The sequence below is a fragment of the Nicotiana attenuata genome, unplaced genomic scaffold (genome assembly GCF_001879085.1).
Source record: "Nicotiana attenuata strain UT unplaced genomic scaffold, NIATTr2, whole genome shotgun sequence".
In the NCBI taxonomy this organism is placed as follows: Eukaryota; Viridiplantae; Streptophyta; class Magnoliopsida; order Solanales; family Solanaceae; genus Nicotiana; species Nicotiana attenuata.
The window spans coordinates 119685-191773 of record NW_017670854.1 but is presented as its reverse complement, the minus strand read 5'-3'; the positions used below and the strand labels follow the sequence as shown (position 1 = coordinate 191773).

Below are 72089 nucleotides of genomic sequence, written 5' to 3'. Positions count from 1 at the left end.
CCTTGCCCCCTACCACCATTATTCCACCCTCCTTGATTGCTATTGTTGTTGTTCCAATTGTTGTTGTTCCCGTTCCAATTGCCTTGGTTATTACCTTGATTACCCCAATTGTTGTTCTGATTGTTATTGTTCCAATTGTTACCACTTTGTTGTTGATTATTATTATTCCAATTGCCGCCTCCTTGTTGATTGCCCCAATTGCCTTGGGGGCGCCATTGTTGATTTCCTTGGTAGTTATTGACATATTGGCATTCCTCACTTTGATCATCAAAGCACTCGTTCGAATAACCACCACCATCATTGTTGTTGTCAAACTGCTCACCATTACCTTGAGGTTGTTGTTGCCCTCTTTGCCTCATTTTTAGCATAGAAACATTCTCCATTGCATTGACTTGGCGTGGGTTTTGTACTTGTTGCAATTGCGCCTTCGCCAACCGATTCATTGTTGCTGTAAGTTCGGAAATAGCTTGGCCATGATCACTCAACTCCTTGTGCAAATGGATGACTGTGGGGTCACCTTGGGGTACATTCGCTCGGCTTTGCCATGCCGAAGAGGTGTCAGCCATTTCATCAAGTACGTCACATACCTCTTGGTAAGAAAATTTCATAAAGTTCCCACCGGCCAATTGGTTCACAATGCACTGATTCGTGGTGTTGATGCCCCTATAGAAAGTCTGCTGGATCATCGCCTCAGTCATGTCGTTGTTAGGGCACTCCTTCACCGTTGTTCTATATCGCTCCCAGATCTCATGCAATGGTTCCGTTGGCATTTTCTTGAAGGCTAGAATCTCGTCCCGAAGAGCCGCCATATGACTTGGAGAAAAGAACTTGGCAATAAATTTGTCCGCCAATTCATCCCATGTGGTGATAGAATGATTTGGTAACCTTTCTAACCAGTCCAACGCTTTGCCCCGAAGTGAAAACGGGAAAAGCCTCAATCTCAACACATCCTCTGACACGTTTGTTTGTTTGCTTCCCCAGCAAGTATCTACGAACCCCTTCAAGTGCTTGTATGCATTTTGGTCGGAGGCGCCCGTAAAATATCCCCTTTGCTCGAGCAAGGTCAACATGACATTTGTGATTTGAAAGTTCCCCGCCTGGATTCGAGGAGGAACGATGGCACTTGCATAACACTGGTTTGGAAGAACTCTTGGGGCCACTCTTGGCGGTGGTGGAGGAGGCTCTGGAATAGGATTTGGCCATTTGGATTAGCATTGGCATTTCTACCTCTCCGTGGTACTTGAGGTACCGGAAGCTCATCTTGCTCAACATCTTCAACCTCCTCCCCCGCCAAGGCATTGCCAAGAGGGTCATTTCCGTTTAGAGCCATGTGTACCTGATGGATCAACACAAATAAAGTTAGTAAAAAGAAGGAAAGAGAAGCAAAACACAAAACTAGCTACACAAATAGTCAACACCGTAAGCTCCCCGGCAACGGCGCCAAAAAGTGATCGCAGCGGACTCAACCTTAGGAAGAGTGGGCGCTAATACTTTTACCCAATAGTGGTATCGGGGTCAATTTTCACAGGGAGCTAGAAAGGGAGTTGGATATTTGCTTAGTCTAGAAATGCGTGTTTGCTTCAAATTGATCTTCTATCATTTTTGGGTTTTTATGATTATAAACTACAATTTAACAACTACTAACTATAGCTAAATTATGCTAAGATATTAATTCTAAGTTGTATGCAAGATAGAGAAAGACACTAGGGTCGTGCCATTTACCTAGGTGGTTAACTAATGGGTAGAGATTCCTAATACAAGAATGATGATTATGGGGCTTATGCTATAACCGTTGCACGATTGCACTCACTTTTACACCTCTAGGTAGAAAGAGTGATTTTGCCCAATTGACTCTCTCGAGACCAATTGGGTAGGCCAACAAGCCCAAGCAACTTAGGGTTCAAGTTGGGTAATTACTCACTCGAGGTTTAACCCATTAATTGGGACTACCATTCTCATTGGTCCATCCCAATTCCTTGTTGGGTTAATTTTGGAGTCATAGACACTCTTTCTCAAGAAGAGTCAAGACCCACTAAGCTATACTTAGTGTTTGCAACCACCAAATCCTAGTTAAATCATAAAATTAACCCAAATAGCAAACATCCAACATCATTCAAGCATTAAACAATCACAACCATTAATTACCCACACTAGGGTTGAGCCACAACACTAGATAATGGGTTTAGCTAGACATAATAGCAACAGAAACTGAAGAAGTAGTAGATAAAATTAACATATTAATTAACTAGAATGTTAATCTACAAGAATCCACGGTAAAACAAGATGAAAATGCCCAAAATAGGCTAAACTTGAGTCTCACGAGTGCAGCAGCTATCTGATATCTCATTCTTGACCTAAAAATAATAAAATATTCTATTTATGCTAGGCTAGAAAAACTGGACAAAAATGCCCATGCTGGGCTGGCGCGGACCGCGCAGAAATGCAGTGCGGCCGCGTAGGGGTCTTGGTCTTCGATCACTCACTTCTGAAGCTGGGGACGCGGACCGCGCAAGAAGTTAGCGCGGCCGCGCAGGCTAATGGGCGCGGATCGCGCAACAATGAAGCGCGATCACGTGGACACACGCGCTGACCGCGTAGAAAGGAGCGCGGACCGCGCATGGTTACCCTTGAAATGTATACTCTCTGAATCTCCTAGCGCGGCCGCACAGCAAATCAGTGCGGTCCGCGCTAGGTCCTCTTGTCCCCGCTTCAATGATTTTTGACACTTGAGCAGGTTTCACTCCGTTTCGAGCCGATTTTTGACTTTTGTCATCTTGTCGCTCAAACCTGCAATCAAGCACACTTTGTAAGCATTCTGAGTCTATTTTATGACAATTCATACATAAAGCATAGGCAAGTATGGGCATAAAACGTGTTAAAATCACAGTTATCATGGCACAGTCTTCATTGTTGGAGCTTATCAAGGCTCGCCATTTTGATGATCCTCACTTAATGGTATTGAAGTATACGATATAGCGGGGTGGTGCTAAAGAGGTCGTGATTGGTGATGATGGTGTAATGCGATTTCAAGGCTAGATTTGTGTTCCAAATATTGATGGTTTAAGAGATTTGATCCATGACAAGGCTCATAGTTCACGTTATTATATTCACCCAGGTGTCACGAAGATGTACTGTGACTTGAAATAGCACTGTTAGTGGCACAGAATGAAAAAGGACATCATTGCTTATGCATCTCGATGTTTGAATTGTTAAAAGGGTGAACCTCAGAAATTGGGTGGATTGACTCAGAGATTGGAGATACCAGAGCGGAAGTGGGAGCGCATCACTATGGATTTTGTGGTAGGCTTGCCACATACCTTGCGAAAGTGTGACACGGTCTAGGTTATTGTGTACCAGTTGACTAAGTCCGCACACTTCATTCCGGTGGCGACTTCCTATTCTTTAGAGAGGTTGGCTTAAGTTTACATTCAGGAGGTTATCCGCCTACACGGCATGCCCATTTCTATTATTTTTAATCGAGGTACGCAGTTCACATCGCGCTTTTGGAGAGCCGTGCAACATGAGTTGGGCACGTGAGTTGAGCTGAGCACATCATTTCATCCTCAGACGGGCAGACAGTCCGAGTGCACTATTAAGATCTTGGAGGACATGTTACGTGCTTGCGTAATGGATTTTGGAGGTTTATGGGACCAGTTCTTACCTCTTGCAGAGTTTGTTTATAAAAACAGTTACCAATCGAGTATTCAAATGGTGCCGTATGAGGCCTTATATGGAAGTCGATGTAGTTTGCCGATTGGTTGGTTTGAACCCGGAGAGGCTAGGTTGTTGGGCACTGATTTGGTTCGTGATGCTATGGAATGATTTAAGGTGATTTAGGAACGACTTTGTACAGCTCAATCTAGGCAGAAATGCTATGCTGATCGGAAGGTTCGGGATGTAGCTTTTATGGTGGGTGAGAAGGTTCTTCTCCGAGTATCGCCTATGAAGGGCGTGATGCAGTTTGGGAAGCATGGAAAGTTGAGCCAAAGGTTTTTTGGCCCTTTTGAGATCCTTGAGAGAGTTAGCAAGGTGGCCTACAGACTTGCATTGCCACCCAGCATGTCAGGAGTACATCCAGTATTCCATGTTTTCATGTTTCAAAAGTACCATGAGGCCACATCGCACGTTCTAGACTTCAGCACAGTTCAGCTTGATGAGAATTTAGCCTATGAGGAGGAGCTAGTGGCTATTCTAGCCAAGCAGGTTTGAAAGTTGAGGTCTAATAGTTTCCCGTCTGTGAAAGTGCAGTGGAGACGTCAGCCGATCGGGGTAGCTATGTGGGAGTCTGAGTCCGATATGCAGAGTAGATACCCCCCACCTTTTTACCAGTCCAGGTAATTTTCTATGTCCATTCGAGGACGAACTTTTCTTTTAGAGGTAGAGAATGTGACGACTTGATAGGTCATTTTCAGTACTAGCCCTTATTTCCATATTCTGAGACCTCTATTAGATTCACTTTATGTTTCTTGGTTTGCATGTGTGGTCTATATCGCTTTTCTAAAACCTTTTATATGAAATTTTGATTAAAATGGAAATTTTTACTAAAAATAAGGCTAGAGTTGACCACGGTCAATATTTTGGTTAAATGATCCCAGATTGATATTTTGATGATTCCAGTAGGTTCGTATTGTGATTTTGGACTTAGGCGTATGCCCGAAATTGAGATCAGAGGTCCCTAGGTTGATTTGGCTTGTTTTGCCAAAAGTTAGCAGTTTGAAAGTTTAGAAATTTCCTAAGTTTGTTGGGACTTGTAATAGATCTGTTTTGTTACTTGAAACTTGTTTGCAAAATTCGGTGCAATTCGAAGTTGGTCTGATAGGATTCAGACGCTTAATTCTGATTCTAGAGGTTCTTGAGTTTCACTTTGAATGTCATGCGTTGTGATGTTCGATTCGTAGTTCTAGGTGTTATTTTGGTGCTTTGATCGCGCAAGCGAGTTTATATGATGTTTTTACACTTATGTGCATGTTTGTTTTGGAGCCCGGGAGGCTCGAGTAAGTTTCAGACGCGTTTCAGATGAGTTTAGATAGTGTGAGGACCGCTGGTGTGCTTCAATTCTGGTGTTGGGCTTTTGCGTTGTTGAGCTCGTAATTGCGATGGAGGACTAGGCATGGTAGTCTTCGCATTTGCGAAGAATGTTCGCAATTGTGGACAACCTAAACTCTGCTTTTGCGTTGGCTTGGTTGCATTTGCGACTGAGCACTGGGCTTAGGCAGGTTCGCAGATGCGAACCTTTGATCGCACTCGCCGTTGGATGGGATATCGCATTTGCGACTAATGCAGGTTGGGGGCACAGTTTGCATTTGCAACCTGTTTCTCGCATTTGCGAACTAATCCGCAGCTGGGTAAAAGAGGGGAAAATCGGGACTTAGCTCATTTTATACCATTTTTCAACCGTAAACTCTAGAGGCGATTTTTCAAGAGATTGTTCTTCCCAAAATCATTGCTAAGCAACTTTAATCCATTTCCTTTCAGTTACCCAATACTTTTCATGTGTTTTCAACATCAAATCTAGGTTTTTTGTGGTAGAAATTAGGGATTTGGGTAGAAATTGGGGATTTTGTAAAATTGAGATTTAGACCTCAAATTGAGGTTAGATTTATTTATCACATAATTGAGCTCGGGGTGAATGGGTAATTGAGTTTTGGTCCGAATCTCGAGTTTTGACCAAGCGGGCCCGGGGTTGACTTTTCTGAAATTCATTAAAAATTGAACCTTTTTCCTTCGTGATTAGTTTCTAAAGCTTATTTTGAATTGTTTGATTGATAATTGGTTAGATTTGGTTGGTTTAGAGGCTTGTTTAAAGGGCAAGGCTGTGGTTGGTTGATTAACTTGGCTGCAGAGTGAGGTAAGTGTCGTGGTTAACCATGACTTGAGGGAATTAGGTCTTGCTGGTCTATTTGCTACGTGAATTATGTGTGGGGACGACGTATATGTATGGTGACGAGTATATATGCGTTGTCATAGGGTTAAAGCATGTAGGTAGAAATTGTTTTATTGTATTATGTTGTCTGTAGCATGTTGTTCTTAATTGCCATGCCAAGACTGTTACTTTAGCGATGCTAGAGTTGTCTAGATAGGAGTGGAGGGGCTCATCTATCAGTACATCAGTAGGGTCATCTCTTTCTTGGAGACTCGACGTATGGTCGAGAACTATTGTTTGGCCTATCTGGCTTATGTTTAGGATATTGTTGTGGAGACTCCCACAATTGATTCAGTGCCCGTGGTGCGGGATTTCTCTGATGTATTTCCTTCTAATCTACCAGGCACGCCACCAGATCGTGATATCGATTTCTGTATTGATTTGGCGCCCGACACCCAGTCTATCACTATTCCACCATACTGCATGGCTCCGAAAGAGTTGAAGGAGTTTAAGTAACAACTGGAGGAGTTGCTCAAGAAGGGGTTCATCAAGCCAAGTGTGTCGCCTTAGGGTGCACAGGTATTGTTTGTGAAGAAGAAGGACGGGAGTATGCGAATGTGCATTGATTACTGCCTACTAAACAAAGCCGCTATCAAGAATAAGTACCCATTACCGCGCATTGATGATTTGTTTGATCAGTTATAGGGTGCTAGGGTGTTCTTTAAGATCAATTTGAGATATGGGTATCATCAGCTGAAGATTCTTGCTTCGGATATTCCGAAGACGATTTTCCGACTAGATATGGGCACTATGAGTTCCTAGTGATGTCCTTCGACTTGACTAATGCCCCGACGGCGTTTATGGATTTGATAAATCAGGTGTTTAGGCCATATCTTTACTCTTTTGTAATTGTCTTCGTCGATGACATATTGATCTACTCGCGTAGTATGGAGGAGCACAAGCAACATTTGAGGATAGTGCTTCAGACCTTGCGGGAACAAAAACTATATGCTAAGTTCTCCAAGTGCGAGTTCTGGTTAGACTCTATGGCTTTCCTAAGGCATGTTGTATCAGGTGAGGGTATCAAGGTAGATCCTAGGAAGATCGAGGCAGCTCAGAGTTGGCCTCATCCTACCATAGCGACCGAGATCAGGAGTTTTTTGGGGTTAGCAGGTTATTATCATCGGTTTGTGGAGGGCTTCTCGTCTAATGCAGCTCCTTTGACTAGATTTACCAGAAGGGTTCTCTATTTAGATGGTCCGATGATTGCGAGGCGAACTTTCAGAAGCTCAAGATCGCATTAACTTCAACACCAATGTTAGTTTTGCCCTCCGGATCAGGGATGTATACTGTGTATTTTGATGCTTCACGCATTGGCTTGGGTTGTGTATTAATGCAGGAGGGGCAAGTTATTGCATATGCTTCACGTCAATTGAATCCCCACGAGAAGAATTACCATGTGCATGATTTGGAGTTGGTCGCGCTAGTTCATGCTCTTAAGATCTTGAAGCATTATGTTTATGGGGTGTCGTGTGAGGTCTATACCGATCACCGTAGTTTGCAGCATTTGTTTAAGCAGAGTGACCTTAATCTGAGGTAGCATAGGTGGCTTGAGTTACTGAAGGATTCTGATATTAATATCCTCTATCATCCGGGCAAGGCGAATGTGGTTGCAGATACTTTGAGCAGAAAGGCCGAGAGTATGGGTAGCTTGGAATTCATTTCAGCATAGGAGAGGCCATCTGCGTTGGACATTTAGTCCTTAGACAGACTTTTTATGTTGGATATTCGGAGCCTAGTCTTGTTCTTGCATGTGTTGTGGCTCAGTCTTCTTTATTTTATCGGATCAAGGCTAGTCAGTATGATGAACCGCACTTGCTGGTTCTTAGAGAGACTGTGCTACGGGGTGGTTCCAAAGAGATTACTATCGATGATGATGGTGTTCTGTGACTCTGTGGTTGCCTATGTGTTCCTAATGTTAATGGCATGAGGGAGACAATTCTAGAAGAGGCACACAGCTCGAGGTATTCTATTCATCCAGGTGCTACGAGGATGTATCGTGACCCGAGACAGCATTACTGGTGGCGGCGGATGAAGAAGGGCATAGTTGAGTATGTGGCGATATTTCTAAATTGCCAGTAGGTTAAGTATGAGCACCAGAGGACAGGTGGCCTACATCAGCAGATGGTTATACAGGAGTGGAAGTGGGAGGGCATCACTATGGATTTCATAGTTGGGTTGTCGCGGACGTTAAGGAAATTTGATGTCGTTTGGGTCATTGTCGATAGACTGACCAAGTCTGCACACTTTATTCCGGTGGTGACTATGTACTCTTCAGAGAGGCTGGCCCAGATTTGCATTCAGGAGATCGTCTGGTTTCATGGCGTGCCTATTTCCATCATTTCAAATAGAGGATCTCAGTTCACTTCACATTTCTAGAGAGTAGTACAGAGTGAGTTGGGTACCCGGGTAGAGCTCAACACGGCCTTTCATCCGCAGACCGACAGGCAGTCAGAGCGGACAGTTCAGATTCTGGAGGATATGCTCAGAGCATGTGTGATTGACTTTATAAGGCAGTGGGATCGATTCTTACCTTTGTCGAGTTTGCTTATAGCAACAGTTATCAGTTCAACATTGATATGGCCCCATATAAGGATTTGTATGATCGGCGATATCGTTCCCCCATCGGACTAATTTGGGAAAGGATTCCTTGGATAAGGTGAAGCTGATACAGGAGCAACTCCGCACAGCTTAGTCCAGACAGAAGAGTTACGCGGATCAGAAAGTGGTGATTTATCATTAATGGTTGGCAAGAAGGTTGTCTTAAAAGTCTCGTCGATGAAGGATATCATGAGGTTTGGAAGAAAGGCAATATGAGTTCGAGGTACATCGGTCCATTTGAGGTGTTGGAGCAAATTAGAGAGGTTGCTTATAGGCCTCCTAGTGTATCGGGAGTTCATCCAGTTTTCCACGTGTCTATGCTCCGGAAGTACCACGCCGACAGGTCACATGTGCTAGATTAAAGTACAACTTAGCTAAATGAGAGCTTGGGTTAAAAGGAGGAGCCAGTTGCTATTGTTGACTGGCAGGTCCGCCGGTTGAGGTCTAAGAAACTTTTAGCGCTAACGGTCTGGTGGAGGGGTCAACCAGTCGAGGAGGCGACTTAGGAGACCTAGGAGGACATGCAGAGCAGATATCCAACTCTAGGTATGATTCTAGACCCATTCGAGGATGAAAGTTTATTTAAGAGGTGGAGAATGTAACGATCTGACTGGTCATTTTGCTTTATAGATCCCCGTTCTCCTATTTAAGACTTCACATATGTGTTTTTACTATTTTATGACTTGCGTGGGTGATTGATTTAGTTTTGGAAGTGTTCGGGTTGAATTCTGAACACTTAGTTCTTAATAGTGACCTCTGGTACCCAAGTTTGACTTGAATCAACATTTTGAGTAAACGATCTCAAAACCGAGACTTGAAGGCTCCAATAGGTTCTTATGAAGATTTTGACATGGGCGTGTGTTCAGATCGAGTTTCGAGTGAACCGGGAGCGTTTCAACGCTTATTGTTGAAAGTCGGTGCCTAGAAGGTTTTAGAGTTTCCTAATTTTTTTTGAAGTATACTTTAGTGCTATCGATGTTCGTATAGGATTCCGAGCCTAGGAATAGGTTCGTATTGTGATTTTGGACTTGTGCGTAAAATTTGGTGTCATCCTGAGTTGTCTAAGTATGATTCATCGCGTTCGGAGCTAGTTGAAGAAGTTTGAAGTTCATAAATTGGTTAATTTGGTTTAAGGTGAGATTCTTAGTTTTGATGTTGTTTTATGTGTTTTGAGGTTTCAAGTAGGTCTGTATCATGTTTATGAATTGTTGGTGCATTTGGACGGGGTCCCAAGTGGCTAGGTTATGTTTCACACCACCCGGAGTCAAGTCCAAATTGCAGAATTTGCTGGTTCTACTTTCCTTCTTCGCGCACGCGGAGAGTGTCTCGCGTTTGCGATGAAGGATCTGGTCTGGGGGAAATTGGTAATTCATACTCATGAAGGTTAAGCTGCGTTCGCGAAGGGTGGGAGCTTGAAGCTTCGCGTTCGTGAAGAGAGGGCCGCGATCGCGAAGAAGGAGTTGAGGCTGGGGAAGGCAGGCTGGTAGCCTTCGCGTTCGTGAAGGGGAGCTCGCGTTTGGGAAGGGTAGGCCAGGTTAGCCTTCGTGATTGCAAGGCTACTGTCGCGTTCGCGAAGAACGTTTCTGGGAGCTTTCAGCCTTTGCCTTCACGATCGCGTTGTTATTTTAGCGATCATGAAGAAGGACCGCTGGGTAGAAACATGTTTCAAATCGGGACTTAGGCTCATTTTCTCTCATTTCACATTGGTTTGGCCGATTTTAGAGCTTCTTGGAGAGGAATTTTCACCTAGCATCTTGAGGTATGTGATTTCTATCTAATGTGAGTTTAATACATAGAATATGGGTAGATTTTAACCTAGAAATTGTGAAAAATTATAGGATTATGTTGAAAAACCTAGGGTTGGCAAAAATGAGATTAGACTACGAAATTGATTATGGAATTGATTAGAAATTATATATTTGAGTTTGTAAGGTCATGTGCAACATTTATCTACGAAAATTTCCGGAATCCGAGCACGTGGGCCCCGGGATGACTTTTAGGAACTTTCTGATTTGGATTGTGTAATTACTCTAATAGATGAATTATGAACTTTTTAACATTTATTGATTAGTTTGTACGACTTTTGATTAGTTTCGGGTTGCTCGGTGGTATTTTGAGGCTATTAGTGCGGTTTGAGGGCCTAGAAGAGGACTTGGAAACAAGGTAAGTCTCTTGCCTAATCTTGTAAGAGGGAATTATCCCTGTATGTGTTTAAATTGTTATTTGTTACTAGTTACGGGTGCTAAGTGCGCATGATGTAACGAGATCTATACGTAGTTAAAAACATGTCCATATCCGGGTAGACTTAGGACTTTATCATAAAATATTTGTACTATTTGAACTCAACCTGTTAGTTAAATTACTTAAATTTAAAATTGAAATGTTTCTAGGAATTATGCTAGGTTGAGTTTCATTACCTTGAGTTTTGGCGGAATACTTGATTGTTGGTGAGAATTCTGCTTTCTTTGAGTGTCATCCTTGTGTTGTAGTTGTTTGACCCGTATTTCGAAGAGTTTCTCTATTCCTATGGCTCGTGTCGAACGCCTCGGTAGTATATTTGAGATGCATCCCTGGATCGGGCCGTATTACCTTGGTAATATGTACACGATTATTATGGATCGGTCCGTACGACCTCGGCATAACTCGTGCGTAATAATGCTAGGAGTCCGAATATACATGACATTTTCTTCATGACTTAAGATATGATGTTTACTTGATGGTTCTTATCTGTTGAGATGGCATGTGATATTTGGGATTTTAAATTGATATTTTGTTAAAGGATCACGTAATTTGATGTTTCTGTCCCATTTTTACTATTATATTTCATGCCTATTTATAATTCTTGCACTTTATTTATTAACTACTAGTAAGTGTCGATGTCGACCCCTCATTACTACTTCTTCGAGGTTAGACTAGATACTTACTAGGTATATATTGATTACGTACTCATGCTACATTTCTGCACAGGTTGTGCAAGTACTGAGGCAGGTACATATGGTATCCGTTCGGGTTGCATCGACATTATTCGAAGACTTAGTGGTGAGATGCTCCCCCTTGCTCCGATCCGCAGCACTCGGAGTCTCTTTCCTATTGCATTTAATATTTCTTTCTATATCATTTCAGACAGTAGTTGTACTGGGTTGTATATTCTACTAGATTGCTCGTGCATTTGTGACACCGGGTTTTGGGAAGTTCTAGTAGATGTTTATGATTTTTGCCTAGTATTATCACCATTTCATTTTTATGTTTTATTTATGCCTTATATCAGCGTGGCTTTCTATGCTTAGTTTTCTTTGATAAATGAAATTCATGTTTTCAAAAGTAATAAAACGAGTAATTAATAGATAATTCTCAGTTGGCTATCCTAATGGCAACGTTGGGCACCATCACGGCCTATAGTGGGAATTGGGTCGTGACATTCCACTTACACCGAAAGAGTACCAATTTTTTCTTCGGCCAACCCACTTTATACTCGAGTTCTATGATCTCTTGAAGCACACCACAATAATCAATATCCCCATCGACTTTCACACATACACTCCCCTATTATTTATTTTCCTGCCCTCAGACCATTCTTCTGTATGAAACTTGTACCCATTTACACAATACTTAGACATCTTTCTTACTCTAGGATCAGGTCCCCGAGTTATATCTTGCAAAAATTGGTCAATTACGCCATTAACTGGATTATGAACCTGTAAAGGGTAAAATAATTTAGAATTTTTTAAATACATATAACTTATAATAATTTACCGTTAATAAGACCATGTTAAATATTAAGTAACACTTACAAATTTTTTAAACCATTTTACAAAACTTAGGATAAACAAGCTCTTGCCCATATGTACACGCAAACCAACTGTCCGACAAAACAAAAAATGTCATTAGTTAAAACGATGAAGAATCTTGAAAATATATGTTGGTAATATAAATATATACTTACTTATAATAAGGTTGGACCTCTGTAAATTCAATAGTACATGTATTATAGTTGATTTTAGCTCCATCTCACTCAAAAGTCATTTTGGACCACATTTTGGACCGCCTTTACCTGGTTGATTTAATATGGAAAATGGTTGATACAGAGGATCAGTGCTTCCATCGTCATGTCGATCAGGTCCATTTCTCAAACATGGCACGTCATGTTCAAAATAATATGAACAAAAATAATAAGTTTCCCTAGCCACATATGCCTCACAAATCGATCCACCAATCCTACATCTATTTTTGACAGTCCGCTTACATTTGCCAATAATTCTACATATTAGGATTATTTTTAGATGGAATAATGTTAAAATGAAACACATAAGGATTAATGATTAAAAGTCATTACCTCTTGAATGGATACATCTATCTGCATTGAACTGGCCCTCTAAGCCATGCCTCTTGTGCAAGAGGGAAATTTTTTGTCAACTTGTTTAAATTTAGGCGAATGTTACTCTCCATGTACGTTAGATTCTCCACCCTCAAGGTGCTAGAACACAACTCCTTGAAAAATAAGTTTACCTCTGTGATGGGCTTCCATATTCTATCAGGCAATGCATTAAACGCAATAGGGATTAAGATTCCATGAAAATATGACAATCGTGGCTTTTCATAGACGTCAACTTTCCTTTTTTTCATGTCAACACACCTAGATAGGTTTGATGCATACCCATCAGGCATACTCAATGTTAACCCAATCACAAATCTCTCTTCTTTCATCTAAGGTGAATGTAAAACCAGCCTTCGATTTCTGAATCTTGTTGTTCAAGTATGTCAGGTACAACTCACTTCGCCTTCAATATTCCTCTAAGTCCATCCTGGCCTTGTTGTTGACATCCATCACAGTATTAAACAATTTGTCAAAAAAGTTCTTCACGATATGCATGACATCAAGATTATGCCGAAGAAGATTGTACTTCCAATAAGGTAACTCCCAGAATAAGCTTTGTTTTGTCCAGTTGTGTGTAACACCATAACCAAGCATCTTATTAGATAAGGGATACTCTATTACCTTAGGTAGATCCCTAACTTTGTTCCAAATCTCTTCTGGAGACAAGATGGACTCCTCATAATCAATTTGTTGTTCATAAATGCCTAGTATTTATCCTGAACTCATGATCCAGTGGCAAGAAGCGGTGATGGCAGTCAAACCATGTGTTCTTACCTCCATGTTTCAAAGTGAATGCCTTTGTATCTTCCATACAAGTCGGGCAAGCTAACTTTTCGATAGTCGACCACCCGGACATCATTCCATAAGCAGGAAAATCATTTATATTCCATACCAAAGCACACATGCAATCTAAAGTTTTGCTTAGTTGATACATCATATGTTTCCACACCTTGATGCCACAATAACTTCAACTGATCAATCAAAGGCTGCAATCAATCAACCTCTTTGGATTGCGTGGAACTGGAACAATACAAGTTAAAAACAAATATGGACTTTTCATACATAACTCAGATTATACGGCGTAACAAACACCGGCCAATATGAATAGGGTGCAACAGAGACTACAGATGGAGTGAATGCATCAGTGCATAATCCCAACCTAATGTTTCGTGGTTCACTAGTAAAGTCCGAGAACACCCTATCAAAATTCTTCCATGCTTCTCCATTTGATGAATGACATAGAATACCATCTGGACTTCTATGCTCACAGTGTCATCTCATATGAGGAGCGGAGCTTATTGATGCATACAACCTCTTTAACCTTATTATAAGGGGTAAGTAGTGCATCGCCTTCACTGGGTTCTTCTTTTTTTTATCATTTATGGAATCCTTGCAATGAGCCTTGTTACAAAATTTATAATTTTCTAGAGATGCATCATCCTTATAGAATAACATGCAATCATTCTCACAATAATCAATTCTTTCTGATGAAAGACCCAACTTGGAAACCAATTTTTTTACTGTGTATAAATCTTTGGATAGGTCAACATTACTCGGATTAAGTTCATTCATAAGCCCGATGATAGAATTCATGCTCCCTTGAGAAAAAGAACTATCCGACTTAATCTGAAGTAATCGAACAACAATAGACAACTTGGAATGCACGGAGCCTTCATACAACGAACAACTAGCTTCCTCTAACTCTTTGAAGAATTGCTTAGCCTCATCATTTGGTTCAGATTAAGCACTTCGGAACATCTCAAAAGCTTCCCTCGTCATGTCATTGAATCTAAAATTTTCAACACTATTCTCCACTATGGGACTATCATCCTCCCCACCAAAATAATTATGAAAACCAACATCATCTACGTTATCAAGATTCTCCCCATGAGAAGTTCACACATAATAATTTTCCATAAATTCCTTTTTAAAAAGATGACATGTAACAACATCTTCTTCCAATAACTTAACACACTTGCATTTCACACAAGGGTACCTAATCGTCCCTTCAATACGAAACATCAAATGTCCTTGCCTTAGCAATAAATTCAGCAACCCCTTCTTTAAGTTCATCCCTTAACCCCATACGATTAGGATGATTCCTATTATACATCCATCTACGATGTGTAAATTCTATCTACACAAAAGGTTAAATATTATTTCACTTAAAGGTTCTTAAAAAGGTTAAACGTTATTTCATTTTAGCTTATCCACCTAATCATTTCCACCTTTGTATGTGAGTTAAGTCAAAATAATACTACTACTATTTAGCAAGAGCATTGAACACCAAATATAATTACCCAAACAAAACAAAAAAAGCTATTTACAAAAATACCTATATATAGCAATTCTAAAATATTTTCAAATATAACTCAATTAAGGATCTAAAAAATTAAAGAACAGGTGAATGAACTAATTGTGGCTCTTAAGTTCCTGTGACGACCCGACCAGTAGTCTCATGAGTTACCGCTCCATTTCCCCCATTTTTTTCTGCTTCTTTATACTTCATTATACGTGTCTTATGTGATCGAGTTGGTTTGGAGAGGTTGTGGTAGGAATTGAGACACTTAGTCTCTTTAAGGAAGACTTAGTTTGAAAAAGTCAATCGGATGTTGACTTATGTGTTAGAGGGCTCGAATGTGATTTCCGATAGTTCGGTTAGCTTCGGGGGATGATTTGTGACGTAGGAGTGTGATCGGAAGTGGTTTTGGAGGTCCGGTGTAGAATTAGGCTTGAATTGGCGAAGTTAGTATTTTGGCGATTTCCGGTTGATAGGTGAGATTTTGATCCGAGGGTCGGAATGGAATTTTGAGAGTTGCTGTAGCTTCGTTATGTGATTTGGGATGTATGTGCAAAATTTCAGGTCATTCGGAGGTGATTTGGTTGGGTTTTTGATCAAAAGCGAGTTTCAAAAGTTTTTGGAAAACTTAGGCTTGAATTCGATGTGAATTGATGGTTTTGGTGTTGTTTGAGGTGTTTTGATGATTGGAACAAGTTTGAATGATGTTTTGGGATGCGTTGGTTCTTTTGGTTGAGGTCCCGGGGGCCCCGGATGAATTTCGGATGGTTAATGGAAGTTTTGAGACTTGGGGAAATTGCAGAAAATACAGCAGTTACTGCAGAAGATTTTTGGTCTTCGCGAATGCGGGAGGTTCCTCGCGATCGCATAGAAGGAATTGGATTGGTCTGCAATTTGGCCTTCACGTTCGCGATTAAGGCCTCGCGTTCGCGTAAGGCAAGAAGAAGGTGATTCGCGATCGCGTGATGGCTGTTGCGATCGCATAGAGGATTTTGGCGCATGAGGGGTCCGGGTAAGATTCTTCTTCGCGTTCGCGGCTTGGGGTTCGCGTTCGCATAGTGTGGAGAAAGGCAGCATCGCGTTTGCGGGGCTAAGGCCGCGTTCTCATAGAGCATTTTGGGGTCTTGGAAAATTTGCCCTTCGCGATCGCGAGCCTGGGGCCGCAATCGCATAGAAGGAAAGTCAGTAGCTGGGCAGAAGGTTTTTAAACATTTCATCCACGAGCTTAAGTCATTTTTCCTCCATTGTTGGGTATTTTGAGAGCTCTTTGGGAGAAATTGAAGAGGGATTCGAGGAGGATTGATTGGATGTAAGTTTTATGAACTAAAAACATGAATCTATTGTGAAATTAACCTAGAATTTCATGAAAAATTTAACCAAAAAGGGAAGAACTAGGGCTTGGGATTTTGAAATTTTAAATTGGGATTTGAGGGGCCATCTGAGGTCGGATTTGAGAACTTTTGATATGTATGGACTCGTGGCGAGATAAGGAACCCGTTGGTGTTAAAATTTCTGAGTTTCGAGAAGTGGGCCCGAGGCTCGGGTTTTGCCAATTTCGGGATTTTTGATATTTTTCGATTGTTTTCGCTTGGGTTTTGTTCCCTTAGCATATTGTGACGTATTCGTTCTGGTTTTGGTCAGATTCGACGCGCGAGGAGGCCGATTTGAGAGGCAAGGGCATAGCGAGCTAGAGCTTTGGCCGGTTTGAGGTGAGTAATGATTGTAAATGATGTCCTGAGGGTTTGAAACCCCGAATTTGCACAACGTAGTGCTGTATTGAGTAGAGGCACGCGCTGTATGATGAGCGTGGGGTCCATTGCTACTGGGGATTGTGACTTGGTCCATCCGATTGATGTTTTACCGCACTTTTGACTGAGACTTATTTAATATCACTATGATTTGGGCTAATTGCCATGTTTGGGGCCTTGTGCCGATCTGTAGAACCCTTAGGGGCATTTTGACTGATTTTCCTCACGTTACTTGTTAAAAATCATATCCTCAATCATGTTTCTAATTGCTTAAACAATGTGAACCGGTTTTATAAATGCTAATCCTAAATGAGAGAAATATGTGGACTGAGATCCCGACCCTATATTTTTGTGCCCGAGAGGCTGTGAGTATAATGACTGCGAGGGGTTGAGAACCCAACAGTGAGGATACTATACATGTTATGGATAGGGCTGCACGCTGCAGCAAATACTTATATGGATCGGGTTGCACGCCGCAGCGAATGTTTATGTGGATCGGACTGCGCGCCGCAGCAATATAGCGCTCGGGCTGTAGGAGCCCCTCCCGGAGTCTGCATACCCCCAGTGAGCGTATTCGACTAATTATATGGATCGGCTGTGCGCCACAACAATGTTCGGATCGGGATGCACGCCGCAGCGGTTATTTTGATTTCGGTTATTTTGTGAGATGTATGGATTGAGTGCTGAGGTTAAGTACTAATTAATGGATACTGAGCTCGAGGAGCGGAATTATATTTGTTAAATCCCTGATTTAATGAAATTTCACTTGATTTCATCATTATTTTACTGCTTTAAGTTGATTTACCGCTTTGATATAGAACTGCATAGTGCCATTTCGTGTTTTCATACTGTCAGCCATTATTTATGATTATTACTCACTGGGTCGAAGTACTCACATTACTCCCTGCACCTTGTGTGCAGATCCAGGTATTCCCGAGGCTTAGCGAGAGTTCTCCTGCTGTTTATCATTCATCGGAGTCATCGAGGTAGCTGCAAGGCGTCCGCAAACCCGATTTCTCCTTCTATCCTTTACTTTTCAGTATTCTTAGACTGTTTCGGTATTAGGCTGCTTAAAACCTATAATAGAGGCTCTTGACTTGTGACACCGGATCGGTGGGCTATTGTAGAGATATTGTTATGGTTTTCCGCATATTTTATCTACTGTTTCAGACTTCTGTTGATGTTGAATTGGTAATTAACTCTGGTAATTGGTAATGAACTCTAAGCAAAGGGGTTGTGAGTGTTACTTGGTCGGGCTTGCCTAGCAATGTGTTGGGCGCCATCATGACCGGGGTTGGGGTCGTGACAAGTTGGTATCAGAGCCTAGGTTACATAGGTTTCGCGAGTCATGAGCCGGTTTAGTAGAGTCTCGCGGATCGGTACGGAGACTCTGTATTTATCCTCGAGAGGCTGCAGAACCTTTAGGAAAACTTCATATTCTTGAAATTCTTGTCGTGCGACTTTGTTGATCCGAGGACTAAACTTCTAATATTCTATTCTCTCGCAGATGGCGAGGACTCGTGCTACCGGATGAGGTGGACGACCACCAGTGCCACCCATTGAGGCCACCAGAGGCCGTGGACGCGGTCGTGGTCGTGGCAGAGGCAGAGTAGTGAGGGCAGCACCTGTTGATCCACCAGCTGCCTCAGCTCCAGATCAGGCTCCAGTAGCACCAGTTCAGGCACCAGCTGTGCCCATCATGATTCCGAGTCTACAGGAGACCTTAGCACAGATTTTGACAGTTTGCACTGGCCTGGCTCTGGCAGTTTCAGCCACCACAGCAGCAACTACTTCACAGGCCGGGGGAGGCAATCAGACCCCCGCTGCTCACACACCTGAGCAGGTAGTACAGGGATTGCAGACACCGGGGGCACCTCCAGCTCAGCCGGTTGCACCCGCTCAGGAGTTCATAGTACCAGTTATGCCAGATGATGAGCAGCATCGTCTTGAGAGGTTTGGTAGACTCCAGCCTCCGTCATTCAGTGGTGCTGAGGGCGAGGATGCCCAGGGTTTTCTTGACAAGTGTCAGCGGATGCTCCGTACAGTAGGGATTGACTAGCGGTGTGGCACTTACCACCTTTCAGTTTACTGGGGCTTCCTTCACTTGGTGGGAGGCGTATGAGAGGCGTAGGCCGGTTGGTGCAGCGCCCCTTACTTGGCAGGAGTTCTCCACTCTCTTCTTGGAGAAGTATGTACTGCAGTCCCACAGGGAGGAGTTGCGTAGGCATTTTGAGTGGCTAAAGTAGGGAGATATGACTGTGTCTCAATATGAGGCGAGGTATTCTGAGTTGGCTCGTCATGCCGTTTGGATGGTTCCGACCGATCGTGAGAGGATCAGGAGATTTGTTGATGGCCTTAACTACCATCTCCGTATCTTGATGACTAGAGAGAGAGTATTGGGAGCTACATTTGAGGAGGTGGTTGATATCGCTCGTGAGATTGAGATGGTTCACCGTCAGGATAGAGAGGAGAGGGAGGCCAAGAGGCCTCGAGGTTCTGGCAGCTTTAGTGGTTCTCCTTCGAGGGGCCAGTTCCAGTAGGGTAGAGGTCGTTCTTTCAGGCCCGCTCAGTCGGCCCGTCCAGAGTATCGTGGGGCATCTTCAGGTCGTGGTTATCATGGGTCTCAACAGGGCCAGTCATCACTCAGCGCCCTCCCAGCTCAGAGTTCATCTCGTGCCCCATCAGTCCAGGGTTCTTCCATGGCAGGTCCTTCTACTGGTCATTCTGGTGCCAGGGGTTCCTTCAGTACCCATGTCCAGCACCGGGTAGTTGTTATGAGTGCGGAGAATTTGGGCATATGAGGAGGCAGTGTCCTCGACTTCGTGATGGTCAGGATCAGCAGAGGGGTCAGCCCTCGACTTCTGCTCCAACTACTTCACCACCCGCCCAGCCAGCTAGGGGTGGAGGTCAGGCAGCCAGGGGTCGCCCCAGAGGGGGAGGTCGATCAGGCGGTGGCCAGGCTCGTTTTTATGCTATTCCAGGCAGGACAGATGCCATTGGTTCAGATGCTGTCATTACAGGTATTATTTCAGTCTGCCACAGAGATGCCTCTGTATTATTTGATCCCGGTTCCACCTATTCATATGTGTCTTCATATTTTGCTCGTTATTTGGGTACGCCTCGGGAGTTTCTTGCTTTACCTGTTTATGTGTCTACCCCGATGGGCGATACTGTTGTTGTAGACCGTGTGTACCGTTCATGTGTTGTGACTATTGGGGGTCTGGAGACCCGAGTTGATCTATTGCTATTGAGCATGGTGGACTTTGATGTTATTTTGGGCATGGATTGGTTATCTCCGTGTCATGCTATTTTAGACTGCCATGCTAAGACAGTCACTTTGGCTATGCCGAGTGTACCGAGGATCGAGTGGCGTGGTGTGACTGATTATGTTCCTAGCAGAGTGATTTATTTCTTGAAAGCCCAGCGTATGGTTGGAAAGGGTTGTCTGTCATATCTAGCTTTTGTGCGGGATGTTGGAGATGAGACTCCTAGTATTGATTCTGTTCCAGTTGTGAGGGATTTTCCCGATGTATTTCCTGCAGACCTGCCGGGCATGCCACCGGACAGGGATATTGATTTTGGTATTGACCTGGTGCCGGGCACTCAGCCCATTTCCATTCTGCCATATCGTATGGCACCAGCAGAGTTGAAAGAGTTGAAGGAGCAGCTTCAGGAACTCCTAGATAAGGGGTTCATTCGGCCTAGTGTGTCACCATGGGGTGCGCCGGTTCTGTTTGTGAAGAAAAAGGATGGCACAATGAGAATGTGCATTGATTACAGGCAATTGAACAAGGTAACAATTAAGAACAAGTATCCCCAACCTCGTATTGATGATTTATTTGACCAGCTTCAGGGAGCGAGGGTGTTCTCTAAGATTGATCTTCGTTCGGGCTATCACCAGTTGAAGATCAGGGATTCAGATATTCCTAAGACTGCTTTCAGGACTAGATATGGTCACTATGAGTTTCTTGTCATGTCTTTCGGGCTGACCAATGCCCCAGCGCGTTCATGCATTTGATGAACAATGTATTCCGGCCTTATCTGGATTCGTTCGTTATTGTATTCATTGATGATATTCTGGTGTACTCGCGTAGTCAGGAGGAGCATGCGGAGCATTTGCGAGTGGTGTTACAGAGATTGAGGGAGGAGAAGCTTTATGCAAAGTTCTCCAAGTGTGAGTTTTGGCTCGGTTCAGTGGCTTTCTTGGGGCACGTGGTGTCCAGCGAGGGCATTCAGGTTGATCCGAAGAAGATAGAGGTGGTTCAGAGTTGGCCTAGACCGTCCTCAGCCACAAAGATTCGTAGTTTTCTTGGGTTGGCAGGATCTTATCACCGGTTTGTTCAGGGATTTTCCTCCATTGCATCGCCCTTGACCAAGTTGACTCAGAAGGGTGCTCCATTTGTATGGTCGGATCAGTGTGAGGAGAGCTTTTAGAAGCTCAAGACAGCTTTGACCACAGCTCCAGTGTTGGTTTTGCCATCAGCTTCAGGTTCATATACCGTATATTATGATGTTTCGAGAGTTGGGATTGGTTGTGTGTTGATGCAGGAGGGTAGAGTTATTGCCTATGCTTCTCGTCAGTTGAAGCCCCATGAGAAGAACTACCCTGTTCATGAATTGGAGTTGGCTGCCATAGTTCATGCGTTGAAGATTTGGAGGCATTACTTGTATGGCGTATCTTGTGAGGTATTCACTGATCATCGCAACCTTCAGCATTTGTTCAAGCAAAAGGATCTTAATTTGAGGCAGCGGAGATGGCTAGAGTTGCTTAAAGATTATGATATTACTATTCTGTATCATCCGGGAAAGGCCAATGTCGTGGCCGATGCTTTGAGCCGAAAGGCAGTGAGTATAGGGAGTTTGGCATATATTCCAGTTGGGGAGAGACCCCTTGCAGTTGATGTTCAGGCCTTGGCCAATCGGTTTGTGAGACTAGATATTTTCGGAGCCTAGTCGGGTGTTGGCTTGTGTAGTCTCTCGGTCTTCCTTATATGATCGCATCAGAGAGCGCCAGTATGATGACCCGCATTTGCTTGTCCTTAAGGACAGAGTTCAGCATGATGATGCAAGAGATGTGACCATCGGTGATGATGGTGTGTTGAGGATACAGGGCCGGATCTGTGTGCCCAATGTGGATGGGCTTAGGGAGTTGATTCTGGAGGAGGCCCATAGCTCGCGGTATTCTATTCATCGGGTGCCGCGAAGATGTATCAGGACTTGAGGCAGCACTATTGGTGGAGAAGAATGAAGAAAGATATTGTGGGATTTGTAGCTCGGTGTCTCAATTGTCAGCAGGTGAAATATGAGCATCAGAGACCGGGTGGCTTGCTTCAGCAGATGGATATTCCCGAGTGGAAGTGGGAGAGGATCACTATGGACTTTGTTGTTGGACTTCCTCGAACTTTGAAGAAATTTGACGCTATTTGGGTGATTGTGGATCGGCTGACCAAGTCCGCACACTTCATTCCTGTGTGACTACCTATTCTTCAGAGCGGCTGGCAGGGATTTATATCTGGGAGATTGTTCGGTTGCATGGTGTTCCGGTTTCCATCATCTCAGATAGAGGTACTCAGTTTACTTCGCAGTTTTGGAGAGCCGTGCAGAGAGAGTTGGGTACTCAGGTGGAGTTGAGCACAGCATTTCATCCTCAGACGGACAAACAGTCTGAGCGTACTATTCAGATATTGGAGGACATGTTGCGTGCTTGCATCATTGATTTTGGAGGTTCATGGGATGAGTTTTTGCCGCTTGCAGAGTTTGCCTACAACAACAGCTACCAGTCGAGTATTCAGATGGCTCCGTATGAGGCGTTGTATGGGAGACGGTGTAGATCTCCAGTCGGTTGGTTCGAGCCCGGCGAGGCTAGACTGTTGGGGACAGATTTGGTTCAGGATGCCTTAGAGAAGGTGAAGGTGATTCAGGAGAGGCTTCGTACAGCGCAGTCGTGTCAGAAGAGTTATGCGGACCGGAAGGTTCGAGATGTGTCCTACATGGTTGGTGAGAAGGTTTTGCTGAAGGTTTCGCCCATGAAGGGTGTTATGAGATTTGGAAAGAAAGGGAAGTTGAGTCCGCGGTTCATTGGGCCTTTTGAGGTACTTAGAAGGATTGGGGAGGTGGCTTATATGCTTGCTTTTCCACCCAGCTTGTCGAGCGTGCATCCGGTATTTCATGTTTCTATGCTCCGGAAGTATGTTGGGGACCCGTCTCATGTTCTGGACTTCAGCACGGTTCAGTTGGATGATGATTTGACCTTTGATGTGGAGCCAGTAGCTATTTTGGGTCCTCAGGTTCGGAAGTTGAGGTCAAAAGATATAGCTTCAGTGAATGTGCAGTGGAGAGGTCAGCCCGTGGAGGAGGCTACCTGGGAGACCGAGCGGGAGATGCGGAGCAGATATCCTCACCTGTTTGAGGCTCCATGTATGTTTCTTGACTCGCTCGAGGACGAGCGTTTGTTTAACTTGGGGAGGATGTGACGACCCGACCAGTCGTCTCATGAGTTACCGCTCCATTTCCCCAATTTTTTTCTGCTTCTTTATGCTTCATTATCCCTGTCTTATGTGATCGAGTTGGGTTGGAGAGGTTGTGGTAGGAATTGAGACACTTAGTCTCTTTAAGGAAGGCTTAGTTTGGAAAAGTCAACCGGATATTGACTTATGTGTTAGAGGGCTCGGATGTGATTTCCGATGGTTCGGTTAGCTTCGGGGGATGATTTGTGACTTAGGAGTGTGATCGGAAGTGGTTTTGGAGGTCCGGTGTAGAATTAGGCTTGAATTGGCGAAGTTAGTATTTTGGCGATTTCCGGTTGATAGGTGAGATTTTGATCCGAGGGTCGGAATGGAATTCCGAGAGTTGCTGTAGCTTATGTGATTTGGGCTGTGTGTGCAAAATTTCAGGTCATTCAGAGGTGATTTGGTTGGGTTTTTTATCAAAAGCGAGTTTCGGAAGTTTTTGGAAAACTTAGGCTTGAATTCGATGTGAATTGATGGTTTTGGTGTTGTTTGAGGTGTTTTGATGATTGGAACAAGTTTGAATGATGTTTTGGGATGCGTTGGTGCTTTTGGTTGAGGTCCCGGGGGCCCCGGATGAGTTTCAGATGGCTAACGAAAGTTTTGAGACTTAGGGAAATTGCAGAAAATACAGCAGTTATTGCAGAAGATTTTTGGTCTTCGTGATCGCGGGAGGTTCCTCGCGATCGCATACAAGGAATTGGATTGGTCTGTAATTTGGCCTTCGCGTTTGCGATTAAGGCCTCGCGTTCGCGTAAGGCAAGAAGAAGGTGCTTCGCAATCGCGTGATGGCTGTTGCGATCGCATAGAGGATTTTGGCGCGTGAGGGGTCCAGGTAAGATTCTTCTTCGCGTTCGCGACTTGGGGTTCGCGTTCGCATAGTGTGGAGAAAGGCAGTATCGTGTTCGCGGGGCTAAGGCCGCGTTTCCATAGAGCATTTTGGGGTCTTGGAAAATTTGCCCTTCACGATCGCGAGCCGGGGCCGCGATCACATAGAAGGAAAGTCAGTAGCTGGGCAGAAGGTTTTTAAACATTTCATCCGCGAGCTTAAGTCATTTTTCCTCCATTGTTGGGTATTTTGAGAGCTCTTTGGGAGAAATTGAAGAGGGATTCGAGGAGGATTGATTGGAGGTAAGTTTTATGAACTAAAAACGTGATTCTATTGTGAAATTAACCTAGAATTTCATGGAAAATTTAACCAAAAAGGGAAGAACTAGGGCTTGGGATTTTGAAATTTTAAATTGGGATTTGAGGGGTCATCTGAGGTCGGATTTGAGAACTTTTGATATGAATGGACTCGTGGCGAGATAAGGAACCCGTTGGTGTGAAAATTTCTGAGTTTCGGGAAGTGGGCCCGGGGCTCGGATTTTGCCAATTTCGGGATTTTTGATATTTTTCGATTGTTTTCGCTTGGGTTTTGTTCCCTTAGCATATTGCGACGTATTCGTTCTGGTTTTGGTCAGATTCGACGTGCGAGGAGGCCGATTTGAGAGGCAAGGGCATAGCGAGCTAGAGCTTTGGCCGGTTTGAGGTGAGTAATGATTGTAGATTATGTCCTGAGGGTTTGAAACCCCGGATTTGCACAACGTAGTGTTGTATTGAGTTGAGGCACGCGTTGTATGATGAGCGTGGGGTCCATTGCTACTGGGGATTGTGACTTGGTCCATCCCGATTGATGTTTTACCGCACTTTTGACTGAGACTTATTTAATATCATTATGATTTGGGCTAATTGCCATGTTTGGGGCCTTGTGCCGATCTGTAGAACCCTTAAGGGCATTTTGACTGATTTTCCTCACGTTACTTGTTAAAAATCATATCCTCAGTCATGTTTCTAATTGCTTAAACAATGTGAACCGATTTTATAAATGCTTATCCTAAATGAGAGAAATATGTGGACTGAGATCCCGACCCTATATTATTGTGCCCGAGAGGCTGTGAGTATAATGATTGAGAGGGGTTGAGAACCCAACAGTGAGGATACTATACATGTTATGGATTGGGCTGCACGCCGCAGCAAATACTTATATGGATCGGGCTGCACGTCGTAGCGAATGTTTATGTGGATCGGGCCGCGCCGCAGCAATATATCACTTGGGCTGTAGGAGCCCCTCCCGGAGTCTGCACACCCCCAGTGAGCTCAGTCGACTAATTATATGGATCGGGCTGTGCGCCACAGCGATGTTCGGATCGGGCTGCACGCCGCAGCGGTTATTTTGATTTCGGTTATTTTGTGAGATGTATGGATTGAGTGCTGATGTTAAGTACTAATTAATGGATACTGAGCTCGAGGAGCGGAATTATATTTGTTAAATCCCTGATTTAAAGAAATTTCACTTGATTTCTTCATTATTTTACTGCTTTAAGTTGATTTACCGCTTTGATATAGAACTGCATAGTGCCTTTTTGTGTTTTCATACTGTCAGCCATTATTTATGATTATTACTCACTGGGTCAGAGTACTCACATTACTCCCTGCACCTTGTGTGCAGATCCAGGTGTTCCCGAGGCTTAGCGAGAGTTCTCCTGCTGTTCATCATTCACCGGAGTCATCAAGGTAGCTGCAAGGCGTCCGCAGACCCGATTTCTCCTTCTATCCTTTACTTTTCATTATTCTTAGACTGTTTCAGTATTAGGTTGCTTAAAACCTGTAATAGAGGCTCTTGACTTGTGACACCGGATCGGTGGGCTATTGTAGAGATATTGTTATGGTTTTCCGCATATTTTATCTACTGTTTCAGACTTCTATTGATGTTGAATTGGTAATTAACTCTGGTAATTGGTAATGATCTCTAAGCAAAGGGGTTGTGAGTGTTACTTGGTCGGGCTTGCCTAGCAATGTGTTTGGCGCCATCACGACCGGGGTTGGGGTCGTGACAGTTTCGTTGCTTGTTAATAATGGAAAGCACAACATTTGACATAATTGTGTCAATGTCTTTCATTTTAAGTAAAGTTCTTACCAATCTGGATGAGTTATTCATCTTATTTCTTAACCTTTTTCTTTCCCTTTGAGCTTTCTTCTATTTACAATAAAAGAATTTTAAACTAAAAACAACAAAGAACTCAATAAAAAACTCCACTATCTCATTAATTATATTATGCATATATCTTGTTCCTAAAAGAAATATAAAAACTCCACAAATTGGTTAGCAAAATTAGTTAGTAATATTATCCCCAAATTGGTAAGGTTAACTCATAATATGCATCAAGAAACTCCTTGAAATATATCTTGTTAAATTGTACCTTGTTTCAATTAAGATTCAATACTTGGGAATGGCGATACTAATTGTTTCAATTGTTGAATTTTCTGTCAAAAGTATTAGCTAGGGTCACCACTATTCATTCCCACAATCTTCTCAAAGGGCACTTTTATATTACCAACATATAAACTACTACCAATAGTCGTAAGTTTAATTTAGCTAAAAATAATTATTTTTTATAAATCAAACATACAACAAAATGGGAAAATTCAGTGTATTTGAAAAATAAATTTAAAAAGCAAAGGATGGAGGGAAATGCGTACTTGACTGCCGGTGAGAGAGAGATATCGTAGAGGAGGGTCACCGGTGCTGCTGCTACGGCAGGGTTTTCGGTTCGGCAGCGGGCTGGGTGGGGGAGGTTTGAGTGTGAGAGAGAAAGAAAAATAGGGGGAAATAGAAAAAGGGCCGATGGGGGGGTGATATTAAAAGGTTTCCGACCGACTCAGTCGGAAATTGAAATTTAAATATTTCAAATTTCGACTGATTCAGCCGCAAATAAGGTCAAAAGGCTGTTCAAACAGCCAGACATTCTTTTAAAGCGGCTTGCATCAGATTTGGTCGCAAACAGTCAAAGCAAAAAGTTGACTTTTGTTTTCCGATCGTTTCGGTCGGAATTAAAATTCTTGGATTTTTGCGCCAAATGTTACTACCTGTTTAGTCGAAAAAATGTTCAGAATTATTAAGAAAACTATAATATCTTTTTTTCTTAACATTTTCGACCAAAACAGTCGAAAATTTCCGACTACTTTTCCGGTCGAAAACTTTTTTAGTCGGAATATTGTTTTTTTAGTAGTGCCAATTTTTGGACTCGTAAATAAAAATAATTATAAGTAATTAAAAATTGTCATTATATAACGCGAAAATAAAATCAGAATAAAAATACCTTTAGCTGAAACACGAAAAAAATCCAGCATAATATGTTGGATTTTGGAATACTTGCTTTTTTTTTTTTTTTGGTTAAATGGAAAACTTTATTCAACCAAGTATAATTATTTATAAGCACACTTGCTCATTGGACTCTAGAGACAGGATCATACAATAATAACTATGAAAACTCTCGCTATACTAGCTATTGCTCTATAACTGCTCACCTTCTAGGAAGGGTATTAGTTGTAGAAACAAGTATCCTAGTCTGGATAACCTCTTAATTTATCTAATTCATTCTGCCATTTGGAACATCTTTCTCCTACAATATGCGATTGTAGAGCTATTTCTTTCAGTCTGTCTGTAGTTGTTCTCTTTAGTTGTTAAAATCTTCTACTGTTTCTTTCATCCAAACATGATAGACTGTGGCTGCAAATATGAAGGCAATGATGGCTGCTCTTGGATGCTTGCTTCTTGTTATGCTTATCAGCCAAGCTAGTTCCTCATTCCATGATCTCACTTGCCTTTGCATTTCTGTCCATTGAAGTAGTTACCGCCATATGGTCTTGGAGTAGCTGCATTCAAAGAACAGGTGCGTGAGTGTTTCCTCTACATCTGTTGAGCATAGTACACACTCACTTTGCATGTGTATTTCCCACTTTTGTATTATGTCTGCTGTTGCCAGCCTTTTTTGAAGAGCCATCCATAGAATGAATTGATGTTTTGGTATCATGCCTCTATTGAGAATCAAGCATTTCCAATAGACTTTAGGGTATTGAGGAAGACTGCACATATAAGCTTTCTAGATGCTGAATTTGGCATCTGTTGCATAAGTTTGTATTCTATCCATGTGTCACGACCCGGGTTTTCCACCCTCGGGATCGTGATGGCGCCTAACCTTTCAGAATTCTAGGCATGCCAACAGATAGAGAATTAAATACGCTAACACTAACCAATTCAATAAATAGCAGGAATTTAAAACAAGACAAATTAAAGGAGTGCGGAATCTCATAATAATCCAAGTGCTAATATACGACTACCCAAAATCTGGTGTCACAATCCACGAACTTCTAAGAGTCACTACAAGTACTGGCTGAAAGAAAATACAACTGTCTCTGAATTAAAGTAAAAACAGTGAACTGGAATAACTGGAAGGGGACTGTAGGGTCTGCGAACGCCGACAGATCTGCCTTGGGTCTCCTGTAGGACTGAAGGCAGCACCTCAACTCGGGTCAACATGGTCCAGTACCAAAATCTGCACAGAAAGTGCAGAGTGCAGTATCAGTACAACCGACCCCATGTACTGGTAAGTGCGAGCCTAACCCCGACGAAGTAGTGACGAGGCTAGGACACGACAATGACACGAACCTGTGCAGTTAAATCATATACGAGAAAATAACAACAAATAGCAATTTGAGCAGATAGTAACGAGAACTGTAAAGAATTGCAGTAAATAACATGCTTTGACCAACGAAAGTAATAACATAGCAAACAAGTGCACGGCATCACCTTTCATGCTTTTACTCTCGCCCTCACCGTAAGAAACAATAGAAACGGCAGGGCATCACCCTTCATGCATTAACTCTCTCATAACATGGCACGGCATCACCCTTCGTGCATTATCACTCACAGGATATGGCACGACATCACCCTTGTGCATTATCACTCAAAGAATATGGTACGGCATCACCCTTCGTGCATTATCACTCACTCACAAAATATTGCACGGCATCACCCTTCGTGCTTTAACTCTCTCCCTCACCACAACAATGAACAATAACAACAGGGAGATAGAAATATCAGGAACCAGTCTTACTTCAACATTTGATTTCACAATACCAGCCTCAACTCTGAGTTAATACTCAATCAGTACCAAATTCCATAGAACATGATAAGAGTTGCTCAACACATGGAATAACAAGTCTAAACATGAGATATATGATCAATGAGTACAACAGTTACAAGAATAAGACTAACTCGCATGCTATGACTCGACATCAACACAAAAGTACTCGTCACCTTACCTATATGTTGTTCTCAATATCAAAACACATTGCAAATAGACAAGTAATACCTAATCCCTCAAGCCAGGGTTAGACCCAACACTTACCTCGCCTCCGCGGGACACTCAAAGCTCAATCACAGCTTTTCCCTTCACACAAGCCTCCGGACCAATAGAATCTAGAAAATTACCAACCAAACAATTCAATTTAAGCCTTAGGAACTACCCATGATAGCAAGAAATTCAATTTAGGCCATTTTTGAAAAAAAGTCAACATCCAGGCCTGCTTGGTCCAAACTCGAAATTCATACCAAAACCCGATTACCCATTCACCCTCGAGCCCGGATATACAATTGGTTTTGGCATCCAACCTCAATTTGAGGTCTAAATCCCCAAATTTTGAAATTTCTAAGTTCTACACAAAAATCCCTAATTCCACCATGAAACCCTAGATTCTAGGATAAAATCTTGTAAAAAGAAGTAAAAGAGTGAAAGAAATGAGTTAAGAATCACTTACTTATGATTTGGTGATGAAGAAGGGTTTGAAAAATCGCCTCTTATGTTTTAGGGTTTGAAAAATTGAAGAATGAATGAAAAATCATGTTTATATAGCACCCTCTGATCCTCACTACGCGGTTCGCGAAATCCACAGCGCGGCCGCAAAATCTCCACCGCTGTCAGCGAAGTTCCCACCGCGGCCGCGTTCTTCTATCGCGGTCCGCGAATTTCCCACCGCGGCCGCACTTCCAAGATTCGAGACCTGTAACTCTGCAACTGTCCAACGCCAGATTTTTCTAAGTCTAGACATCCCGTAGCCTATCCGAAACTCACCCGAGCCCTCGAGGCTCCAAACCAATCATGCACACAAGTCTTAGAACATCATACGAAATTGCTTGTGCGATCAAATCGCCAAAATAAAATCTAAAACTACGGATTTAACACTAAAATACATGAAATTCTCAAGAACACTTGAAATTCCTATTTTCACAACCAGATGCCCGAATTACGTCAAATCAACTCCGTTTTTCACCAAATATCACAGACATGACTTAAATATTATATTGAACTTGTACCGGGCTCCGGAACCAAAATACGGGCCCGATACCAACGAAATCAAACATTAATAAATTTCTTTAAATCCTTAGATTTTTCAGTTTACAAGTTTTAACAAAAATTCATTACTCGGGCTAGGGACCTCCGAATCCGATTCCGGGCATACGCCCAGGTCCCATATTTTACTACCAACCCTCCGGGATCGTCAAAACACGGGTTCGGGTCCATTTACTCAAAATATTGATCGAAGTCAACTAAAATTAACTTTTAAAGGCAAAAATTATTATTTTCTCAAATTTCCACATAAAGGCTTTCTGGAAACGCGCTTGGACTGTGCACCAAATTGAGGAGAAATAAAATGAGGTCTTAAAGGCCTCAGAACCCCGAATTGGGTTCTAAAACACAAGATGACCTTTCGGGTCATCACAGCATGTTAGGTGCTAGCCATTATCTAGCCTCAAATATCTTTCTAACCACCATGCTTTGATGGCTTGGTGTTTTCATTTCCTTTAAGTCTTTTCCTTTTATGTATTGAATCCAGAGGACCCAAAGTGTATCCTTTTTTCTGAGAGATTGCCCACAACAGCTTCAATATTATAGCTCTATTCCACAGGGTGAAGTTGAGTATATTCAGTCCACCAGTAGATCTTTGTTGGCATATTGTTTCCCAGGCAATGGGTGCCCTGTTAGCATTCTACTTTGTACCATGCTAGAGGAAATTCCTGCAAACTGCTGTGACTAGTTTAACTACTTTTTTTGGGAGTGGGAAGATCTGAGCCCAGTAGGTTTGAATCCAAAAAAACACTTTTTATCAATTGGAGTCTTCCTACATATGATAAAATCTTTGAAGACCAACATCTGACCCTTGCCACAATCTTTTCCACCAAAGGCATACACTGGTTGATAGTCAGTTTTGTAGCAAATAATGGTACTCCTAAGTATTTGAAGGGAAGGCTGCCATGAGAGAAATGGAGCTCAACCAAGAGTTGTTGCCTGAATTCAGTCTTGACACTATCAATGTACAGGGAACTCTTCTCCATATTAGCTTTAAGCCTTGAAATAGGTGAGAAGTGTTCAAAGTGCTTCATCATGAGTTGCACTAAAATTCTGTCTGCTCTGCAACACAGGAGCAGGTCATCAGCAAAACAGATATGAGTGATGTGTTTCTTAGAGCATTTAGGATGATAATTGAAGTCTGGAGTACTTTGTAACTGCTTTAATGCTCTATTTAGGTATTCCATCACAAGCACAAAGAGATACGGTGACATAGGATGCCCTTGGCGTAGACCTTTCTTTGCTGGGAATCTAGCTGTTATACCACGATTAATCAGCAATGTATAGCTTATTGTGGTTACACACTCCATGATCAGACACACCACCTTATGAGGAATCCAAAATTCAATCAGTAGTTGCTTCAGGAAACTCCATTCTACCGAGTCATAGGCTTTTCTTATGTCAACCTTTATAATGTATCTTGGAGACATTGATTTTCTTGTGTATCCTTCACCAGTTCATGTGCAAGTATGGCATTGTCTAAAATGTTCCTCCCCTCTATGAAGGCAAATTGAGCTGGTCCAACAAGATAATCCACTACTGCTTTTCCTAGCAATGATCTTGTATAGAGTAGAGCAACATGTGATTGGCCTGAATTCTTTAACATATGTTGGGTGATCTACCTTAGGGATCAGGGTGACAGTGGTACAGTTTATTTCTTTGAGCATCTTGCATGTTTCAAAGAATTGTTGCATAGCTTCTGTCACTTCCTCCCCTATAATTGACCAGAATGTCTTATAAAATTCAGCCGGGTAACCATATAGTCCTGGTGCTTTATCATCAAGGAGCTCCATTACTGGTTGCAGGACTTCTTCTTTTGTCACAGGGATCAACATTGTTTGTTGTTGGGCTAGGGTCAAAGTAGGGCCATCCCTAGCTATGTTGATATCCAACCCAGTAATGTAGGAGCTGCTTCACCCATTAGCTTCTTGAAAAAGCTGATAAACTTATTCCGAATCTGGTCTAGTTCAGTTAGTCTGGTATTTTTTTGCTCATTGTAGATGCAAGATACTTTGTTCCTTGCTTGTCTAGCTTTTAGGTAGGAATGGAAGTACTTGGAGTTTGAGTCCCCCTGTGCAATCCATATAGCTTTTGATCTTTGCCTAAGTACTCTTTCCTGTATTGCATCCCATTTTTCAATCAGCGTGAGTGTCAGTTTTTCCTCCTCTATGAGTGCTGGATTGAAGTGATCCTCATTTAAGGCCCTTTGAACAACCCCCAGCTTCTTCCTCAAGCTCTCTAGTTTGCTACCAATGGAAGAAAATTCTTTGTGAATGTTCCTCATTTGGATTTTCAGCATCTTCAGCTTCTTGCATATTTTAAACATAGTGTGGCCCTGAATTTGTTGTGTCCAAACTGTTCTGACTGTTTCTCTATAATTTTCCTGTAGCAGGAGCAGTGTTAGGGTCTAAAAGGTCTCCTGACTTTAGAACTGCTTACTACTGTATTCAGCATAATTGGGGAGTGATCTGAATCTCTTGGAAGCAAGTACACAGCTTCAACACCAGCATATGTCTGGAACCAATCAGAGTTACCAAAGGCCCAGTCAATGTGGCTGTATATTCTCTCATCTACATCTCTTTTATTGCTCCAAGAGAATTGACAATCTTGTTTGGTGATTTTCCATACTCCAATATCCTCAATACATTGTTGGAAGTCTATCAATTCATGTTGATGAACTGGAGCTCCATTAATCCTATCCCCCGCTGATAGTATACTGTTGAAATCTCCTAGAATGATCCATGGGCCACTTAGATTCACATAGATGGCCTTAAGATGATCCCACAGAGGCTTCCTTTCTGCAGTGGTATGTAATCCATAAACAAAGGTTCCATAACAGTAGATTGTATTTCTATCTTGAATATGACAGTGGATGAGCTGGCCAGAGGATTGAAGCACTGAAACTGTAACATTTACTGACTTCCATCCAATCCAGATTCTTCCCTTTGGTGCTGAGGAATAGTTATCTACAAATTTCCATCCTGCTCCAAACTTGTTTTGTGTCACTGCAGCCTTTGACTTTTTCACTTTGGTTTCAAAGCATCCCACCATATCTATCTTATTGTTAAGCAAAAAAAATTTAAACTCTTTTTGTTTGTGGGGCTTATTTAGCCCCCTAATGTTCCAAGTGTTGAAGATCATGGTGGAGGTGTCTTGATTGCCTTGATTCCTTTATTTACCAATTGCTCTACCCTTATGATAGTTTGGTCTTGCTCAGGTTGTGCTCTCTCAAGTATCCTTAGTGGAGCAAATTGATTTCTCCTAGCAATATCCTGTATGTCAATGTGATGTCCACCTTTTTTCTTTGAACGATGATGAACGACAACTTGTTTTCCTCTGTTTGATAGATGTATTTGTATCTGAACCTCCTGTGTTTCTTCTGCTGTTTTATCAACTGAAGGTATCTCAGGAGACTTAGTGTTTTCAGGGGCTACTGAAGTTGTTTCAACTGTATCACTTGGCTCTACCGCCTTTGTCTTCCATTCCCATTTCTCCTTCTTCTTTTTCTTATTCTGATTCTTTTCTGGCTGCACCTGTGGTTGTTTTCTTCGGTATTTTTCAGTCGTGTGGCCAAATTGGTTGCATTCTTGACAGAACATAGGCTTCAACTCGTATTCTACATCTTGATTCCAAATGTTACCGTCCGCCATAATAACAGGGAGAACATCAGGTAGAGGTTGAGTGACATCAACCTCTATGAGCACTCTAGCATAAGAGACTCTATCATAATGAGCTGTGAGCTTATCAGTGCACAAAGGTTGTTCAATGTAGCTCACTAGCCTCCCTAGATTTTCCTCAGCCCAAAATTGTATTGGTAAGCCTGGGACAATCACCCATATAGGAACAAGACGCAGAGATTCATTTCTTATGTTAAAGTCTGGAGTCCAATCTTTCAAAATCATGGGTCTGTTATTGAATGTATACGGGCCATTTTGGATAATCATGTTCTTATCCTCTATAGATTCAAATTTAAAGATAAAATAGCCATCGCCATGTAATAGTACCTTCGGTGTAGCCACTGAATTCCATTTCTGACATTGGCGCTCCACTTCATTTTGGTTCAATTCAACCAGTTTCACTCCATCCTTGATCACCAGTGGGTATAACTTCAATTGCATTCCTTGGTCCTTCATTCGGTTGCCCTTGACCACCTCTGCCATAGATTTAGCTGGTAATCCTACTAGGTAGGTCAGTTTGCACGCTGCAGTTGTCGTTCCTAATTTCGGTGGGATTGAGGTTTCTGGTGGAATTGTAGTAATTCCCCTTACCGGTGGTTGAGAATCATTTATCGCTGTTGTTTGCATGACTGTTGGTGCACTTCCCGTCCCCGGCAACCAACTGATAAGTTGTCGAGGACCTAATTGTTGTTCAATTCCAGATTCTGGTGTTACCAATCGATTAGTCGATCCCTCAGTTTATTCTGTAGAGCTTTTCGTCATCGAAGCTTGTCGTTGATGGTTGTTCATGGTTGTTAGCGTACATTAGCGATCCTGCTTAACGTGCGCCTTCAGAGAGAAGATAAAGTTTTTTGGAATACTTGCTTACAAAACTCCAGCATATTATATTGGAATTCCTGCATATTATGAGTTCTAGCACATTATTTCAAATGTAAAAAATTCAAATTGCAGTATAGCATGCTAAATTTTTTTTGGCTTTTAACAAAAGTATTTTTGTCTAGATTATATTTTCGCTAAAAAAGTAATTAAGTCTCGATTATGAAATGGATAATTTTTAGTAAAAAATTGTAAATCAGGCTAATGCTGAATTTCTTTCGAATTATAACGCTGAGCCCATATGCACAAAATTATGTTTCGAATTATTTTTGAGATGTTAATTAATTAGTTTAGTAAGAGAATATATTACTTTAAATTTAAATTTGAACAATGATATATGTGAGCACGTGATTTTTGCCATGTTTAAACTACTCCTACAAAATTCCTTAGAATTAGGATTTTTTTTTAGGATTAATTGTATAATTTCGTGCTTATTGTCATTTTTTTATGTGTGCATTAGCATAATTCANAAATACGCATTGCATTGTCATTTAGGACTTAATTTCACATTTTTAGATTAATTAGTAATTAGGGTTTTACAAAAATACAAAAATCAAAAATTGATGTGTTGCTTGGTTTTAAATTTTAGTTTTGAATTTTATTAGTTTTCTTTAAATTGGTATTTTACTAATAGTTTTGATTATTAATTCTAGCTTAATATAATTAGGTAGATTAGCTTAATCTTTTAGGTTTAATTTTAGTTCTATTATTACAAAAAAAATAAAAAATAAAAATAATAATAATAAATAGAAAAGGGATTAAAAGAAATTGGAAAATTAAAAAGAAAAGGAAATTAAATAGGGTCTTTTGTTTCAGATTTTTGGACCTTGTCCAATCTCTAAAAAGCCAAGCCCAAATCCCTCGGTTCATCTAAACCCTACCCAGGCCCAATTTTATCACCCAGTCCGGTCCAACCAACCCCTGATCCGGTCCAGAGACGCCCAAAACGACATCGTTTTGGTGTCAATGGATCATGACCGTCCATCCCCTCAAATCTAACGGCCTGAATTGAATCTTGAATTAAAATAAAAGTGTCCAAATAACTCCCTAACCCTAGAGACCATTCCATCATCCTCGTACCAACCCCTCCCCCTGTAAAGCCGGTGTAACACCATCGTCCCCTTGCCGTATCTCCGCCGTCCGCCGGCGGCGGCGAAGCCCCAAACGACCCTAAAATTTCACCACAAGCTCCCCGTTCCCTCCTCTTTCCAACCCCCAAAACTGTTTCTTTCAATTCTTAGCCGATTTGCTCGAATTTTAGATCGAAAATCCGGCCAAACCCTACCTTCCCCAAAACTCGTCCAAATTAACACCGTACAATCTCCTAACCCTCCTCATCTTTAATCCCAAACCAAAACTGTTCAAAACTCAACGAAATTTCTTCAATTTTAGATCTAGGGTTTCGAACACTATTGGATTTTCTTAAACAATTTTTACCAGGTCTCGAGTTGACTTCCAAATAACATTATGTGTTTGTTTTTTTTAATAAAAACAAACATATAATATTATTGGGAGGTTCAATTCGAATTCAACCCACGGAAGAACAAAATCAGTAAGTTTCTTTTCAAATTGATTCTGTTTCTTTAATTCTGTATTTGTTCTTATTATTTTAGTTTAATTCTTATTTATTTTTGTTTTGTTGGAGTTAATTTTGATTTAGTTTGATTTCAGTTCATAATTTTGTTCTTCTTTAGTTTCAATTTCTAGTTGTTTTAGTTCGTGTTTTTTAATCCATGATTTCAGTTCATGATTTTTTATTTCAGTGTCTATTTGTTTGGTTCATATTTCAATTTGTTTTCCATTTGATTTTCGGCATTCTTTTTTAAGAATTGTTCGTAGTTTGATCCGTTGGAAGCCCTAGTGTTGGATTAATCCTGTTTGTCATATTTTAAGAGGTTTAGGGTTTATTTGTCAATCTCAGAACTAGAGGGGACTCAGGGGAAGGGGTAGAAGGTAAATAACAGGCTGCCTAAGGGTAAGTTAGGAAATGGAGTTAAGGGAATCTTTCCCTAACTGCCTGGGAAATCCCTAGAAGTTTCTAGCAAGGGCCTTTAATTAATTTTCGGTTTGCTAACTTGATAAACAAGTCAAAAATGAGGGGCTAAGGTGCAAAACAAATCTGTAGAGGTGCCCTAATGTTAGCCTATAAAAGGCAGTACACCCTGCCTTGCAAAAGGGGAAGAGTTTGGGAAAATCTGAAAAAACCCTAAAAGTTTTCTAGAAATTTTGGAAACTCTGAAAATTCCCCCACTTTCACAAGTCTTCATCAGCCCAAAGTTGAACTTCAAATTCAAAAATTCTCTAGATCTAGATCTTCAAAAACCAAAACCAAAAAAAAAATAACAACAACAAAACAAAAAACAAAAGAAAAGTTGAAAACTCAAAAAATGTTGTGCTACTAAGATTTTGGATTCAATTTCAAATTGTAGGGTTTGATTTATCATCGGTTAGCTTAAAATTCGACTACTGAAGTTTGTCAAAGAATTCTAGATTGATTTCAAATAGGAACTAGTTCATTTAGCCGAGTGTTGGGTCTGTTTGCTGGTACTTCATTGCTGGGAGTTCGAACTGGATGCTGTGATTTATTTGAGGCTGTTAAATTGCTACTTGACCTTGCTGACTGCTTGACCTGCTGCTGATCCTCCTCTCTTCTTATTGAATTTCAATTTCCAGGTACATACCTGAATCTGCTGATGTAACCTTGTGTTGGAGCTGAAATTTTTAAGGAATGTGTTTAGTTCCAAGCTCATGTGATTTCATCTCTATTCTGTGTTGCTTATATGTACACTAGCCTTCATGTTAGTTTGTGTAGTAGCATAGTTGGATATTCTGTTGTTTTTGAATAGCTAGACTGTATAATTGGATCCCATATCTGGACTGTATCAGCTGTGAACTGGTCTTCATGTTCGTATTTAACATTTAAATGTTGTAGGTGTTCAGTTGTTGTGACTGTTAGTGTCATTCACATAGTATAATTCAGGTGTTCAGTTGTTGTGGCTCCTGTACTAGGCTTCATAACAATTGCTGTAGCTATCCGAGTTTTAATGTTGAGACAGAATATTTAGTAATAATTCACGTAGGTGTCAATGCCACGCCAGAATTAAGCTTTAACCGCGTCATTTTTAGTATACAAATCCATATCCAGGCTTGAACACAGATCTAAAATCAGTGTTGAATCATCCAACAGTTTAAATGATCTCACATTGGCTTTCAAGATGATCTCAACTGTCTTAATGGCTTTTAGAATATGTTCATCTCTATATATGTTGATCCGTTCAGTTATAATAATCCCAATTTCTAAAAAATAGAAAACAAAGCATCCTTGGGTTCTGGCCATCAAGCTATTCGTTTGAACATTGTTGTGATAATTTTCAGCTAAAAGTGACGAGAAATTGAAATTTCAACGTCTGGTTAGTGGTCATGTTGGTCAGTCATTTGGGCTTGTTTCCAGAAAGATGTAGCACTTTGTGGATCTCATTGCCTGTTCATAGTCTTGGGCCAGTCATCGAGGCCCAAGAGGATCATTGGAAGTGAAAAATATTTTAAGATCGTTAGAAATAATGTCGTAACAAATTAGGTTCTTGAGTTAAGTAGCGGGTTCAAATTAGGAGGGTTTTTCCCCTTTTGTTTGAATTCGGACTTGAACCCGAGACCTGAATTTATAAATATAAATTAATTAGGCCCTTTTTAGAGACAAACAAATAGAAAATCTTAGCTTGCTTTAGGTTAGCCTTTAAATAATAAATTGAGATGAGCCTCGCCAAATAAAATGCATAAATTGCGGGGGCCCTCATTAAATGCTTTATTTAAAATATTTTAGAAATTCGGGACATGCCATTTAGCGAATTTTCATGGCTTCCCGCAAAGTTAATAAGACGCTAGCCACTTTAGGCGCGCTTTTAATAATTTACTTTCTTAAATACGGGTGTGCATTTCATGCGGCCCAAATCCAAATCCCAAAACGTTGAATAAGAGGTGTCGAGGATCCGGGTGCATTTCATGTGACGTGATCCAAAAACACGCTCTTAAACGGCGTTCACTTCCATAAAAAACTAATTAAAAGCGGTTAAACAAATTTATAAAAATTGCACTATAGGTTTGAACATGTACAAAATTAGATTTTTAGCCAATTATAATAATTTAAGCGACCGTGCTAGAACCACGGGATCCGGGGGTGCCTAACACCTTCCCTCGGGTCAACAGAATTCCTTATTCAGAATTTCTGGTTCGCAGACTCCAATTGGGAAGTCGAAATTTTCCTCGATTTGGGATTTAAATTAAATCGGTGACTTGGGACACCAAAAGCCAATCTTATCCCAAGTGGCGACTCTAAAAATCAAATAAATAATTCCATTTCGAATAATGTCACTTTAAATGGAAAAACTCCCTTATACACTATCATTCGGGTAGGTGTGTAAAAAAGGAGGTGTGACAATATAAATTCTAAAAATTTGAAGTTTATGACATTAATGCAGAATAATACTCCGTACAACAATATTAAACACTGCTTGGTACAGGAACATTACTTTTGATATCAGCGCAATGTCTTCCCGAAATCAAAAACAAAATCTCTTTTTATATTTGAACTAATTTCCCGCCCCCGTCTCACTCTCACTCTCCTTAATCGCCTTAGTGGGCCTCTGTTGATCATCGTCGCTAGGGTTTTCAAAATCGAAGAAGATGAAACGTAGTCGCAAGGAGAAAAAACCTGAAATTTCAAAGGTAACAATCATTATCACATTGTGCGTACTTCCAAGTTCGATCATTATTACAATTTCTTTGATTTTTGGCAGCTGATGTTAGAGGAAATAGTCGGTTTTACAACTGGGAATGCAAATGGACTTGCTGCGGCTTCCGGAGTTTCGAATTCGAAATGTGTGTATATTGCGGGCTGTGTTGCTGTGGTTTATGACGTAGATTCGTGCACGCAGTCGCATTTGGTAGTGTCTGATCGATTGCCGAAGCCGTTGAGCTGTGTTGCCATTTCACTTGATGGACGTTTTATCGCTGCTGGAGAGGTATAACTGCTTGGAATTTTTATTCAATGTGGACTAACATTAACTTAATTATGTAGTTTATGAAACGGGATAAAGCTGGTAGACAATATCTGGGCCATAGACTTTGGATTCCGTATTGGGCCTAACATCTACTCTCAACTTTGTACTACATTTTCTTCTAAGCATGGAAAATTAGGAGGATTTCTTGATTTGTGCTTTTGTACTACATTTTGTAGTCTGAAGATTAGATTGAGGTGGCTGAACCTGGTTAAGGGAAGTATACTGTACTAGTCATGACAAAGTCAACCATGTTCCTTTAAGAGACTTCACAATCGTGAGCTAGTGCCATAGTCCCAGGGGCCAAGCTAAGTAGTAAAGGGGGTTCAATTGAATTCCATTAGTCGAAAAATTATACTACTCAAATAAAAATTATACTATTCAAATAGAGAAAAAAAATGTTTTTTTCTCTTACATATAATATGTTGAATGTCCATGACGTAAGGAAAAATTCCAGTGTAGCGGCAAAGGGTTTTTATTACAGGTTCAAATTGTAGATATGACATTGTAGTGTCTTCTCGAATCCCCTTATTTAATTCCTCACAGGCTTGCTTTCTAGAGCCTGGAGTAATATGGCATAAGGATTAACTTCATGGCAGTTGGCACCAAAATAGATCACAATGAGGTGTAGAAGGTTTAAATTGGGTCCATCTCCTCGTTATATAGTTCAAATGCATGGGAATTGAGGCTTAGAACTTAGAAGGCCCTTTTCCTAGTTTTGTAGGGATGCCATGTCATGGGCTTATTCCGACTCTTCAAGAAGCAGAACAACACCTTATTGACACAATGCTAGATTATTGTGTTTCTCTTGCAATTGTGCTAGCTTGGTCTAGCATCCTTAGGTTTGTATGCACTAATAGTGCGGCTTTAGCCTTTGCAGCAGCAATTCACCCTGCAGTGCTCCCTTGAGGATAGGGCCCGGTCCCTCTGCTGTTTGTTGGGAATGCTGCCCCATCTTAGGTAGTCATAGGCTTGTAGCAAAGTGTTTGTCCATTAATGAGCTACTACTATCAAAGTGAGGCTCATGGCAAAGTGTTTGTCAATTAATGCACTACTATCATCACAATTGAGGCTATAGCAAAGTGTTTGTCCATTAATGCACTACTATCATCAGATTAGAATCATTTTAAAGAGGTGAAAGAGTTGGACAGGCTACATTCACCTTTCTAGTGTCTCCAGATTGTTTGTCTTTTCAACTTCAACATTATGTCTCTTCTGCTTTCTATGGCTTGTTAAAGCTGCAGCATGGATAAATTAGCTGTCTTGCTCAAACTTATAAACTATATGCTCGTATAACTGTCTTTCTTTTTGGTAGTAAAAGCTACATGTATATGTATAATGACAGGAAAAGTTACATACACACACACACGTTCACATAGACTGTTCTGTTCAACTGATGACTAGTTTTTTTAAGTCCGTTTTGGCACTAACTAATGGGGCAATGCTTCAGTCAGGACCTCATCCTGCAGTAGTGATATGGGAAGCAGCAAGTTTGGCTCGGACATGCGAATTGAAGGCGCATCAACACGGCGTAGCGTGCATTGCCTTTTCACCTGATGGTTTGTTGTAATTAGTCATTGCACTTTGCCTAAGCAACCAGTTTTTGTTTAAGATACATGGAAGGGGAGATGAGCCTCGGTGTCTTAATCTTATTTCTCAGTTTTTCTTGATTGTGTTAATAACTGCAGGCCAACACCTCGCTTCTGTTGGATATCCTCATGATGGATATGTTTGCCTTTGGGATTTCCAGAGTGAGACATTAATTACAAAATGCAAGGGGTTCACGCCAAGTTCTGCAGTTGAATCTGTTAGCTTCTCATCAGATGGAAGATTGTTTATCACTGCCGGAAAGAAGCACCTGAAGTTCTGGAAATTGGGATTACCTACCAGATCTCATAGGAAAGCTAGAACAGCATCAGGAGCAATTGGAAAGCAGGCTAATCTTGGTCATCATAAAGGATGCTCGTTCATAGCTGTTGCATCTTCCACGTGGCGTGAGAGTAGTCTCCTAGATCACATTCGCACTGGTGAAGCTTCGCATGTTTATGCGCTGACAGATGCAGGTTACAAGTTTAACATACATATGTTATCTTTATATTTTTGCATGTTCTTGAGCTCCTTAATTTCTTCTTTTGTTAATAGGGGTTTTGTGCCTTCTAAACTCGGAGATGACTATAGCAACTTCTGTGGAATTACAGGTATATGTTGTTGTTTCTTCCACATTAGTACTGATTACATTGAAGAGCATTGAAAAGAAATTCTGTACTTCCTGAAATTTTCTGATATTTGAGTGCTATATGTATTACCTTTTCAAGTATAAGGCCTTATAGTCTTCTCATCATTGTTTTGTACTTGCACCTCAGGTTGAGAAAGCTTTTGGACTATCAGTATCCAGAAAGTTGGTTGCTTGTGCATGCAATAATGGACAAGTTAAACTCTTTGCTGCAAACTCTCTTTTATATGCTGGGAGCTTATACTATGCTGAAACCAGATGCAGTAAAGAAAGTGCTGCAGACTGTCATGCAATGATTGAAAAAAATCGATATGAGCAGTTGGAGAGTCTGCCTAACACAATTGCTTGTCAGTTTTCATCATTGCAAAAACTTGGTAAGTAACTAGCTATTTTGGTAGAAGGAATTAATTCCTAAATTAACCGATTTTGATGGTAACTTCTCCTTTACAGTTGTCATCTATGACGATCGCAGCATTTACATATGGGATGTTCAGGATGTTGACAAGGTGTTTCTCTAAAACTCTTTAGTTCTTTCCCAATTTTGACTTGTTCTTTTCATTTTGTATGGCATAAGCCATGATGGCTTATGTTTTTTTGGGCTTGAACTCAACTTTGCGAACCATGTCGCATATGTAAGACTGAAAATCATGATGATATACTTTCCAGGCCACCAGGTGCTCTGTGCTAGTTTCACATAGTGCCTGCATATGGGACATCAAGAATTTCTCATGCGAAAACATGCATGATCCCTCTAAAGCATGTGCTGCTAACGGCTGTTCTGGTGGAGTTTCTTTTGCAACATGCTCAGCTGATGGCAGCATCAGGGTGTGGGATCTTGAATTACAATCTATCTCATCAGACAGTAGCTTTCCTATTCCAACAAAAGACAAATCTTTGAGTTCCCTTTCAGCAGGCTCTATGCTTTTAGGTGTGCCATACTTCCTCACCATACCAAAAAGTTGCTCTTTTGATACTTGATCTTTGCTAAAATGTGCTTCATATATAATATGACACTTGTGTGGTTAATGCTCTTGGTTTTGTATATGAACAGCGAGGGCTGGTGTTTTTGAACGTGAATCTCTGGCATCAGGCTTTGCCTCTACAGGTTATCGTTCAATGGCTGTCAGTTCAGATGGAAGGTATCTGGGAGCTGGTGATTTCCTGGGAAATCTGCATATATTCAACCTACACACAGCTGATTATACATGCATCCAGGTAAACCTGTATTTCTGTAGGCTGTGCAGTTAACTAAAGTGGTTTGCTTCTTTTAATGACCGGTGAAGTTTTCCTGTTTGGTATTGTTTCTTGTTTATGATTCTTTTCCAAGTGTATACTCCATTGCCATGTAAACCAAATTATACCAAGTATCCGTACACTTGTAGGGTGCTCATGAAGGCGAAATTCTGTCGTTGAGTTTCAGCTTGCAAAGCAGTGACACTCCTGCTGATAAGTTTCGCCACAGTCATTATTTTCTTGTCTCTGGGGGAAAGGATGGCATGATTCATCTCTATGATGCGGAAAGGTTTGACTAGGTCTTTTGAGTTTGTTCAATTAGTTAAAAGTCATTTATAGCTAACTTGTCTAACTCCCTTTTCAGGAACTTTGACCTCATCGGGAGTTTTCGTGATCATTCTGCTCCTGTGACCTGCGTGAAATGCACTTGCAGTGGCACTAAGATTCTCAGTTGTAACGCAGATAGGTTAGACTTTGAAAGCAACTAGTAAACTGGGATGACATTGATATTTTTGAAGCATAAGCAACTTGACACCCATACCCTTCTCCCTTACACCCATAAGCATCTTAACATATTAACATGATTTTCTAATTTGTGCTTGAGGAATGACATAGTGTTAGAGCATTGGATGACTTCATTTTTGAGGACAAATATCATTCTATGCAGCTTCTTCTACATGATATCTCATGTCCCTTTATTCTTGTCTTTCTCTTGACAGGTCTCTGGTTTTCTGTGATGTTGCTATGATCGATTCAGCATACAAGATATCTTGCTATCATCGAGTCTTACCGGGAGTTGTATATGACATGGCAGTTGATGCTTCCACTGAGATTGCTGTCACTATAGGGCAGGTAAATTGTAGATCGCAGTGTTTGCTTCCTTTGTTCTTTCTGAATTAGGAAATTCAGATAGATAATGTATTAAAGAAGGCTGTTATTTTTTCTAGCGATAACGTGCCAGAACATATAATAACTCGGACTACGTCAAATTATAGACTTAAAAGAGTTTTTTTGTCTTAGGATAAGAAGATTAACACATTCAGCATTCCTTCTGGGAAGTTAATCAGGTCATTTAAGCATATTGGAGGTTTTGGGGATCCTCTAAAGGTATGTAAATACTGACAAACCCATTCAATAGGTATTATCTAGTTGATCTTATGTTAGACCTATGTCACCTTTTACAGGTATGTGTGGACCCTAGCTGCAGTTATCTGGTTTGCTCCGACTCGTTTAAGATTCTTTGCTTATATGACAATATGTCTGGGAATATGGTCGCACAAGCAGTTGGGCATGGTGATGTTATAACTGGTGTCATCTTTTTACCTGACTGCAAGCATCTAGTTTCTGTGAGTACCTCCTATGTATATTTCCCGATCCAATGTTTGGCTTATCTGAATTATGATCTCTCTAATTAGGAGTTTCCTAATTGGTATCCACCAGGCAAACAATATAGTGAGAAGTAACCTACTGCCAAACTTGGACAAAAATTTAGATGTCTATCACCTTGTTCTCCCTAGTTTCTGCTGCTAAGGTGAAGTCACATCTAAAAGAGTTTTCAAATTTTAATGACTCTATTTCCAAGTTAGCTTTTGCTTCATGGTTGATTTCTCTGGGTGACTTCATAAGTGATTGGTGCAAAGCATATGTTTTCAGGTTACTTCTTCTTATTAATAAACCCTTCTAGAACGATTTTCTCAAACTTCCCCAATCTACAACGATTTGCTCTATATTTCCTGTTTTACACTAGTTTATTTAGTGACTTCTTCCCAATCTTAATATAGATTTCTGATGAATTCAGGTAAGTTGTGATGGTTGTATCTTTGTTTGGAAACTCCCTAGTTCTTTATCGTCTGTGATGCTGCGGAAAATTAAGGAAAATGCTTGTCCGTTATCCCCAGAAAAATTTGCTGCTCCAGCAACTTCAGATCAAATCAAATTTCACGAGGTTAATTACCGCCAACCTGAAGGCATATATATGACCCCAAAACTCTTCCAGGTAAATCAGAGAGTACTCTGTCGAGAAGGGAGTTCTCCAGGGACGGCACTTAAATTCAGCATTTCAAGACTCCCGAAATGGGCACAAGCCAAAGTTACTAATCCTCATTCTTTGATGGCTGACCCTAAATCCAAGGTATCTCAGGATATAGTAGTAAAACTGCTACTTGTTATAACTTTTTCTAGTGTAGATATTTTATTTGATCATGTTCTTTCCATACATTTTCTTTTTTATTTAAGTCAATAAAAGGATCTTTTTTGCTTCACATAGAATGTTTGACTCATTTTAACATTTCCCAAGAGATTCTTATTCTCCCTTTATTCTTCATTTGTGCCAATAAATATCATAATAGAAAATGTGCCACAGAGCTAACCGAGAAACATGTATGTCCCAACAGTCGCAAGATCCTAGGGCAATTTACTAAGGCAATACTACATGCACTAACCTTGTTGTCACTAAGATTTATTCTGTACCTTTGCAGACTGGAAAAAATGAATCTCCCAATATGCATAGACCAACCAGTGAAACAATTCTTATGTGTGAAGAGGCAATAAATAATTTGGATGTTGCAGCTGAGAGAGCAGTGCAGTTGTTTTCTAATTTTGCAAATCAGCATTCCAGAATAGAGAGTTCAAGGGAGCATGAAAATCAGTCATTAGCCAAGGCAGCTGAAATGCTTGTGCTAATAGCAAAGAAAATCCATAGTGCTGCCAAAATGGCAAAATCTGCCAATATTGGTTCCAACGGGAAGGCCGAAATGGATATTTCAATTTTCAACCAATGAAATCTGAGATTGTTAGATGAATACTGATCCACATCAACTAGTAAAGCTGAAGGATTGCCACTAGCTTGTTATCTCAGGTAATATAACTTGATTCTTTCCCCCAATAGTGACAAAGATCAAATCTCTTTTTCCCTCAACTTAAGAGTACTACTATTTGAAAATCCCAAACTAGTTATTCCCTCTGCTCCATTTTTTGTGGCACTCTTTCCTGTTTAGTTTGTTCCAAAAAAAATGACACCTTTCTATGTTTAGACAAACTTTAAACTTCTCATTTTACCCTAAATAACATAATTCTATAGCTATAGAAATGTCATAGCATGTTTAAGACCACAAGCTTCAATCTATGATTGGGAATTGCAGGACTTCTGTTCCTTGCTACAGCAGCTTCCCAAGATCCAGACCTTCCTACAAAACAAGCCAGTTTGCTACTATGGAAGGATGCGCTGATGGGAGGTTCTCTATTAAGTCAGGCTACTCAATTCTCTCCAGGAAAAATGCTGTAAATGCTGACTGGCCTGGGAAACATATTTGGAGGAGTACAGCCCCTACTAAAGTCGAATGTTTCACTTGGTTCGTCACAGATAATGCTGTCTTAACGCATAAAAATCTGTGAATGTGAGGCTTTAACATATGTAGCAGGTGCACTCCCTGCGAAAATCAGATTGAAGACACTGACACTTATTCATTCATTGCACATTTACTTCTGAGATTTGGAATCTTCTTTGACATCTTGGGCCTTTCCTGGGCTACGCCGAAATCTACAGTTGATTTATCGCATTGCTGGCAGAGGAAAGGTCTATGGAAAGCTGCTGTCAAGTTCTGGAATTCAATTCGCAACCATTTGGTGGTCTCTCTGGAAGGAAAGAAACGCAAGACATTTTTAGAGCAAAAAAGAATCTTCTTCTCACATAGTAAAGCTGAGATATATTTCCTCTTTGCTTTTTTTTAATGCAACATGGCCTCATTTAATGATGTAGAAGCCATGATTGATATTTTGAGCTCATTACACGCCATGCTTGCTATACTGTACATACTCACCAGCGTATACATGTTGCTGGTTATCAATAAAAATACCTTTTACTGGTTTAAAAAAAGACTACAATTTTTAAAATGTTTTTCTTTTTTCTCTCTTAAATTCTGTTTCTAGTTAAACAAGTTCACATAAAATGAAACGGAGGTAATAAAAAAGAAGGAAATCTAATCCTTCTCTCTCAACTTGTAAATGTTTGATAGGTCTGGTGCTAGTAGCATTACTTCTGAAATACTATTATATTTTGTATCACAGGTCCACAGGAAACAACTGAAGCCAGTGGATATGTTTCGATAACTTTCGAAAATTTGTGTTCCTTTTAAGGAGAAATACATAAATAGCAGCCCCTTTAAGTTGTCCACAACGATCAATTGAACACTTTAACTTGACATCTGACCACATAAACACTTTTATTTGACACAGGTGTGTCTCGTGAACACCCCAATCAACAAGTCTCATGTGTGAGTTACACTTGTTGATGACATGTCAAACTGACAAATTATCGAGTGACACGTGTATTTCTTAAACAAATTATAGTTTATATTAAGAAATAGTTATAATTTTAATTAAAAAGAAGAAAAAGACCCTACTTTTCCACCTCCCAACCAAAACCATCACTTAAGCCACAGTAACATGGACGCTGCTCCTTTTCACCACTGTAACACAATGGAAGTTGTGTCTTTAATGTATTTTTCTGTCATGGTGGGAAAAGATGAGAGTAAGTTTAGGGCAAAGGATGGCTGAACATGTGGAGGAAAAATTGGAGAAGGAGGAGGTCTAAAAATTAGGTAGGGTCCATTTTAATTTAGGAAAAAAAAAGATAAATCTAATTTTTAAGATTTCACGCGCTTAGATCTGAGTGTAACACACAAAATTTGCCATGTCAGCGTAAGGGGTTTAAGAGAATATACTCCTACCAAGCAGAGGTGTCTATCTGATCAGATGCCAAGTTAAGGTGTTCAACTGATAGTTGTGGACAACTTAGAGGGGCCATTTATATATTTCGCCTCCTTTTAATTGCACTCTTGGAATGTTATGGTCAATAACTGTCTATTCTGTGAAACCATCGAAGGATCTTCCTGAAAGCTATAGAATGAACCTAAAAAAGAAACTATTTAGGGGGGGGGGGGGGGGGGGAACTGATGTACTAAAAACACAGGAATATATCATAAGATTTCTATAGGCACTGCTTTTAATTTTTTTTTATTTCAATTTTCTTACAAGTTGTTCTTCTCAAATGTATTCTAATTTCTACAGGCATTGTCCTTTCCACTATGTTATACAAGTACTAACTAAACTTTGGGAATCAAAGAATAGATGAATGAAGATTCATTATAATCAATTCTTAAATTCACATTTTAGTAATTATGTCTAGCTATTTCATTTCAGAACAAAGTCTGCCTTTTATACTTGTAACAAATATGCCTAAAACCTATGAAAATTCTATTATACAGAAAAGGCAAGGGTGGCCGACCAAGGGCAGACTTGTCGTTATACATGCCCTTTTATTATAATATAAATAATAATAATAATATGTATATACATATAAACTCCACAACAACCCTACAATATTCTAGAAGTCTCAGCCACTTTCATCTACTTTTTTATCTACACAAATCCCGATATCCTAGAACTCTCATAGAGTCCCTTTTACACATTTATTTACTCCCAGTTAACGATCTATTGAAGGACTTGTGTGAGTTTAATTCATCTTCTCCACTAGGTGAGTAACTTTTCTCTAATCTTCTTCCACTTCTTTTCAAAAAAAAACAAAATGATTTCATGTTGAAAATCCTTGCAGCTGCCGTTTTGTTCTACTTTTTCAATTCTTTTCATCAGCTGTGAGTGTTCCAATTCCAGATCCGATTTTCTTTTATTTTTTTTTCCAATTTTTTCCCAAACCTGCTATAATTTTCAAATTTCATTGCTGAAATATATGGATGATTGTATTTGAAAGAGATTATTTATGTCAAACTATCTTTCCAATGTTGTTTGGCTTAACCCTTTTTCTTCTGTTATTTTGGTATCATCTTTATTTATGTTCTGAATTTGAGTGTTAATAATAACTAAAAACATAGAAGAAATATGGTAGAAATTCGAAATTTGAAGATGGAACAAATCATGAAATGAATTAACATGAAAACTGCTCATGGTAACGTCTAAAAATTAAGTTAGTTTTCACAAGCAAACAAAGGTATGAGGGAAATGTTGATAAATTATATAGAAAAGGCAAAAATGGTCTACCAAGGACAGACTTGTCATTATACCTGCTATTTTATTACATTATATATAATAATAAAAAATACGTATATACATATAAACCCCATAACAACCCTACAATATTCAAGAAGTATCAGCCACTTTTATCTACTTTTTTATCCATACAAACCCCAACATCCTAGAACTCTTCGACAGTCCCTTTTATAGATTTATTTACTCCCAGTTAATAGTATATTATAAAGGACTTGTGTGAAATTAATTCATCTTCTCCACTAGGCTAATAACATTCTCTAATCCTCTTCCACTTCTTTTCAAACAACATAAAATAAAGTGATTTCATGCTGAACATCCTTATAGCTGCCGTTTTGTTCTACTTTATTAATTCTTTCCATCAACTATGAGTGTTTCAAATCCAAATTCGATTTCCTTCCGCTTCTTTCCCCCAATTTTTCTCAAACCTGCTAAGATTTTCAAATTTCATGGCTGAAATATATGGGTGATTGTATTTGAAAGAGATTATTTTGGTCAAACTATCTTTCCTTTCATCTACTTTTTTATCCATAGAAACCCCAACATCCTAGAACTCTCTCACAGTCCCTTTTATACATTTATTACTCTCAGTTAACAGTATATTTTGAAGGACTTGTGTGCGTTTAATTCATCTTCTCCACTAGATCAGTAACGTTTCTCTAATCTTCTTCCACCTTTTTTTTAAATAATGGTTATTTCATGCTGAAAATCCTTGTAGCTATCGTTTTGTTCTACTTTATCAATTCTTTCCATCAACTATGAGTGTTATTCCAGATCTGATTTTATTCCGTTTTTCCCCCAACTTTTTCCCCAAACCTCCTATGATTTCCAAATTTCATAGCTGAAATATATGGGTGATCGTATTTGAAAGAGATTGTTTACGTCAAACTATCTTTCAAATGTTCTTGGGCTTAACCCTCTTTCTTCTGTTATTTTTATATGATATTCATTTATGTTATGAAATTGAGTGTTAATAATAACGAACAACATAAAAGAAATATGGTAGAAATTCAAAATTTGAAGGAGGAACAAAATCATGAAATTAATTAATATGAAGACTGCTCACGGTAAACATCTAAAAAAGTAAATTAATTTTCACAAAAACAAAGGTATGGGGAAATGCTGATCGGCAGAATTTTCATTATACCTACCATTTATTATAATATAAATAATAATAAAAAATACATATGTACGTATAATCCCCACAACAACCCTACTATTCTAGAAGTGTCCGCCACTTTTATCTACTTTTTTATCCATACAAATCCCAACATCCTTGAACTCTCCAATTGTCCCTTTTATATATTTATTTACTCCCAGTTAACAATATATTTTGAAGGACTTGTGTGGGTTTAATTCATCTTCTTCACTAGGTCAGTAACTTTTCTCTAATCTTCTTCCACTTCTTTTCAAAAAAAAAAAAAAAGTGATTTCGTGCTGAAAATTCTTTTAGCTGCCATTTTATTCTACTTTATCAATTCTTTCCATCAACAATGAGTGCTTCAATTCCAGTTTCTGATTTTCTTCCACTTTTTTCTTTCAATTTTTTCCCAAACTTGCTACGATTTCCAAATTTCATAGATGATATCTATGGGTTATTGTGTAATGACCCGACCGGTCGTTTTGAGCTCTGGCACATCGTTCGGTAGTTTGAGGCCTTGAGTAGCTCCACCGCAGGTATTATGGCTTGTACGTATGGTCAGAATGCAGTTTAGGAAAGTTCGGAGTTGACTTGGAAAGAAAATTCTAATTTCGGAAGCTTTAAGTTGGAGGAATTGACTAAGGTTTGACTTTTAAGTAAATAACATCGGAATCATGATTTGACGGTTCCAATAGGTTCGTATGATGATTTCGAACTTGGGCGTATCTTCGGATCGGGTTTTGGATAATCCGGGAGCGTTTCGGCGCCTAATAGTGAAAGTTGGCTCTTTGAAGGTTTTAAAGTTCTTTAAATTTGATATGGAGTAGGTTTTGGTGATATCAAGGTCCAATTAGGATTCCAAGACTGGTAATAGATCCGTAACGTCATTTAAGACTTGCACGCAAAATTTGGCATCATTCCGAGTTGATTTGATAGGAATCGAACACGCGGAAGTATTTTTAGAAGTTCTTGAGTTCATGAGTTAGTCCATGCATTTTAGCGTCCGATTCGTGATTTTAGATGTTATTTCAGTGTTTCGATCGTGCGAGCGAGTTCATATGATATTTTTAGACTTGTGCGGACGTTTGGTGTGGAGCCCCGAGGGCTCGGGTGAGTTTCGAACATGTTCGCAATGATGAGAAAGCTTCAATCTTTTGGTTTTTCTTTGCTGGTGTCTCAGGTAACGCAAATGCGAGAAATGGTTTTACGGACCTCGCATTTGTGAGAAAGGCTTCGCAGTTGCAAGGAAGGTTGATCTGGGTAGGGCTCGCATTTGCGAGATTTCAGTCGCATTTGCAACTAAGCCTGCCTTCGCATTTGCGAGTTTTTGGTCGCATTTGCAACCTTGACAAAGGGGAATCTAGATTCGCAATTGCGAAGATTTTGTCGTATTTGCGACCTTCGCATTTGCGAACTAGGTGTCGCAAATGTGACATCTGCGACCTGTGCACAGCTTTATTAAATGTGAGATTTAGGCAATTTGGCTCATTTTCATTCATCTCTTGGGCGATTTTTGGAGCTCTTGGAAGGGGATTTTCACCTAGCACCTTGAGGTAAGTAATTTCTACACAACATGAGTTGGGTATATTTACATGTAAAAATTTATGAAATCAAGGGTTCAGATGAAAAACCTAGGTTTTGGATAAAAATAGGATTTGACCACGAAAATGGTTATGAAATTTAGTAAAAATCATATATTTGACTTCATAAGGTTATGGGCAACAAATTTCTTCCAAATTTTTCGAAATTCGGGCACGTGGGCCCGGGGGTTGCTTTATCGATTTTTCGAGCGGAGTTGGAAAATTGTTTAAGTCAATTTTTATGAGTATTAGAGCATATTTTTATTGGTTTGCACATTGTTTGACTAGTTTTGGAGCGACGGGCATCGGTTTGGGGTGTTAGAGCAGCGTTAGAGCCGGTTATGGAACTTCGGAGCGAGGTAAGTCTCATGTCTAACTCTGTGAGGGGGAAACTACCCCTACGTGATATATTTAATATTTGTAACTCGTTGAGGGGGGGGGGGGGGGGGAGTACGTACGCACGAGGTGACGAGAGTCCGTACGTAATTAGATTCATGTTATTGTCCGGGTAGACTTAGGTTCACATCATACTATACTTGTACTATAGGGATTATCTTTGCTCGTTTCATTCTTTTCATTCGCATTACGACTTCAGACTAGTCATGCGTAGAGTGATAGACTTGCTATTGTAGAGATTTCTCGAGTTTCATGATTTTCCACGGAATAGTGGTGTTCCTCTTACGGATTTCTCACGCGCTATGCATTTTCATCAAACAATTTTCCTTAAGAATTATAATTTACACGTTTATTCGAGAGTGGGGGTCAAGGACCCGTTTAAGATTCTTATTCTAATGGGATCGGGCCGTTCGCCTCGGCAGGATTTATTACCACATTCTCATGGGAGCTGGCCGTTCGCTTTGGCAGTTTAATAGATACATCTATGGTTCGTGCCGTTCGACCCTCGACAGTGCACAGATTATGATGGGATCGAGCCGTACGCCTCGGCATTTCTATAAAATATCCTCATAGAATCCTGCATAATATTTGGCAAGAAGCCACTGTATCTGTGAGTTTTTTCTGATTTGAATTATAACAACCTATTTGGAGTGGTCCATTACATATATATATATATATATATATATATATATATATATATATATATATATATATATGCTCTGGTTGAGGAGAAATTTGCTAACTGAGAGCTTGAGTTCATTGTAAAGAGGAGAATTGTACCACATATTTATACTTATTTATTTTGTTTATTTACTCTGCCTCATATTTGTTTACCTCTTTAGTATACCTGATATTATTGGACCCCTAGTAAGTGTCGATGTTGGCCCCTCGTCACTACTCCTCTGGGGTTAGGCCAGATACTTGATGGGTACACGTTGATTACGTACTTATACTATACTTGCTACACATTTTTTGTGCAGGTACATTTATGTCTGGTGGTCCTTTGGGCGCGGAGGCGCGGATGATGCGGGGACTTACCGCGAGCTACATTTCATGTTACGATTCGCAGCCGGTAGGGTCTCCTTTATAGTTATTTATATTTTGCTCTCTAATTTGTATTTCGGACAGATGCTGTATTTGATCACCCTTCCTAGCTGATGCTCATGCACTTGTGACATCGGGTTTTGGGGTGCTTACGGGTTATTCATTATTGTAGTTGTGAAAAATATTATTGTCCACCCTGTAAATTCTATTTCTTTCTATTTAATCAAGGAAATTTATGGTCTCAAAAATGTTAAAATGAGTAATTAAGTTAATCGTTATGGTTGGCTTGCCTAACAGCGATGTTAGGCGCCATCACGACCTTTAATGGATTTTGGGTCGTGACAGCTTGGTATCAGGACACTGACAGCTTGGTATCAGGACATTGGTATCACGATCTGCCATACTAATGCTGTAAAGCAAATGGAGAATCCACAAATTAGTACACAAAGCCTCTTACACAGGACACTGATCTCAGGTGACGCTAAGGACAATACCAACTTGCTTTAAACATCTCAATTCTTTCCTGCTCATCCGAGCTCATGACATTCTTGTCAACACAAAACTGCAACCCTGATCCTCAACTTTCAAATTCCATGCCGCTCACCGTGCCTATCTTACCAATACGCGAGAGCACAAGAATTTCATCATAACTCCCGAACCACTAATAAGATACATACTGCATCATACATAAATCTTTCACTTAACTCAATTCAGGAGAACCATTGCAACACGTGACTGAATTTCCATAACCGCAGAATATACAAACCTCAAGTAGTGGTCTAAACCACCATAACTCTTCCGGGATCCATCTACACATAACAGGCCATTATAATCGAATGCCTCCAATTGACTCAAATTACGGCGATCGTCAGCCTCGCACGTACCGCCACAAATCCCATGTATAACTTAACACGTTGAAGGAACTGATCATTGACACCATCATGCCAATTCAACCATTGATAACCGATCCGAATTCTTCTAATTTACTCTGGACTTGCCTTAGAAATAATAATCGCTCCATCAAAATATAACGAACCCAATCTGCACTCATCCTGAGTGACCCTATATCACGAGACCACATTGTCTCAAAACCCACGAACCATCTCAGACCCTCCTTGTGCGCACATTCGCATATTCAATAGGTACACCCATTTTGATAAATCCTTTATGAATCCGAAGTTATTTTCTCCTGTTCCTCCAATGTTGCAGCGCAGAACAATCATAACATAGAATACTCCAAGGCTCTGCTAGCACTTGAACACCCTCTCAAAGAAGCACCCGGCTGAATTACTTCCCTTTTACATCACATATACACGAAGCATAAACTTTGAGTCTTCCCAAAGCCTGAACATGAATCGATAAGGCCAAATATAGCGCACATTCCTCAAATCCTTTGCTCAAATTACCGGCGATGTTTTCTTTCTGTAGTCGTAATAACCCACCAATATGCCGATAATCAGAAACCTCACAAGTAGACAACCACGCAATCTAATCGCAGATGGTAGGCTCCCCCACTCAGCTTGAAGCTACAATTACCTAACCCTGGAACCCACCATGATTCTTTCTTTCCCATTGACATGATCTTCCACAATCAACCCGCCAGATTTTTTGAAATTATTCTGTTAAACATTTCATAAACACTCTGAATCACTAGCCACATTCACATATTCGAACTCTTACCGGATAGCCGGTAGAATTATTAGTAGAAGCTTCATCAACACCACATAACTGCTAATCTGCTCACAGGAGATAACCCATTCATGGAAATTCCATGTCAACATCTTCCAACGACGCTGCACTGTGTACAATTACTACGAAATCAGTAACCTTCCTAAGCCCGTGCTCATTCACCAGCTGTCCAAGTCCTTTCACTCCCAATTGACATCAACTAAGGGCGTGACAATACATTCCAATCCGAAGTCATGTTGCATCCCTCTTTATATCGAGCAACTCCTTTCTGTTGTATCCAATCCTCTTCAGTATAGTGGCCAATATTCTAAATTAAGTCTGGAGACCTAGTCACTATCCACCATGAATCCCAAATCACTCTAAACTTTCCTCAAGGCGTGCAACTATCATACCACAGAACCCATATGCTACTCTGCTACTCTCCCACTTTGGTCAAACCCTCTCCTTTAAGCAACTACTCGACTTCTGCTTCTCACACTTGGCCTTCTAGAAATTTAACCACCGCCAGACACCTCCCACATGTCCTTACTCATCAATGCCCAGTTTTTGCCTTAAATCAAAATCCATCTCTGTAGCACTTGAACCAATAGATTGCTACCAACTCTAAACCTCTCCGAAGATCATCTTTCTCGAGCCACCAACATTAGGAACACCGATTCGATTCTGAACCACTGCACACCGCGATCTCCGCTAGCCGTGTTGCGGCCAAACGCATACGCAAGTATACGCGATCGTCAAGTAATAAAGTGACTGAAAGTTGGATGTCGATCCCACGAGGACTTGTGATTAACTATTAACTAAATTAGACTATCTTAATTATCTAAACAAGAATTAAACCTAGAAATATTTGATACTAAACTAATTGAATAAAGAAATATAAATAATGAACTTTAAACAGAGGAAGAGCAGATTTTTATGATATCAATGTAATGAAAACGATCTAGGGTTATGGGCTATCTAACATTCCTATTGTATTATTCAATTGAATTGTCTAATTAATTTATCTAGTTTATTGGTTGACAGGGTTAATACCGCTCATAAGAATCTGTCGAGTTCTTACTCGCCTATTCAAGCTAACCTAACGCCTATATGTCTATGGAGTTAGAATCAACAAGAACGCATTTATAATTCCTGTAAATCAACCAAGCAAGGCAATTAGGTATATGTCTATCCTAACCGCGAATTCGTTCCCCGAGGCCCTGGTTCAAGAACTTGCTCTACTCAATCCTATATGCAATCTAGAATTCCCACTTTCGAGTTCAACTCTAGATTCGTCGATAGTATTCAATTGGTGATCAAGCAATCAAATAATTAAGTGCAAGATTGAATAAATAAACCAATATGATAAACTAAGAAATGAAAATCAACATCCGAATAACAATAGTCATGAAAGAACCACAACCCTAGAACGTGAAGTTTAGCTCCACATAGACATGGTAGCAAAATAACAAATCATACAAAGAAACTTAAAAAGACTAAGTTGGTGGAAGAAAAGATGAAACCCGGCCTCCACGGCGGCTCTGTGCTTGTGTTTTCCTCTCAAAAATGTCCTCCCACTCAAAATACCGTTTTTCCATGTATATATACCAAGTAGTGTTGGGCCCAAACAATTATACCTTCTCCAATGTGAAAAAGGACATTTTTCCCGGGTGACTAGCGCGAGCTCGCGCATGACTTCTGACATTCTGCCTCCAGCTCCTTAACTTGCGCGACTTCGCGCTAACTTCGCGCGTTCGCACATTTTTCACCCTGTTCCGTTCCGAATTTGGAAAAACGTAAAACATGAAAGTTATATCCCTTTGAGTTAGATTTCCAACCATATATTGTGGAGCTAAAATGAAGTTCTGTGCAAAAAGTTATATCTATTTTACTAGACAGTGCGCAATATGCCTACTGGAGTCTTCGTTCGCTCTAACTATCATCCGTTGACCCCCAAACACGATCCTGGCTTAATTCCTTGAGCTTTTACTCAAACTTTAAAGCTCCAAATTACTTGAATTCATTCCATATCATCTACATAGCTCGGAATCACTCCTACAAGGCATAAAACACACCATTAGTGCAAAACACTAGCGATTAAAGCTCAAACTCAATTAAAGTGCAGTAAATTAGAGTGTAATAAGTGACTAAAATACATAATTATAGCCTATCATCAACATCCCATACTTAAACGTTGCTCGTCCTCGAGTCAACCAAAAATTTACTTTATCTATGAGCACTTAACATATTCGAAGCACACTACACCAATGATTATGGTTGATAGCAACAATTAAACTCTAACATATGCAACAATTCCCTTTTACTCATACTATTCTTAAAAATTATTTACAACAAAGACAACATGCTCACCACAATCCTAGCCTCAAAAATTGACTCAATGTCACAATGCACTCTTGGCTTGAACACCCAACGTCGTAGAGAAGTCTAATAACGTTACCTATCCCTCATGAAGCCATGTGCCCTCACAACAAGAACAAGAGAATACGTTGAACCCACACAATCAAATCTCATGATCAAAATATAGTTTAAAGACTCATATATATATATATATATATATATATATCAATGAACTCTCTCTCTCTCTCTCTCTCACAAAAGAAATCACATGCATGCACTTGGTACCATAGGCTTGCCCATAATGTAAATCTCTACTAATGTAGGCTCGCTCGATCTAAAATCAATTAGGACTTTTTCATGGTTGTAATGTGGGCTAAGGGACGGGTAGGATATATTTAGGAATAGTGACTAACCCTCCTAAGCACTTTAACACATCACATGATAACTTAAGCGCAATTTCTTCAATCCACTTCACTTTCACAAACAATATCACCCCTCAAAAACGTTTCCTTCTTCTTTAAGCACTACTTTAGTTCATACCCACTAGCAAGAACAAGACAACAATGTATTCATCTCTATTTTTTTTCCAGATTATTCTTTTTTTTTTTCCAATTTTTGCTAATGGTGTATTATTTTACAAAACAAGTGCACATTTCTTCTTTTTATTGGTTCCACTCAAAAGCCACCCCACACTTAATTCCCTCTTACTTCTTTTAGCACTCAGCTCACAATTAAAATGCTTTAAGAGGAAAAGGGATCAAAACAATATCAATTAAGAATAAAAGGGTATAGGCTTGTAATGTGGGTGCCAAATAAAAGTCTATAGGCTCAAAAGGTTTAACTAGGGATAGATTTTATTTGTGATAAGCAATTAAGCTCAAAAAGGTCAAAGAAAGCCTAAAATCATTTTTCAAACCGAGCATCACCTAAAATTTCGCTTCAATTCACATACCAGGCAAGTTCTAGACACAAGTACCATACATAGACTACACAAAAACCACACCACACATGGCACATGACTCACTAAGGACGGTCTCATTCCGACTCTCAAACAAATGCAAGTATTCACGGAGCCACGAGATATTAATCATTAAGCACAAAGTGAACACAAGTCAAGATAACGAAACATAGGCATCAGCAGACATGCTATCCAACTAAGCAAGACATCATCAATAATTTCAAATCATAGGGAAGATACTACACATGCCAAAGCCTAAATATGCTACTATCAAACAAGTCAAGGGCGCCTAGGTTCATCGTTCTTCCTCCATTTATTCCTTAAATTCCTACTCTACTCTAAAAATAAAAAAAAATACTACTACCCGGTTCAAACTTCATCCCATGGAAAAAAACCGAGGCACAAAGAAAAACCATGGGGATTATTACTACCTAAAGAAAGCTAAAAGACATATTTTTGTGTTGTTTTTTTGTTGTTGTTTAGACTTTAATCCCTCAAGAAAGCTGTCCACACAATCCATCGTCGGGAAAAGTCCAAATTTTTCGATTTTTTCTTTCTTTTCGTTTTTTTTAAATTACTACACTAAGAACGAGTGCTATAACTAAGCTAACATAGCATAGAAAATCACCCAGACAATCTCCTCACCCCACACTTAAAATTGTGCAATGTCCTCAATGCACACTGGAAATAAAAAGAGGGTAAAAGAGACTCCCTGGTAGGCCAAAGGCCGAAGCATTACCAGCTCACGGGATACTCAGACTTCTCCCAAGGATGGTCCTTTGCGCGGGTACCTCACACTAGTTCCAACCAGCTGGCTCACTTTTGCACACTTCCTATAGCTTTGCTCCTTATGCTCAAAATTCTACAAAATAAAACAACACTACAAAAATAATACAACAAGAAAAAAAATCAAAAATAAAAGAAAGCAGTAAAGCTGGGTTGCCTCCCAACAAGAGCCTAATTTAAAGTCGCGGCACGACTTGAACCAATTTTTGTCTCCACCTTGAACTTATGAATTGTACCCCTAACAGAGCATCCAGTCTGTGGCTATGCTCCTTTGGTGGGGCTACAAAGATAACCAGGCCAAGTAATAAATTTTTAACTCTGCACTTCTCGGCCTTTAGATGAGGAATGTAATTTTTGCTCTTCGGCACAACAAATTCAAGAATATAGGCACTCTCGTCCTCACTCTTTGACCCCCTCATTGGCTCAGATGGCTCGATTAGAATCTTACTATCTAAACACAATGTGGAAAAATGATTGGAATGAGGTCTAATGCACCCTAACTCATGAATTTTACTACTATTTGCATTCCCATATTTACACACACTCAAGTCTCCCAAAGTAGTGTTATCTACTCCCTTAAATGACTCTAGAGCACTCTTCTCAATATTGGCATCATCAAGAAAAACATGGTCTAGTGATTGGTATTCTCGTTTTAGCTCCTCAATTTGGTCTAAAAGATTTTTTTCAGCTTCACACAACTCATTATTAAATTGTTGGGCGTTATACGCATCAACCTTTGTGCTCAAATCTGCATCTAAGTTATGCACAACCAAGCTAAAATTATCAATTTTATGTGCAAGTTCATCTCTCTCCTTAGACCAATCATTCACCAACGTTGTTAGAAGACAACGTCGTTTCGCATATTCGCCTAATCGTGAATATTCTTCCCAATACCAACCCTTACTCCCATATTCAAATTCAGACCTCCAAGAAGTCAGGCCATGACAAGACCAAAAATACGAGCCATAAAAGTCTTTTGTCAACCAAGAGTCTTCATCAATAGCCTTACCTCCGTATCTTTGATCCCCAGATGTCATGCTGAGAGAACTAGGAACACACTAAGAGAAAAATATCAAATATTTGTAAAAATAAAAGTATATACAAAAAAAGGATAAAATTTAAAGTCTAATCTAGAAAAATAGTTAATTTCTAAGTCCCCGGCAACGGCGCCAAAAACTTGTTGCGGCCAAACGCACACGCAAGTATACGCGGTCGTCAAGTAATAAAGTGACTAAAAGTCGGATGTCGATCCCACGAGGACTTGTGATTAACTATTAACTAAATTAGACTATCCTAATTATCTATACAAGAATTAAACCAAGAAATATTTGATACTAAACTAATTGAATAAAGAAATATAAATAATGAACTTTAAACAGAGGAAGAGCAGATTTTTATGATATCAATGTAATGAAAGCGATCTAGGGTTATGGGCTATCTAACATTCCTATTGTATTCTTCAATTGAATTGTCTAATTAATTTATCTAGTTTATTGGTTGACAGGGTTAATACTGCTCATAAGAATCTGTCGAGTTCTTACTCGCCTATTCAAGCTAATCTAACGCCTATATGTCTATGGAGTTAGAATCAACAAGAACGCATTTATAATTCCTGTAAATCAACCAAGCAAGGCAATTAGGTATATGTCTATCCTAACCGCGAATCCGTTCCCCGAGGCCCAGGTTCAAGAACTTGCTCTACTCAATCCTATATGCAATCTAGAATTCCCACTTTCGAGTTTAACTCTAGATTCGTAGATAGTATTCAATTGGTGATCAAGCAATCAAATAATTAAGTGCAGGATTGATGAATAAACCAATATGATAAACTAAGAAATCAAAATCAATATCCGAATAACAATAGTCATGAAAGAACCACAACCCTAGAACGTGAAGTTTAGCTCCACATAGACATGGTAGCAAAATAACAAATCATACAAAGAAACTTAAAAAGACTAAGTTGGTAGAAGAAAAGATGAAACCCGGCCTCCACGACGGCTCTGTGCTTGTGTTTTCCTCTCAAAAACGTCCTCCCACTCAAAATACCGTTTTTCCATGTATATATTCCAAGTATAGTTGGGCCCAAATAACTATACCTTCTCCAATGTGAAAAAGGACATTTTTCCCGGGTGACTAGCGCGAGCTCGCGCATGACTTCTGACATGCTGCCTCCAGCTTCTTAACTCGCGCGACTTTGCGCTAACTTCGCGCGTTCGCGCATTTTACACCCTGTTACGTTCCGCATTTAGGAAAACGTAAAACATGAAAGTTGTAGCCCTTTGAGTTAGCTTTCCAACCATATATTGTGGAGCTAAAATAGAGGTCTGAGCAAAAAGTTATATCTATTTTACTAGACACTGCGCAATATGCCTACTGGAGTCTTCGTTCGCTCTAACTATCATCCGTTGACCCCCAAACACGATCCCGGCTTAATTCCTTGAACTTTTACTCAAAATTTAAAGCTCCAAATTACTTGAATTCATTCCATAACATCTACATAGCTCGGAATCACTCCTACAAGGCATAAAACACACCATTAGTGCAAAACACTAGCGATTAAAGCTCAAACTCAATTAAAGTGCAGTAAATTAGAGTGTAATAAGTGACTAAAATACGTAATTATAGCCTATCATCAAGCCGCTTTCCCCGTCACCATTTCATAATATCCTGTCCCAAAGGTGAATTGAAGAAGATCATAATACCAGCAAACTTAACACATTCAACAAGGACAAAGACACCACCTCAAGTTAAAAATACCACCTCGCTCGAAGATACAAAGTCTCATTACTCCATCAAACCCAAGCCTGAACATTCATAGTCCGACTGCCTTTCCTCCACCAGAACTAAATGCTGAACCTCTAAGCCATGAGCTGGGAAATCCTTCTATCAAGTAATTTACTACCGCGATCCATAAATAAGCACTCTACCAATACGCCAACACGGTGCCATAACAACTTATGAACTTCATGGCAAACCCGTGCGTAGCATCAAAAACCATCAGAAATACAGTTATTGAACCGAAATGACTGAACATCCTTCCGTAAGAAGATGATAATAACTTGCTCGAACACGCAGGGAGAATCATCCTGCTCCACGTCTGTAGTACCACTGCAACTCCCAGATACCCAATTGACACGAGTGCTCAACACCGTACAAGAATAAGTAGGAAAGAAATAAGGGCATGAGTCTCGAAGGAATCAAATTGCATGATAAGGAGTAAAGAAGGGAAGTGCTCCTAACAGCCCTATAGCCTCTCAAAGATAAGTACAGACGTCTCCGTACCGATCCGCAAGACTACTGGACTTGCTCATGACCTAAGTGAACCTAATGCTCTGACGCTAAGGAATGCAGTCACTTAATTGACTAAATATTGAAACCAAGTATGGAGATTATGGTACTATCACTAATGTGAGAGTTTAGGCCTAGAAGGCGCTCTATTCATTTGGTTGTGAACTGCAGAAGTTTATTTCGGATTCGGCGGCTGTTCTTGTGTGTCATGGGAAAAAAAGGTTATTGTGGATCCTTGGAAGGTTATTGGCCCAGTATGGTATGATCAGAATCGGCTTGAGGTTCGTTGATGGATCTAAATGTAAGTGTGTGCTCTATATCGAGCCGGATGTGTTCATTTCAGCATACATGTGTTGTGATTTTGTGTAGCTTGTGGTGTTATATGAGCAAGATGGCTCTCGAGATGCAGGTCATTTATTGCACCCTAGTTGTGTCTGGGTTTTATAGCGTATGGCGCTATCTGTCTCCCCAGGGTTATATTTTTGCACTTGGCATGTTCGTGGTCGATATTCGGGTATTTCGTAGGTATAGGCATTTTGACTTGATGGGTACTTCCCTATTTATTGTCATGTGTGGATCGGGTGGCACGCCACTACAGGTATGTTGTTTGGATCGGGTTGCACACTGCAACAGCGAGAGGTTGAGCACGGTTCCTTGTATTTGATGGCTGTTTTATTTGTTATGCGGGATGGATAGTCCTTTTCCAGAGTTTGTGTTTCCTTATGTGTTGATGAGTGGTGATTTTACCACTCATTCTAGTCTCTTTTCTTTAGTTTTATTATCCTTTAACTATAATATGAGGTCGTTTATGGTGTGTATTGTTAGATTTTCAGGTAAATGATGCCATGAAGTGATTTGAACTCAATTGAAGTGGAATTGAGCAAAAAAAATGGTGAAACAATGCAAAACTCTTTAGGGAATCCGCATCTGCGAAAGATAGGTCGCAGAAGCGATCTCGCGTCTGCGAGAAACGGACCGTATCTGCAGAGCTGAGACACTTTGCCTAGAACCGCATCTGCGAGTGAAGAACCGCTTTTGCGGTTGCGCTTCTGTGCTAGAGAGACCACATCTGCGGAGCCAGAAGTCCCTTTATGTTTTCGCTTCTGCAATAAGGTATCCGCTTCTGCGGAGCCGCACCTGCGAGGATTGTTCTGCAGGTGCGGTCAACGGGCATCAGAATTGGACTGGAATGACATTTCATATTTTCTCAATTCCAAACCCACAAATACACGACCTAGAAAATTTTTGGGAGATCTTTTGGCTTATTTTCAGTCCTCAACACTAGAGAAGAACAAGCTTTGGAAGCTAGGGTTTGCGCACACACTTGGGTTTTGAAGATTTGAAGCTTTTGGTTGAGAATTTCTTACCCATTTATGTTCATTTCTTCATTTCCTTGCTTTGTATTGTATATCTAAGTGTGTAGTATTTTATCCAACACTTGAATCTTGTTTATGAAAATAATCATATTTGAAGTGTGGATTAAATACCTTGTTGTGCTTATGTCCTGAATGCATCTATACTTGTAGCCATTGATCATTTTACTTGCTTTCTAGGTTAGTTTACATTTCCGCATTTAGGTATAGATATTTTCTCAAATCAATTCTTAGTGTTTGGCATTGCATCATAAGTGATAATTCTCTTACATTCCTAATCACCTACATATTGTTCTTTGTGGGATTCGACCACGACTCATAGTTGGGTAAATTATATTGCATGCGACCGTATCCATTTACTTCTTATTAGTGGATTTGGACTTCATCATGTGTCACATTAGTTGTAGCTTGTTGGCGCATTGATGGCGTCATATGAAATCTTAGATAGTATTTGTGCTGGCTTATTGTCGGAGCAGCTTGCACTGGGTGATACGAGATTATTGGACCTGGGATCAGTGCGATCGGATTTACAGAAGTCATATTAAGGAGCAAATATCGTTATTCAGTTCAGAGTGAGGTAACAGTTCTTGTCAGGAGGAGAGACTTCATAAATCGTGATTTGACAGGTGGTTATGAGTTTCTACACATCTCTTCCGTCGTGGCAGTATTGCAAGAGTTGAAACAGGACTTATATACGTCATGAGGTGTGTTGTGGGCATCGAATTCGTGGGATTTTGGCTATTATCGTCAGAGGATGTTATTATGGTCATATGAATTATGCGGTGCATAGTTTGAAATCAGTAAGGGTATACAATCATGTTTTGGTACAGGGTATTGTAGATATATGATTTTTGACCCTCCCCAAGATTTTTATATTTTAGCGTAAATATTTAGTTTAGATATAGTATCGCTCTCTTTACCTTATTTTATCTAAAAAAAGAATTACAAAAAAATATTTTCCCTTATTCTAGCTAGTTGATATTTTGTCTAATTAGTTTTGTTTTTTGAAAAATTAAAAAAAAATAGTCTTGGCATTTTATTTTCCAAAAAAAAAAGATAAGAAGAAAAAGTTCAAAAAAATATTTTACATTTTAGTATATATTGAGTAGTCTTTAAATGTCATTAATATAGTAATTATTTGTCTTCTCTAAATATTTTTATTATCGTAAATATACTAGTATCTTTTTAAAGCTATTTTTAATTCATCTTTAGAATAAAGAAAAGAAATGAAGAAAAAAAGAGAAACCCAAAAAGACATGGTCCAACCCAATTACCCTTAGCCCATTCTTCCAAACCTATTAGCCCACTTAAGTGCAAGATTTAATCCTAACCATTTATTTCCTTTTAATCCTATGGACATCATCCTTACCACCTTCATATAAAATATCCAATTATAGAAACCCTACCCCAAGTTTTCAATCCCAACACCATATACACCTAAAAACACATGCCTGGATAGCAGCCGTTTTTCATCATCCTCTTAAAAAGGAACACACATACAAGAGAAATGGACAGATCAAAAAGAAAATGGATGAAAACAGAGAGCTAGGACCTAATATCCAAGAGAAATCAGACTCGATACAGCGGCTTCCTTTTGCTATTCCCGGCTAGCTTCCGTTCGGCACTTGTAATTGAAGCTATACGCACTCGTGTTTGGTGATTTCTGAACGAACATTGCCGTAAATCCTTTGGAGCCTATTGATTCAATATCAAAGAAAAGTGCTCTACTAATTTAAAGTTGTCGTTCTTTGGTTTCCTTTAAGGTCCATTTTTCTAACCTCTCTTTATTTCCTCTTTCAATTATGTTTTGGTTGGAATAATATTTATGTTTTGATTAAGTATATAATTCTCTGTTTTGAACTTTTCATACCTTTTAAAATTTGTAGTAAGATCCATGTTTCATGATTTCTTTTAGATTATATTGGTTCATATTATGTTGATCTCCTAGTTATAGTTTATTTTGTCTAGATTCACTATAGTAGTAGTAGTTATCTGTCAAAGAACTTGTCACTGAAACCATGTTTGGCTAATTTGGGTTTAAAAGTAAAGGGTTGGGTTTGGTTGTTATTGCAAAAAAAAAAAAAAAAAAAACTTGAATTATATTTGGGCCTTGTGGATATGTGCTTAGTCTTGAAGGTATATGGAACAAGAAGTATTCTATCGATGGCCCATTTCTTTTTTAATTAGCTAGCACATCTCTTCAATAATGAATAAGTGCTTATCCATGCTCCAAAAATATTCAATCAACTTGATCGTCCGAATAATTCCATATTACTTGCCCTTATAACAATCTAGAAAGTAGTTTAAGAAAAATAACTTATGAACATCCGTAGTTTGTTTTAGTTGAGTAAACCCTTTGGAATAATTGAGGTGCGCCGCGCCAAATAAATCACTAATTGCGTGGCCCTCTTTAATTACTTTATTTAAAAATGTAGAATTTGGGACGTGCCATTTAGCGAATTTTCATGGCCTCCGGCAAAGTTAACAAGACGCTAGCCACTTTAGGCGCGCTTTTTAATAATTTTACCTTCTTAACTACGGGTGTGCATTTCATGCGACCCAAATCCAAATCCCAAAACGTTGAATAAGAGGTGTCAAGGATTCGGGTGCATTTCATGTGACGTGATCCAAAAATACGCTCTTAAACGACGTTCACTTTCATAAAAACTAATTAAAAGCGGTTAAACAATTCTAAAATTGCAATAGGATAACATGTATTAAAATCAGACTTTAGCCAAATATAGCAGTTGAGACCATGGAACTCGGGAGTGCCTAACCCCTTCTCCCGGGTTAACAGAATTCCATACTTGGATTTCTGGTTCGCGACTGTTAAATAGAGTCAAATCCTTTTCCTCGATTCGGGATTCAAACTGGTGACTTGGGACACCATAAATCTCCCAAGTGGCGACTCTGAATCTTTTAATAAAATGAATCCCGTTTCGATTGTCCTTTAATTGGAAAAACTCCCTTTTATTATACCCTTCACGGGGTGTAGTAGGTGAAAAAGGGAGGTGTGACAGGTATAACGACTGATACGGTGTTCATATGCTGAAAGCAGGCTTGGTGAAGGATTTCAGATGTTGGAATTTGGCTCTAAGGCTTATTTGACTAAATAAAAGGGAGGATTTTCAGACTGGCTCGAGCTAATGTGCTCAACTGGGTTGTGCTAGCACGGTTAAGTGCACGAGGTGTTAAACATTGATTTTGGACAACTCCGTAACATTTCTTAGCATGTTCGAGAACGAACGTATGTTTAAGTGGGAGAGAATGTAACGACCCGACAGGTCGTTTTGATCTCTAGCGCGTGGTTCGGCGGTTTGAGACCTTGAGTAGCTCCACCTCAGGTATTATGACTTGTACGTGTGGTCGGAATTGAGTTTCGGGAAGTTTGGAGTTGAGTTGGAAAGAAAATTCTAATTTCAGAAGCTTTAATTTGGAGAACTAAGGTTTGACTTTTGAGTAAACAACATCGGAATCGAGATTTGACGGTTCCAATAGGTTCGTATGATAATTTTGGACTTGGACGTATGTTCGGATTGGGTTTTGGATAACCCGGGAGCGTTTCACCGCCTAATAGTGAAAGTTTACTCTTTGGAGGTTTTAAAGTTCTTTAAATTTGGTTTGGAGTAGGTTTGGTGTTATCGAGGTCCAATAGGGATTCCGAGACCGGGAATAGATCTGTAATGTCATATAAGACTTGCACGCAAATAGTGGCATCATTCCGAGTTGAATTGATAGGAATCGGGCGCGCAGAAGTATTTTTAAAAGTTCTTGAGTTCATGAGTTAATCCATGTGTTTTGGCGTCCGATTCGTGATTTTAGATGTTATTTCGGTGTTTCGATCGCGCGAGCGAGCTCGTATTTTTTTAGATTTGTGTGGACGTTTGGTGTGGAGCCTCGAGGGCTCGGGTGAGTTTCGGACATGTTCGAAAGGATGAGAAAGCTTCAGTTTTATAGTTTTTCTTTGTTGGTGTCTCAAGTATCGCAAATGCGAGAAATGGTTCGCATATGCGGACCTCGCATTTGCGAGAAAGGCTTTGCAATTGCGGAGAAGCCTGATCTAGGCAGGACTCGCATCTGTCGCATTTGCGACCAAGCCTGCCTTCGCATTTGCGAGTTTTTTGTCGCATTTCCGAGTTTGACAGTGCGGAACCCAGATTCGTATTCGCGAAGATTTTGTCGCATTTGCGAACCAGGTGTCGCAAATGCGACATCTGCAACCTGTGCACAACTTTATTAAATGCGGGACTTAGGCCATTTGACTCATTTTCATTCATCTCTTGGGCGATTTTTAGAGCTCTTGGAAGGGGTTTTTAACCTAGCACCTTGAGGTAAGTAAATTCTACACAACATGAGTTAAATATATAGATTTTGGGTAGATTTACATGTAAAAATTTGTGAAAGCATGGCTTTAGATGAAAAACCTAGGTTTGAATAAAAATGGAATTTGACCACGAAAATGGTTATGGAATTTAGTAAAAATTATATATTTGACTTCATGAGGTTATGGGTGACAAATTTCTTCCAAATTTTTTGGAATCCGGGCACGTGGGTCCTATGGTTGCTTTATTGACTTTTCGATCGGAGTTGGGAAACTGTTTAAATCAATTTGTTATGAGTATTAGAGTATATTTCTATTGGCTTGCACATTGTTTTGGAGCGACGAGCACCGGTTTAGGGTGTTAGAGCAGCATTGGAGCCGGTTATGGAACTTCGGAGCGAGTTAAGTCTCTTGTCTAACTCTGTGAGGGGGAAACTACCCCTAGGTGATATATTTAATATATGTAACTAGTTGCGGGAGCTACGTACACACGAGGTGACGAGAGTCTGTACGTAGTTAGATTTATGTTATTGTCCGGGCAGACTTAGGTTCACACCATGCCATACTTGTACTATAGGGATTATCTTTGCTCGTTTAATTCTTTTATTTCGCATTACGACTTGAGACTCGTCATGCATAGAGTGATAGACTTGTTATGATTTTCCACGGAATAATGGTGTTCCTCTTACGGATTTGTCATGCGCTATGCGTTTTCATTGAACGATTTTTCTTAAAAATTATAACTCACACGTTATTCGTAAGTGGGGGTCAAGGACCCGTTTAAGCTTGTTATTCTAATGGGATCTGGCCGTTCACCTCACCAGTGTATTTGTGAGTTTTTCCTGATTTGAATTATAACAACCTATTTGGTGAGGTCCATTATATATATATGCTCCGTTGAGGAGGAATTTGCTAACTGAGAGCTTGAGTTCATTGAAAAGAGGAGAATTGTACAACATATTTATACTTATTTATTTTGTTTATTTACTCTAGCTCATATTTATTTACCGCTTTACTGTACCTGATATTATTAGACTCCTAGTAAGTGTCGATGTCGACCCCTCATCACTACTCCTCCGGGTTAGGCTAAATACTTACTTGTTACACGTTGATTTATGTACTCGTACTACACTTACTGCACAATTTTTTGTGCTGGTACATTTATGTCTGGTGGTCCTTTGGGCGCGGAGGCGCGGATGATGCAGTGACTTACAACAAGCTGCATTTCATGTTACGATCTGCAGCAGGCAGAGTCTCCTTCAAAGTTATTTATATTTTTCTGTCCAATTTGTATTCCAGACATATGTTGTATTTGATTACCCTTCCTAGTTGATGCTCATGCACTTGTGACACCGGATTTTGAGGGTGCTTACGGGTTATTCATTATTATAGTTGTGAAAAATATTATCGTCCATCCTGTAAATTCTATTTCATACTATTTAATCGAAATAAATTTATGATTTCAAAATGCTACAATGTGTAATTAAGTTAATCATTATGGTTGGCTTGCCTGACTTCGGTGTTAGGCGCTATCACGACCTTTAATGAATTTTGAGTCATGACAGATTGTATTTGAAAGAGATTATTCACGTCAAACTATCTTTCCAATGTTGTTTGGCTTAACCCTCTTTTTTCTGTTATTGTTGTATGATCTTTATTTATATTCTGAATTCTAGTGTTAATAATAACTAAAAACATAGAAGAAATATGGTAGAAATTCGAAATTTGAATGAGGAACAAAATCATGAGATAAATTAATATAAAGATCTCTCATGGTAAACGTCTAAAAAACTAAGTTAATTTTCACAAGAAAACAAAGGTATGAGAGAAATGTTGATCTATCATATAGAAAAGGGAAAGATGGTCTACCAAGGGCAAACTTGTCATTATATATTTTATTTTATTATAATATATATAAGAATAAAAGTACGTATATACATATAAACCCCACAACAGCCCTACAATATTCTAGAAGTCTCCGCCACTTTCATCTACTTTTTTATCTATACAAACCCCAATATCCTAGAACTCTCCGACAGTCCCTTTTATACAATCATTTGCTCCTAGTTAACAGTATATTTTGAAGGACTTATGTGGGTTTAGTTCATCTTCTCCACTAGGTCCGCAACTTTTCTCTAATCTTCTTCCACTTCTTTTAAAAAAAAGTGATTTCATGCTGAAAATCCTTGTAGCTGATGTTTTGTTCTACTTTATTAATTCTTTCCATCAACTATGTGTATTCCAATTTCATATAAGATTTTATTTCACTTTTTTCCCCTATTTAATTCCAAATCTGCTACGATTTTCAAATTTCATGGCTGAAATATATGGTGATTGTATTTGAAAGTGATTATTTATGTTAAACTATCTTTCCAATGTTCTTTCGCTTAACCCTCTTTCTTATGTTATTTTTGTAAGATCTTTATATATGCTCTGATTTTGAGTGTTAATACACAGATGAAATAGGAGAGAAATTCAAAATTTGAAGGAGGAACAAAATCATGAAATGAATTAACATGAAAACTACCCTATCTCTCATATTACTCAATTAACTCATTCTCAAAGTATTCCATATTTTTTCCAAGTATTACATATTTTTTTCATGCAATACATATCTTCTTCCAAGTGTTAGATTGACTATCGTGTCTCCAAAATAACATAATAACTTAGTCTTTAATTTTAATCTTAGAACTGCATCAGGTCGTAGCATCCTTTAGAGGCAAAGATTGACTTATTAGTAATGGAGTAATTATTCTACATTTGTATTTATTGGACTTTTGAATTTATGGAATGACTTAAAATTAACATTTAGTAAATAGATAAAGATGTATTTGTTACTTTGAAAGTGGTCTTGCTGCTAACTCCATTGTTTGACTTTTTTGGTATTGTCAATATTGTTGTACTCTTTGCCTTTTGTTGATTAAAGTTCTCAGCTCAGTAAATGAACATTCTTTTTCAAAAAGGCACAATTACAATCATATATGTAAAGATAGACAATATTTTAAAAGATATGTCATTCACAGCTAAGATGTAGAAGCATTTATTAAACTTTCATTATCCGAATAGATAGTTGCTGCTAAAGAAGTTTTAAAGATGAGAGGGAAGCTTAAAAACACATACTGCTATTATCCTATGTTTACATACTGTAATGACCTGACTGCTCATTTTGAGAATTAGCATTCTGTTCGGTGGCTTAAGGTCTCGAGTAGCTCCGTGTTGTGTATTATTACTTGCGTATGGTTGAGTTTGATTTTCGGATGTTTCGGAGTTGGTTTAGAAGGATGATTCTTGTTTTAGAAGCTTAAGTGGTAAGAGTTGATCGGAGTTGGACTTATGTGTAGACGATTCCGAAATTTTTG

The 72089-nt window shown here is 39.8% G+C and overlaps 2 protein-coding genes and 1 long non-coding RNA gene across 3 annotated transcripts; 2 read left to right on the top strand and 1 right to left on the bottom strand.

The window, feature by feature from the left end:
• Positions 1-32560: 32560 nt before the first annotated feature.
• LOC109243918 lies at positions 32561-33735 on the bottom strand. The gene is made up of 2 exons (XM_019410931.1): positions 33109-33735; positions 32561-33067 (listed from the first exon to the last, which is right to left on the bottom strand). The coding sequence occupies exons 1-2, from the start codon at positions 33733-33735 to the stop codon at positions 32561-32563; spliced, it is 1134 nt and encodes a 377-aa protein (XP_019266476.1).
• Positions 33736-39810: 6075 nt separating this feature from the next.
• LOC109243922 (WD repeat-containing protein 62) lies at positions 39811-47618 on the top strand. The gene is made up of 17 exons (XM_019410934.1): positions 39811-39959; positions 40031-40255; positions 41742-41850; positions 41980-42354; positions 42434-42489; positions 42655-42898; positions 42975-43030; positions 43191-43452; positions 43576-43739; positions 43907-44046; positions 44122-44223; positions 44477-44609; positions 44778-44864; positions 44942-45103; positions 45556-45888; positions 46235-46614; positions 46898-47618. Exons 1-16 carry the CDS (start codon positions 39918-39920, stop codon positions 46535-46537), a joined length of 2793 nt encoding a protein of 930 aa, XP_019266479.1. The 5' UTR covers positions 39811-39917; the 3' UTR covers positions 46538-46614; positions 46898-47618.
• A 1513-nt stretch (positions 47619-49131) lies between these two features.
• Positions 49132-54226, top strand: LOC109243921. Its single transcript, XR_002070640.1, has 2 exons — positions 49132-49290; positions 53915-54226. It is a non-coding gene; the product is annotated as an uncharacterized LOC109243921 (long non-coding RNA).
• The last annotated feature ends 17863 nt before the right edge of the window (positions 54227-72089 follow it).

Excerpts from the sequence above, each read along its gene's own strand:
- LOC109243922 (XM_019410934.1), top strand. The coding sequence starts at position 39,918 with ATGAAACGTAGTCGCAAGGAGAAAAAACCTGAAATTTCAAAG. Across the intron at positions 42,490-42,654 it reads CAACTTCTGTGGAATTACAG|GTTGAGAAAGCTTTTGGACT; the intron begins GTATATGTTGTT and ends CTTGCACCTCAG. Across the intron at positions 44,047-44,121 it reads CATCTCTATGATGCGGAAAG|GAACTTTGACCTCATCGGGA; the intron begins GTTTGACTAGGT and ends CTCCCTTTTCAG.
- LOC109243918 (XM_019410931.1), bottom strand. The coding sequence starts at position 33,735 with ATGGTGGGATGCTTTGAAACCAAAGTGAAAAAGTCAAAGGCTGCAGTG. Across the intron at positions 33,068-33,108 it reads CAGTAGTAAGCAGTTCTAAA|GAAAATTATAGAGAAACAGT; the intron begins GTCAGGAGACCT and ends CTCCTGCTACAG.